At 47.9% G+C, this 60,948-nt stretch overlaps 2 protein-coding genes and 1 long non-coding RNA gene across 7 annotated transcripts; 1 reads left to right on the top strand and 2 right to left on the bottom strand.

The window, feature by feature from the left end:
* Positions 1 to 4,190: 4,190 nt before the first annotated feature.
* LOC118888001 (pyridoxal phosphate binding protein) lies at positions 4,191 to 15,919 on the bottom strand. The gene is made up of 8 exons (XM_036838947.1): positions 15,746 to 15,919; positions 13,660 to 13,767; positions 13,546 to 13,581; positions 12,885 to 12,960; positions 8,981 to 9,115; positions 7,178 to 7,320; positions 6,254 to 6,352; positions 4,191 to 5,390 (listed from the first exon to the last, which is right to left on the bottom strand). The coding sequence occupies exons 1-8, from the start codon at positions 15,842 to 15,844 to the stop codon at positions 5,256 to 5,258; spliced, it is 831 nt and encodes a 276-aa protein (XP_036694842.1). The 5' UTR covers positions 15,845 to 15,919; the 3' UTR covers positions 4,191 to 5,255.
* Positions 15,920 to 20,782: 4,863 nt separating this feature from the next.
* On the bottom strand, positions 20,783 to 37,684 carry ERLIN2 (ER lipid raft associated 2). Of its 3 annotated transcripts, none has more exons than XM_036838815.1 (12): positions 37,572 to 37,684; positions 36,184 to 36,305; positions 34,811 to 34,892; positions 33,688 to 33,734; positions 31,906 to 31,967; positions 31,595 to 31,720; positions 28,166 to 28,239; positions 27,941 to 27,999; positions 27,318 to 27,409; positions 26,493 to 26,582; positions 24,702 to 24,781; positions 20,783 to 24,289 (listed from the first exon to the last, which is right to left on the bottom strand). In XM_036838815.1, exons 2-12 carry the CDS (start codon positions 36,288 to 36,290, stop codon positions 24,089 to 24,091), a joined length of 1,020 nt encoding a protein of 339 aa, XP_036694710.1. In that variant the 5' UTR covers positions 36,291 to 36,305; positions 37,572 to 37,684; the 3' UTR covers positions 20,783 to 24,088. The 3 variants fall into 3 exon arrangements, with proteins under 3 accessions (XP_036694710.1, XP_036694711.1, XP_036694709.1); XM_036838816.1 differs by having other exon boundaries at positions 31,906 to 32,192; positions 37,572 to 37,665; XM_036838814.1 differs by lacking the exon at positions 37,572 to 37,684 and adding an exon at positions 36,784 to 37,487.
* A 14,038-nt stretch (positions 37,685 to 51,722) lies between these two features.
* Positions 51,723 to 54,384, top strand: LOC118887960. Of its 3 annotated transcripts, XR_005018216.1 has the most exons (5): positions 51,723 to 52,053; positions 52,263 to 52,422; positions 52,565 to 52,607; positions 53,589 to 53,911; positions 54,355 to 54,384. It is a non-coding gene; the product is annotated as an uncharacterized LOC118887960 (long non-coding RNA). The 3 variants fall into 3 exon arrangements; XR_005018217.1 differs by having other exon boundaries at positions 52,263 to 52,607; positions 53,826 to 53,911; XR_005018215.1 differs by having other exon boundaries at positions 52,263 to 52,607.
* Positions 54,385 to 60,948: the final 6,564 nt, after the last annotated feature.

The following is a 60,948-nucleotide window of genomic DNA, read 5'->3' as shown; positions in this document are numbered from 1 at the left end:
CCCTGGAGCCAGTTTCAGAACTTTTTAAACCTTTGTCCCCTATTTTGCTCTCTCTTCTCAAATGTCCACGAGGCCACCTTCCACTCTGGGCCGCCCTCGCTCCACCCTCGTCCTCCAAAGGGCATTTTTGTTGCTACTGCAGAAATAGGGAGTTCGGGGGACCCCGAAGTACGGAGCTGCTCCATCAAAGCAGCAAGGGCTCTTCTGTACCTCCAGTTCAGGAGAAGCCAAATCAAAGGCAAACCCTGAATGCCTCTTGCTCACGGCCAATAAAAACCTTGCTTCAGTGCCGGCTTCCTCTGCTGAAATCAGATATCCCAGCAATAAACAAGTCCGAAAGGCAGGGGAAAGCTCTTATTTTTTTCTTCTGATTAGTTTTTCTTCCTTATAAAAAAAAAAAAAAAAAAAGCCCTCTCCTATAACAGGATGCCTGCCCCAGAAACTTGAGTGCAGAACTGTGCCCTCTCCCGCTCTGCACCCCAACTCCAGAATCCTAACCCCCAGGCTCCTGCAGGCAAGGGTGGGGCTTTGAACAGTTGAAGGCTTTGCTCAAAGGCAGGTCAAAGGGGGTTGGGGGGACAGGCCTTGCAGCCTGGGGAGCTGGCTGCCAGCTTATAGGAATAGCTGGGTTCTCGGCCTTTGGTTGCTAGTGGCAGTCAGAAACAAGAAGTGGAGTTAGGACAAATTGGGACCACTTTTTCCTAAGGTAATCCTTCTGAAGTCCCCTCAATGCAACGCAGGCTGTGCAAAGCCCAGCACCGTGGGGTTTTGTGTTGAGTGCACAGTTGAGAAATCCACGCAAGGTGGGTCGTGTGGCATCAGAGGGGCTGGGAGGGCAGAGGACTTGGGGTTTTGCTTCCCCACCAGCTCTCTCCTGGGCGCTCCCTCCTGCCCGTCTGTCCCAGGGCGAGTGGTCCTCCGCATGTGGCCTGCTGTGAGGAGCGCCCTCTCCTAAGAGCTGACATCTCTCCCCCTATGCCCACCCCCAAATAGGTTTTTAGAGTGACTTTGCTGTCAGAGATGCTATTCTGTTTGTTTTTCCTTCTGACACTATCTCTCCGGAGAGTTTCTGGTCAAGAGAATTATGTCGAGGCTGCAGATTGCAAGAGAATTGCGCCTAATGGGGAACAGACAGACAAGACACCTTTCATGTCCAGCCAAGTTTTCTCTCCCCGCCACCCCCCTTTCTCTGTCTCTCTCCCAACTTCTCATCTTCCCTTTTTGGCTTCAAAGTTGGCCCTAGTTTGAGTTAGTTTCTTCGGTACAGCTGGTGAATAAGGTCACACATTGATTTTATTTTGGAGATTGGCAGCTGGGTCAAGCTTAGCTCTGAAGCTGGGGAGCGGCGTGCCTCTGCTGGCGCAGGGGTAGGGGAGCACCAGCAGGAGCGCAGGAAGCCAGCTCACGGAAAGAACCTTCGAGAAGGCCATCGGCACTCCAAGGATGCCTTCTTGCTCCTCTGTGGTCTCAAATCAGGAGCCGGAGCTTGTGTTCATTTTAAATACAAGAGTGTTGCCGAAAACACCCCTCACCTCTGTCCCCACTGCGTGCCATGTCAGCTCACTGTGCTGCAGTTGATAGAAAAAGAGAGTGTTAGTTCTGAGGTCCCCTGGGACCTTGAAGTGCTTCTAGGAGAACTCTACCTCGTGAATAGCTGCTCAGCCGCACGCAGCCCGAGTATCTACTAACTGGGTGCAAGTTGGGTGCCGCTGGGTGTGGTGGGAGCAACGCGGGTGGGAAAGAAGGACCCTCTCTTTACCTCAAACAAGCTTCTTGAGGGGGGAGCAGATTAGTAAAACGTCTCGTGGACGGCTGGATTCTTTCGCCCTTAGTCACGAGGCTGATGTAATAGCATTCAACTGATTTCATGGTAAAGACAGCCACAGTTCCCGGAGCAAATCAGTTCAATTGCACCACTGCACATCCATCCTCATAGAAGCCCTCCAGGGACTGGGGGCGAGGCCTTCCTCCTCCAGTGCTTTGGTGGGAAGCCCAGGGCCATTTCTTGTCTGAAGAACTAGGATGTCTTGGATTTTCAGAATGTCCCATTAGACCTCCTTCCGCCCGGCCCAGCCTTGGGGAACAGAATTCACCACCCATCTAGCTCTGGGGGCAGGAGGACACAGTCCGGCACACCCTGAGCCCTGCAGCCTGTGGCACAGTTTGAATCTGTTGGGGGGGAAATAGGGTAAAAGAAGGGTAAGGCTGATTCCACTCAGGCTGCATTTAATTCTCTCCTTCCTTCTTATTCCCTCTACTTGTGGTTTCAAAGTTTGTTCTGCATCAAGATGTGTCAGTTCTCAACAATGACTGCAGGCTGGAAAACATACATTTCTATCATGGTAAGAAGGTTCTCTTAAATGAAGCTTATAGGGAGTTCCCTGGCGGTCCAGTGGTGGCCCGGATTCGATCCCTGGTCAGGGAACTAAGATCCCGCAAGCTGTGTGGCACTGCCGAAAAAAAGCAAAAAAAAAAACCCAAAACCAAAACCAAAACCCAAAAAAACCCTAAACTAAATGAAGCTTATAAATCTAAGAATGTGCCGCTTACTAACTATTAAAGCCTGAGACAACAGAAGAGACCAGTGTGGTGTGGTGTGGTGACCAAGCTCTGGAACAGGAATCAAAGGTCTTGAGTTTATTTCTTGTCCTGCCACCAACCCACTCTGACCTCAGGCAAGGAGCACACTGAACCTTCTCTGGGCCTCCGTGCCGTCTGCGAAGGGACGCCGCCCAACAGCCTAAATCACCCTACCAGCTGCCGTGAGGGCAAAACGAGCGGATGTAGGGGATGGTGCTTTATGTGCCATGAATGATTAAAAAAGGGGAGAGAGGAGTACAGTTTGACTATTAAGAGGTTGCTTTGTTAAGAGATGCAATGAATCTGTGAGGAACTTCCAGAGGACAGAGCCTTGATGGATTATTGGGAGCCTCTGAGCGTCTGGCACCCGGCAGAGCAGGGCCCAGGAGGTTGACAGTATTGTCACAGAGACAGGCTGCCTGGGTGGGTCCGACCCAGGACAGCGTGCTGTTGTCAGGAAACCTGCTGTGGGTACTGTCACGGCTTTGATGCAAATCTGTGAGTACTCATGCCCGGCCCGTGTAACAAAAGACAAAGTCACAACTTTGCTCTGTTTTCTCTCCGCAAAAGGTCCCGGCCTGTGGTGGGCACACCGGACAGACATACTTTGGTTTCCTTTCCTGATCTGGGTTTGAGTCCGTCTCTCCGGGCTCCCCTCCTTCATTGTTCTTGATTTCCAGGCACAAGCCAGAGGGCTCTCTTGCTCAGACCCGTTTCTCACCCAAAGGTTCCACAGTCACCCTCAGGACCCTCGGCCGAGTTCGAAAAGAAATGCGGTATCTGGAAGAACCTTGTGACTCTGCAAGAGTCGGCCATATCACTTGGGAGAATCGTGTCCTCCCTGCCTTCTGTTTCTGCCTTAAAAGAAGGGGTGACGGGTGGCAGCGTCCGACTGGAGAACCGGGAGGGAAGCCTGGAGGAGGTGACGGATGCTGTGAGCAGTGGGCGGGGCGCACTTCTGGGCTCCGGGGCCCCCTACCCTGTACCCACTCCCAGGCAAATCTGAAAAAAAAATAAGGGGTGAGACTTTGGGTGACAGCCTCTTCCAGAGTAGTCTGGGGACAGTGGCGCGCCAAAGCTTGCCCCTCAGGTTAGCCAATGTCGCCACCTAGAGGCAGTTTTAAGAGTTTCTTACAGCAAGAGGCAACCTCTTTATTCTTGCAGTTCCTGAAATGCCAACATTTCACTTTCTTGCTCTTAGAAGTTCAGAATCCCTCTTTCATCCGCAGTCTGGCTTTGGCTGTTATCTGTGACCCACGGGAAGCCCTTCTCCAAAGCTGTACGATGCCAGTGACGGGCACAGTGGCTTCCTATCGGGTCCAATGCCCCCCTCCTGTTATACTCACTGACTACACCAGATGTAGAAAATAAATCTTTTAATCGCTTTGTAATTGGCATAGATGGCATAATTCAAACTCACATTTTTATTTAATAGACTGAAATATCACACTATAGCTTTGATTGAAACAGTACAGGAATCGTAATGGTTTAAGTTTTACAAAATTTCATTTCGGCAGGAGCTTAATGGAAGTTGTTTCATAAAATTAAAGACTGGGGCTTGAAAAAAAAAAAAAAATAAAGTTGGTTACCCAGAAAAAAAAAAAAAAAAAAAAGACTGGGGCTTGAATAAGTAAGAAAAACCCACCTAGAAAACAAACAACGACCCAGACTACAGTTGTCTGTTGTGACTATCCGAGAATTGTGCTTTCTGGGTTTTGAAGAGCTAGCTACTCTATTGACGTCAAGACTTGCAAAATTCTGCCTTATAAACATGGTTGGGAGGGGAGGCTATAAATATGCCTAAAAAGTGCTCCCAGGAACAGGAACCTCAAAGCCAGGCTTTGTTGAAACCGTGAGCCTGAACTGGCTTTGAGGGAATCTTTCATATCTGGGGAGCTATGAGATAAGAAATAATCATAACGGGGACTATGGTGGCGGAAAGATCGTATCATTTGATGATCATCACCGTAGGGCCCAGGGCAAAAGCTCAAAGTCCTGTCTCTGGAGGAGGATGTTAGAAAGGGCCAGGGACCGCTTACGTTAGTTGCCCTGTAATTTTCAGGGTCAGCACCACACGGTGGCCGAGGACACAGCTCTCATCAGCCACAATGTGGATCTGGAGGACTAACTCAAGGCAGGTCCCGAAGTTACCTGTACTGCCATTGCAGAGTGGAGACCAATGTTTACTGGGTGGGTGGAGACTGGGGGCAGAACCCACGCTGCTCCAGAGCAGCAGAGATGACTAGTCAGTGGGGTTTGTATGAAGTTGGTAACAGGGAACTTTCTACTCAAGTGGATGACAAGTGGGAATCCCTGTGACTTTGGTGATTATAGGCATTAGTCACCAAGTTTTAACCTGGGAAAGGCATTCATGGGTTGGTTGGTGCTCCTGGGCAATGTTCAAGCCTGAACTCAACTCCCAGCTAGTGCCCAGGTACCTGTTCTGCAGAAAAGTCTGGATTACTCAAATCCAATCCAAAGTCACTGCCTGAAGTGAGCTTCCTGTGTCAGACACTAAGTCAGATGGTTTCCATCAACGCACGTAATCATCGGCGTGCTCTCTCCAGGTCCCGAGGAGGGTGTGGTCGTGTTGTGACGTGGGGCACGTGGAAGCGAAAGCCCAGAGTAGTGCATAGTTAGTCTTCCTGGACCCGGCCCTTGGGCTGGGCCGCTGCTCAATGTGCCCGGGCCACCTCCGCCGCCGGGGCCTTCAGCTCTGCTGCAGGCTTGTCCGGGGCAGCTTTCTTGGAGTAATCTCGCTCTCCAAAAATGGTGCTTCCTATTCGGACATTCGTAGATCCCACTTCAATCTGTGGGAAAGGAGTACCGAGGGCTGAGTTTAAAATAATGAAACGCAGCAGACGCTGAAGCTGCGCCTCATTTGAGGGGCTTCTCGGAAGGACAACGATGACGCACCTGCAGAGGACTGTGGGGCAGTGGTTCACCAGGAGCGGGTGTCTAAGAAATAAGTGAGGGGACTTCCCTGGTGGTGCAGCGGTTAGGACTCCGCACGTCCACTGCAGGGGGCACGGGTTCGATCCCTGCTCAGGGGACTAAGATGTCGCAAGCTATGTGGCGCGGCTTAGATCCTCCTGAGCACAGGATCTAATTCCATTTTACTTATAAACACAAAGTATTTTTGCATTGTTTTAGTATATTCTGTTTTCCACAAGAGCTACTACTGTATACCTGGAGGGAAGTTTATAGTGTGATTTCTGGAACACTTTATCAAGTTATTCACTGCCCCAGAAGATCACGTTTGTGAGTTGTTAATACAGCACACCTATCAGAACATACTTAGAGCTGCTGCCATCATGGTGACTCTACACGTACGATGAGGCATCAGACTACTTCGTCATGACTTACTGTCATGTAACCACGCCCAAGCATGAACACAGTGAAATGCCTTTTTAAGAAGTTGTAGTTTAATTTCTTCTTATTTTCCTTTAGATTCCACTTAGGGAATTAATTTAAAAAATTATGTGTGGGGCTATAATTTCTACACACTTCATTTCAAAAACGAAGGGGCTGGGGATGTTAGTGTAGATGAGAACCAGCACTCCTGGGCGCCCTAACGCTGCAATGAGGTATTTTCTGTAGCAAAAACACATTCTTGCTGGGGCCCTTTGGACCCGAACTTGAGGCACCCGAGGGCGCCGGGGAGGACACTCACCGCGTGCTGGAAGTCCACGGACATGCCCATGCTCAGCTCCACCTGGTCGGCAGGAATGCTCAGCTTCCCGCACAGCTCCTCCCGGAGGGCCAGTAACACCTGACAGAGAGACAAGTGTGACATCCATTTATCGCTGCCTTCTCCGAGGATGCCCGAAAGCGGCTGAGTCTCAACATCTCTGACACAGATTCTTTATTCCTCATGGTTTCAAGGCCTGTTAAAATTGCCGGAAGTGGACTTCCCTGGTGGTGCAGTGGTTAAGAATCCGCCTGCCAATGCAGGGGACACGGGTTCGAGCCCTGGTCCGGGAGGATCCCACGTGCCGCAGAGCAACTAAGCCCGTGAGCCACAACTACTGAGCCTGCGCTCTAGAGCCCACGTGCCACAACTACTGAAGCCCGCGCGCCTAGAGCCCATGCTCCGCAATAAGAGAAGCCACCGCAATGAGAAGCCCGTGCACCGCAACGAACAGTAGCCCCGGCTCGCCACAACTAGAGAAAGCCCAACGCAGCCAAAAATAAGTAAATAAAATAAATAAATTTTTTTAAAAAGATAGAAAAAAAATGTTTAAAAAAAAATTGCCAGAAGTTACTGAAAGGGTTTTTTTTTTTTTTTTTTTTTTTTTTTTTTAGCAAATTCTCCTCCTTTTCAAGAAAGCCGTCAGTCGTTGGGGAGGAAGTCAGAGCTCATTTTCTCTAAAGACTGTGTCAGGCAGGTTCAAACTGAGCCGAGAAGGGTCTGTGGAGGTTTGGGGACCTGTTCCGTGCCCCGTGTGAGGAGAGTTCCAGAAGAGTGTAATAATATAACACGACAGGCAACGTCCGGGATGTCTGTGGAGTTGACGGCAGCAGCCAGCCCGGCAACAGCATCTCACCGGATGCTCGCTCAGCACGTGGGCAGCGCCCCGTCCCGGGCCCCGAGTACCTGGAAGTCTGGGTTTGGTCCTTGACTAAGATCGTGCCCCAAGCTCCCGATGGTCATCAGCCCCACGAACTCCAGGCTGGGGCACTTGGCGTTTATGTGTTCCACCATGGCCACCATCTCTGCAGGCGGCAGGCCATGTTTGCCTTCACAAAAAGAAACAGAAGACACGTAGAACATACCAAGATGTTCCAAGAAGCCAGAGGAGAGCCCCCTTCTCATCCCTTCCTTATGACAGAGGAGGTGGCTCTCAGACAAGAGGACTTCTTGGAAGAACTTGTCCTCAAGACCAAAAGAGTGACTTTACATTGAGGTCTCCGTGTGTGTTACTCCCCTTCTGACCTGGCTCTGAGTTTCTCAAGGGAAGAGCTCTAAACTGGATTCTCTTTATTCTATCTCAGCATCTGAGAACAGCTAGAGTAGAAGGAGAAGAAAGAACACTGCTTTTCTCTAGACACCAAGAAGATTCACATCGCCAAAATGCCAGATTAACCTGAGAATTATTTTTCCAAATCTAGTATTTCTACCGTTTTATTAATTTATTAGTAGAATTGTAAAAAATAAAAAATGAAGTATATATGACATAGTTTTGACTATAACTTGTAAAATTGAACTGAACTTGCTAATTCACAACCAGAGGAGGAATCTGCAGCAAATGATTATTTGTTATACAGTTATAAGGATGGATACTGTCCTTCTCTAATTTAACAAATGGAGATGCTAACACTCCACCGATCTTTAATTAGGGCAAATGATAGCCACTGATCGAGAAATGATGTAACAGACTTGATCTGGAGTCAATTTCAGACTTACCTATATTGATAATGTAATGTAGAATCTAGGTGCATGTACATATAACGGTAATTGTTAAAATTTACTGAACACTTCTGTGCCAGGCACATGTGCCAAGTCCTTAGAGCTTTTCATTTAATGCAGTAACTGGATGAAGTAAGTACTCTTACTTTCTCCATTCTAAAGAGGAGGAGACTGAGGCACTGGGAGACCAAGTACCTTTCCCAAGGTCACACAACCAGGAAGTGTGGAACTGGGATGTGGATCCAGGTAGCCTGACTCCAGGCCCCATGCTTGTTCCTTCAGCCTAAGCTTTGTAGGCAGATGACTGGTCTGTAAACACTTACTCTCAACAAACATCTAACAGGTAAGATGCTCAGGGCTCTATAGCAACAGCTTTACCTCCATTTCCACATTCAAGCCTCACAACACCCTTGGGAGTACTGCCCTGCTAGCACTGCCAGATAAGGCAGTGAAGTGCAGAGAGGTTAGGTACGCTACTCAAGGTTACAACGCTGCAAAGTGGTGGAGCTCAGACCCCAGGTCTGTCTGATTTCAGAGCCCAGGCTCTGTTTACTATTTTACATTGTTAACCCAAGCCCCATAAACATATTCACTGACTGGTACTCACAGTGATATTTCTTCGATTTTCTCCTAATGTAACATTAAATAGTTTTGTTAGGTCCTGAGAAGTATTATACATGTAAAACTGCAGTCTCTTTCAGGAGGGATGGTGACCTCTGAGAATTTTCAGGACCAAAGTCACAATGCCCTTCTCGATTCCCCTTGCCCACCTCCTCAAAAATTAAGAAATAACAGACCATGATGTATCAAATAATTACACGTGGACGGGTTTGGATGTCACTGTGCCGAGACCCTACATACAACAGATTCCTTAAAGGCCTGTGATTTCTTTCTGTAACCTTATGTATCAGATGCTTAGGGCTGCCACTCTTCCTGAGCTCCAACCATCCTAAGGGGAGAAAAGTCTGCAGTCCAGGTCTGGTCACTTACTCTCCTCTCCGCTGGTGTTAATCTGGACCATAACCTTTAACCTTTCGGGAGAACCTTTTTTCTGCCACGCACTGTTCACTTTGTCTGCCAGCTTCACAGAATCCACTGTTTCCAGCATGAAGAGATTGGGGACAGCTGTAACGAGAAAGAGGCCAGGTCATTCTTCACTCACCTGACCGCAGCAAGCAACACACCACAAAGCTTTTCTTGGTACACAGGAAAATAATTTCCCAGGAAAAGAAAAGGACCGTTAAGTCTCAGTTCTGCTAAGACTTACGCGACAGTTTACTAGATATTAAGTTCGAATGTCAGCCCATTGCTGTCTAATCGGAAAAGACGAATAAGGAAAGGGAGGTGATGACGTGCTACGATCAGGCAGCACACGTATCCATCCATAAGCTTCAAGAAGCCAATAGTTTATAAATTAGGAGTGCGGGAGTAACATATACACACTACTATATATAAAACAGATAACCAACAAGGACCTACTGTATAGCACAGGGAACTATACTCAATATTTTGCAATAACCTATATGGGAAAAGAATCTGAAAAAGAATCTATCTATCTATCTATCTATCTATCTGAATCACTTTGCTTTACACCTGAAACTAACACAACATTGAAAATCAACTATACTTAGGGACTTCCCTCGTGGTCCAGTGGTTAAGAATCCACCTTCCAATGCAGGGGACGCGAGTTCGATCCCTGGTTAGGGAACTAAGATACCACACGCCGTGGGGCAACTAAGCCCACACGCTGCAACTACTGAGCCCGTGCGCCACAACTAGAGAGCCCACGTGCTGCAACTACAGAGCCCACGTGCCACAACTAGAGAGAAGCCCACGCACTGCAACTAAGACCCGACGCAGCCAAAAATAAATAAATAAATATTTAAAAAAAAGAAAATCAACTATACTTCAATAAAAAAAATAAAAATTAAAAAAACAATAAACAGTGAAAAAAAAAAAAGAAGCTGATAATTGTAGAGATTCTGAATGGCAGGCTTGATCTGATTAAATCTCAGTTCAAACTGAAAGAAACAGGCCAAGGTGACAATAAGGAATGGTTAAACAGTGAAAGCTAAAGTGCTCCCCGGACCTGGTATCTCCATGTCTTTAAACTTCCTGGGATGGGGATGCTCTTATTCAACAAGGACATCAGAATGACCACTGACAGCTAAGGGAGACACTTAGCTGTCATCAAAACCAACTTCTTTCCCAAAGATGCATTTAGTCTTGCCTCAGATAAAAAACAAGACAGGGACTTCCCTGGTGGCGCAGTGGTTGAGAATCTGCCTGCCAATGCAGGGGACACGGGTTCGAGCCCTGGTCTGGGAGGATCCCACATGCCGCGGAGCAACTAGGCCTGTGAGCCACAATTACTGAGCCTGCGCGTCTGGAGCCTGTGCTCCGCAACGAGAGAGGCCGCGATAGTGAGAGGCCCGCGCACCACGATGAAGAGTGGCCCCCGCTTGCCACAACTGGAGAAAGCCCTCGCACAGAAACGAAGACCCAACACAGCCAAAATAAATAAATAAATAAATTAATTAATTAAAAAAAGTGAAATTCTTAAAAAAAAAAAAAAACCAGACAGAAGCAACATCAGCAGCTTACTTTTATTAAACATTGAACTCCTCCAGGTAATATGCTAATCACTTTATTTGCATTCTTTTTTTTAAATTGAAGTATAGTTGATTTACAATATTGTGTTAGTTTCAGGTATAGAGCAAAGTGATTCAGTTATATATATTCTGATTCTTTTCCCATAAAAGTTATTACAAGATACTGAATATAGTTCCCTGTGCTATGCAGTAGGACCTTGTTGTTTATCTATTTTATACATAGTGGTGTGTATCTCTTAATCCCACACTCCTGATTTATCCCTCCCCCCACCCCTTTCCCCTTTGGTAACCATAAGTTTGTTTCCTGTCTGTGAGTCTGATGCTGTTTTGTAAATAAGTTCATTTTGTACCTTTTTTTTTTTTAGATTCGAAATATGAGTGATAGCATATATTTGCCTTTCTCAGCCTTACTTCACTTAGTATGATAATCTCTAGGTCCATCTATGTTGCTGCAAATGGCAGAATTTCATTCATTTTTATGGCTGAGTAGTATTCCATTGTATATAGGTACCACATCTTCTTTATCCATTCATCTGTTGATGGACACTCAGGCTGCTTCCATGTTTTGGCTATTGTAAACAGTGCTGCTATGAATACTGGGGTGCTTGTATCTTTTCAAATTAGGGTTTTCGTCTTTTCTGGATATATGCGCAGGAGTGGGACTGCTGGATCATACGTCAGTTCTATTTTTAGTTTAAGGAACCTCCATCCTGTTCTCCATAGTGGCTGTATCAATTTACATTCCCATCAACAGTGTAGGAGGGTTCCCTTTTCTCCACACCCTCTTCAGTATTTATTATTTGTATACTTTTTGATGATGGCCATTCTGAATATGTTTAAGACCATGATTGTTGTGATGGTTTCATAAGTGCAAACATATGTCAAAACTTATCAAATTAAATATGTGCAATTTATTGTATGTCAATTATACTTCAATAAGGCTGTTTTAAAAAATAAATACAGGTTACTTTAATTTTGACACCTTGAGAGAAGTAAGTATTCAGTTATCCAGGAAGATCTCCACCTGTCATTTTCACGCAGTTAAGTCTTTCTATAGTTAATTCTTAATTTTACTTTATTTACTGTATGTTACTGTATATTGTATTTTATTATTATATACTTTACTTATAGTATGTTGTACTTGTATTATTGTATATTATTGCATTTTATTTACTGTAGCCTTTTATTTAAAGGGAAAAGGACAAAAGTGTCTCCTTTGCCAGCTGAAAAATTTTATGGGCTTCAATTCCTTATAATTTATTTCAAAGACCACCAAAAAATACCTAATGTGAGGTAGGGTAGGTTTCCAAGTATATATTATCCAGTCAATTGTGAGTTCATTCTTTTCTTACATGATGTTTTCCCTTATATCAAGAACTAAGGGGCTTCCCTGGTGGCGCAGTGGTTGAGAATCTGCCTGCCAATGCAGGGGACACGGGTTCGAGCCCTGGTCTGGGAAGATCCCACATGCCGCGGAGCAACTGGGCCCATGAACCACAATTACTGAGCCTGCGCGTCTGGAGCCTGTGCTCCGCAGGAAGAGAGGCCGTGATAGTGAGAGGCCCGCGCACCGCGATGAAGAGTGGCCCCCGCTTGCCACAACTGGAGAAAGCCCTCGCACAGAAACGAAGACCCAACACAGCCATAAATAAATAAAAATTAAAAAAGAAAAAACCAAAAAACTAAGATTTCCTAATGCCATTTGTGGCAACATGGATGCAACTAGAGATGATCATACTAAGTGGAGTAAGTCAGAAAGAGAAAGACAAATACCATATGATATCACTTATATGTGGAATCTAAAATATGGCACAAATGAACCTATCTACAAAACAGAAACAGACTCACAGACATAGAGAACAGACTTGTGGTTGCCAAGGGGGAGAGGGGGAGGGAAAGGGACGGACTGGGAGTCTGGGGTTAGTAGATGCAAACTATTACGTGTAGAATGGATAAACAACAAGGTCCTACTGTACAGCACAGGGAACTATATTCAATATCCTGTAATAAACCATAATGGAAAAGAATATAAAAAGAGAATGCATATATGTGTATAACTGAGTCACTTTGTTGTACAGCAGAGATGGGCACAACATTGTAAATCAACTATACTTCAATTAAAAAAAAAAATGAAAAAGAACTAGGATTTCTTTCCCAAAAGAAACTCCAAAGCACAAATGGTGAATCAGAAATACTCTAAAATCTTCTCTCTTCCACAGAAGGTACTGTAAGTGATACAATGATGAAAAAATTGTGTCTTCATATTTAGAGTTTTATCTTACCCATCAATTTGTTGACATTTTGTTTCTGTAGATGGCCAATGAAATGCCATTTGATCTCAGGACACGAAGACAGAATCTGAAGAGAAAGAAGTGACCATGTTTGACTTAGACTGTGTGGAGGCCTTGCCCGCTCACGTACCTTGCACGCTGCCTTCTGACCTTTCCCGTCTATGCAATAAACCACTACTGTCATCTTTGGTCAGGCTCCTAAGGATACTTAGAGAAAAACTGAAGGCTTCTGTTCCGTTTCTCTTCCTTGTTCCTATCAACTCTCTCCTTCTTTCAGATATTGCCCATTAAGAATGAACTGATTAAAGCTTTCAAATCTCAAAAGGATCCAAGATCACAGCAAGCTCCTAAAAATCACCATTTTCAAAAAGCCGCAAAGGAGAAAACTATGTAGAGAAAGCCCTCGCGCAGAAATGAAGACCCAACACCGCCATAAATAAATAAATAAATAAATTAATTAAAAAAGGAGAAAACTATGGTCTTAAGAAAGAAAGAAAATCTAGATGAGAAATGTTTAGGGCTCAGGGTGAACACAGACATTTCTACCGCCAGCCCGACCTCCTGCTCTAAAACTCAACCACCGAAGTGGGTCTAATTTTCAACTGAGCAGCCAAGATTGAGATACAAACTAAAGAATTCAGATTCCACTTACTTTAGGATTTGATGCTTTTTCAAGCAGTTCCTGAACCTAGAGGGTAAAAACAGAACAAGTCAGAAGCCTGGCATACGTGACTCTTCCGAGGGCAGTGCGGAAAAGGGCTCTTACATAGTTCTCCCCAAAAGTGCGCTGCCCGTGACTGTAGGCCTCGATCACCATGTCTGCAGGTTTGGTTTTGCTGACTGCTACTAGCCGGGGCTGGATGGCTGGGAGTTCCTGGCAAGAGGAAAAGACCCAGATGAATCAGTGGTTGGGAATATTATCCCAATAAGCCCTGTAGGACACCCTGTAGAAGAGACTGGCAGAGATCTTGTAACTTGGCAAGATTCTGTAACATCCATTATTCCAATACTGCAGGGAGATCAGTATCAAATGATGCTGATCAAATGTCTTTTGTACGCGTGGCATCTGACTCTAATACGCTAGCTACCTTAACACCTAGCAGGAGACCTTTCTCTCTCAGGAGAGCTGGGCAGGTAAGTAAGAGCAGGATTTCTGTAAAGCCTGGTCTTTGACCGAAAGCATCAGCATCACCTGGGTCCTGCTCCAGACCCACTGGATCTGAATCTCAGTCTGGAGTCTGAGAATCTCCTTTAAATCAAGCTCTCCGGATGAGCCTCTTGCATGCCAAGGTTGGAGGTTTAAGAATCACTTTGTCAAGAGAAGGCATTGCTCTCTGACTAGAAGGGAGGCCACTTGTGGCTTCTGAAACCCCGAGGTCAACAGTTTTGGAAACTCATCTGGGTCCTGGTGTAATTATCCATATTGCCCACAGGCACTCTCAAAAGCTGCCTGCTTAGGGCAACTCTGTAACTTATTGTACAATCTAATCGAGAACCGGCGGCAGAACTGAGGCAAGGGCACAGAAGGCTCTGGACTCAGGATTAGACCTATCTGACCCCGTCATGGCCGTTACATAAAGAACACGGCTTCCCTGGACTCTGCTGCAACCAAATCCACACAGGGAAGAGATTCACCTACCCCCATATGGCTCAGTTTTCATGTACCCCATCACCCTCTGGAATTTTTACAGAATCACAGAGTTCTCAAAGGGCCTAAAAAGTTACACTGATTAGCAAAGAGTTTCCCCTTCCTTCTGGGGGCTGCACTGCCAACCTTTTATGAGACCATGTCATAACTGCTAGGATTATGTTGATGAATTGACAGTTTCTAGAGAAAAAAGTGGAATAGGCAGCCCGTCTGCCTGAGAGTTATGCTGGGAGCACCCCCTAGTGTGATTATTTCTTAGGGGAATCTCTAGCTTTTTCTTGGAGAATCACAAAAAATTAATGCTGGAAGGGAGCTTAGAGCTTTCCATTGCCTGTACATATGAGGAAACTGACAGCCCGAGTAGTTAGTTAAGTGACTTGTTCAAGGTAACGTCTAAGTAACAGCCAAGTAAAGGCTACACTAATACAGGTCTTCTGTCTCCAGGCCACCATTCTGAGCTCTAACACCATAAATGCTTGATCAGAGAAAACTCTGACCTCTCTATTCAAGCCTGTCTCACTCCACACCATTCAGCTTAAACTTGCACTGAGGGGGAAGATATTGACCTTTGGTTTAGTGAACTTCCAACAAGAGAGGAAATATAGATAACGAAAAAAAAAAAAAATCTCCCCGTAAACTGCTTGGGATTGGAGGTCAGTTCCCTCCTGCCCCAAACGCGCAAGTGCAGCTCTGGTGCCTCCCTCCCAAGTCGCGCCAATCCACCCTGCCCTGCGCCAGCGAGGTGGGGGGACTGACATTTACTGAGCATCTACTAGCTGAGACGCTGCCACACACGTGACCTCCGGCAGACCTGGCCTCCTTTGGCTGCTCTGGTCGTGGACGTCTTCTCCTGCAGCCTGTGGGCTCAGGCCTGGCCCCTCTCCCATCCGCCAAGGCTGCTGACCCCTAACACGAAGCGGGACGGACAACGATCGCGCTGCCTGGAGACTGGTCATTTTCCCGGGATACCGACCCCTTCTGCTCCGACCAAGCCAACCTCCAGAAAACCTGACGGAAGCTGAGGAACCCCTTCGCTAGCCTTCTGGGGGCTCTGCAACCCGCGCCTATGCCAAGGCGGCGGGCAGGTCCCGCCCCTCCGGGAGACCCCTCTGCGTCACTGTGACGACCCATTCACACGCAGGTGTTCCCCCCCCCCCCGCCTCAAAGCGGCCGCCCACCGTCACCACGCGGTCCCCTTCCTCACCCGCGGCCGCCGCGTCACCGCCTGCTGCACGCGCTCGTTCACCGCCCTCAGGGCGAAGCCGACCCCCATCTCCGCCGACATGCTGACAGCTCTCCACATCCCCCAGGGACTAACGTCGAGCCCGGACCCCCAGCTCCCCCGGCTGAGACCCCTTCCGGTCCCGCCCAGCTCACGTCTCCGTGTGCCCAATCACCGCTCACCACCGAGTCGTCTCAGCCAATCGTCAGCACGGGGCGGGACGGGGACGGTGCGGCCGGCAGCCCCGGCCCCGACCCCTCAGCGGCGCCATCTTGAGGAGGTCGCCGCGGAAGCCCGGCGGGGCTCCTGGGTGTGGAGGCGCTGCTGGCGTCGTTCCCGGGCCGCGGGGCGGGCCTTCCGCGTCCGCCGTCTCTGCCGCCCCCGTGGAACCGAAGGGACGCAGAAGACGTGGCCTGTTCCCGAGGTCCTCTTCCCGGGGTCCTTTGCTCGCGGATCAGCAGGAGAAGCTGCTGGGGCTGGAGACATGTCTTTTATCTCAGATGATTCTCGGGAGGAACCGTTAAGAGATATAAAAGAAAACTGCAAAGAACGTGGCAGGATTCAAATGTACCGTTATTTTCCTCTGGTCATCCTTTAGCCCAGTACTGCCCAGTGTAAGACACATATGTAATTTAAAGTTTTCTAATAGGCACATTAAAAAAATACATTTTATATAGCCCAATATATCCAGAGTAAGGTTTCACTATGTAACCAATAGAAAAACTTAATGAGATCTTTGAATTCTTACTGTATTGATACTTAATTTACAAAACCCTGTGTGTAGTTTGGACGACAAGCCTCAACTCGGACTGTCCACACCGCAGTCCCCCCGGTGGCAGGTGCCGCCTTCTGGGAGGAGAGCACAGGCAGCTTTAGACAGTCCAGCCTGGGCTCCGCACACATTCAGCCCAGTTCTTGAGTCTCCTATGTGTGCAGCTCTGGGCCATGTGAAGATCACAAACAGGATGAGGAGCCAAACGATACAAAGATTAGCGCGGTAAAATACTAAGTTTAATAGTCGGATGGTGAAACGGTAGGTGCTGAGGCAAGTAGAGATGGATTTTGTTGCGGAAAACATTCTTGGCTGTACTGCTGTACTGTTAAAAGACTCTCGAGCATTAATTCAGCTTCATGAATGAGATGCTATTACGTTGGAGAAAGGGCTAAAGTTTGCTCTCCATGTTGTCTTGAGGTGACTGGGCTTACTTCGAGCCTTCTGGAGAGAAAGGGCAACGTTCGTACTTTCTTCTCTCACCGTCTTCCCAGACCCTGGGAACTGAGATAGAATTTCACATGTCTGCTCTGGGAAAATCACTTTGAGCAGAACCTAGGGTCTTTGTCATCAAGCACTTCTTTTGGGGAAGTTTCCATCTACCAGGAACACAAAACTGGTTTATCTGTAAACTAGGGTTGTAGTAATTGTGTTCAAGTAAAATGTCTCTGGACTTGATAATTTCTACTCCTGCCAAAGTGATAAAGATTAAAAAATGACTTAGACTAGCCCTTCATGGTGTGAATATACTAATAGATGCTTGCGGTAGAGGTGCAAGGGTGGAAGGTGCCAGCCAGCAGTCAGTGGTGGAAGGAACAAAGGGATTACAGTGATGGGGGTCATGGTGAAGGGCTGTATAGCGGAGGGATTAGGTGAGCATGACATACTTAAACGGATATGCTATTTAGAAAACATTTTAAAAACCATAAATACTTAACTAAGGGATGTATAATCCAGGTGATAGCTATGACAATAAGTAGAAGTACCTTCATTTAATAGGTCAGGTCATTTCTTTGAATTACAAGGTCAACCTCCCCACCCCAATGGTGTATGTGAGAGTGGCTCCCCAAAAAGTATCAGAAGAGTGATTTAAGCTTTCGGGTTAATAAGGATAGTGGTGGCAAGATTGGGTGGTGGTGGGCATAGGGCTGACACAAGTTGAATCTTGGTTTCATCACTAAACTGTGATCTTGGACAAGTAACTGAACTTCTCAGTTTTTCATTTATAAAATGGAGTCAGTCAATATCTCCTTCAGACTTGCAGTAAGGATCAATCAAGGTAACATGTGACACACACTTAGCAGAATGCTCCCCAAAGCAAGTGTTCAATGAACACTAGTCCCTCCATTAGTCAACATTTATTGAGATGTTTTCTCTGTAAAGGAACCAGGGGAGACCAAGATGAGTAGGACAGGATTTATTGTGGATTCACTTCTAAGATACTATTCATCTCTAACATTCTATGACCTTATAAAAATGGAAATAAAGGCAAAAAGATCATGGGGACCCCAGTCTCATTATCATTTCCCATTTTCCAATTTTTTCTTTTAACGTCTTAGCTGTGCTTTTGAATGAATTTTATTCCACTTTTTCCTCCTTATTTTCTTTTTTAGTTTCTTCCTCTTCCTGGGACATCAACCATCTAATTTAACCTTTCTTCCTTCCATACTACTTAATCCTTGAAAAATGCAAGTCTGAAATCACCTCATCACTAGTAATTGTCTTTAAATTGCTTCAACAGTTTGCAAGGACAAAGAAAAAAATAGATTAGAAAGCCAAATACCCAGAGGAACCGGTTTCATAAACAATTTAATAAAAATCTAGTATACTTACTCACCATAAATGCCATCAAACTTTTAAAATATTCACCTCTGTAGTCTAAGGCCCTGAATTATGAGAAAAACATTTATGGATTTTAAAATTATTTCCTTTAGGGAATCCCCTGGCGGTCCAGTGGCTAGGACTCTGCACTTTCACTGCTGAGGGCCTGGGTTTCATCCCTGTCAGGGAATTAAGATCCCACAAGCTGCGCAGTGTGGCCAAAAAAACAAAACAAAACAAAAGTTTCCTTTTGAGTTTACTGTGATTCTTTCAGGGGGATTAAAAAAAAAAGATAAAATAATAAAAAATACTGTTGCCTGGTTACTTGGCTCTGAAGAGAAATGGAAAAATAATGCCCATGTTCCGGTTTAAATGAATTCAGGTAGAGAAGCCATGACAGCAATCCCTTAGCAAACATGCTGTCACATTTGGCTTTTGAAATGTCAATATAGATTCTAGAACCCTAGACCTGGGGAGGACCTTTAGAGATCATTTGATCCTTCATATAGAGAGGATGACATTTAAACCATCCCAAACAGCACAGAATCTCCCCAAGACCATCAGAGAAGAAAATGTTATCTGTGATAATCCCTGGATTTATTTTCTATTTGCAGATAACCACTTCTCCCTATTTCAAATTTTAGCCAGTCTTAAAGTAAAATCTTTCAAAATGCTCTATTCTGCGAGCCCATTTCCTCTTCTTTGGTCTCTGAGGAGCTAGAATATCTAGCTGACCATGATGCAACCTTTTTTTTTTTTTTGGCTGCGCCGTGAGGCGGGCGGGATCTTAGTTCCCTGACCAGGGATCGAACCCGTGCCCCCTGCGGTGGAAGTGTGGAGTCTTAACCACTGGACTACCAGGGAAATCCCGCAACTTTCTAAAAAAAATTGAAGTATAGTTGATGGACAATATTATACGTTACAGGTGCACAATATAGTGATTCACAGTTTTTAAAGGTTATGCTCCATTTATGGCTATTTAAAAATATTGGCTATATTCCCTGTGTTGTACAATGATGCAAGTTTTATAAATGTGAAGTTGCTAAACTCCCCTTCTGCCTTTTCTGGGGTCAACCCATGAGATTTAGTTTTTAACTACTTTTTTTCTTTTGGTTTTAACATTTTGTTTTCTTTCTAGCCTCTACAAGTCTTTTTTTTTTTTTTTAAATTGGAGCCCAGAACTGGGCAATTCATTTCAACAGGGCCAAACTGGCTTATTTTCTACCTATCTACTGCATTGCTGGAAGTACGAATTCTCAATACTGCGTTTGCTGAATTGCAGTGTTGTTCCCTTCTTCCTCTATGTGCTATCCTACCTGTAATCTTATTCCATGTTATCACATCTGTTTGATTTCCCACTTAGTTACCTGTGTGTTTTCTAGCCTGTTTTTCCAGATGACTGAAAATAAGTTATTTTTGAACACTTATGCACTGAGCTAACCCCTTCACGTGCGTTTTCATTTCATCCACTCAACCCATTTTATAGATGAAGAAACTGAGGCTCAGACAGGTTGAAGAATTTATTCAAGACCATACATCTAAGAAGTGGTAGAGAAGGGATTTGAATCTTGGCAGTCTAACTCTAGAAACTACATTCTTAATTTACCTATTCAATTGTAAATTCATAGTATTTGTGTTGGGCTCTCCAACCAACAGAGAAAGTTTGGGAGCACCATTGAAAAACCTGAGAAAGCATGGGCTAGGGTTGCCAGATTTAGCAAATAAAAACACAGTTGATCCTTGAACAATGCAGGTGTTAGAGGCACTGACCCCGGCTGGCATCGACGAAAATCTGCCTGTAACTTTATAGCAGGCCCTCGTATCTGTGGTTCTGCATCTGTGAAGCCAACCAACCGCAGATTGAATAGTCCTGTAGTATGTGTTTATTGAAAAAAATCCGTGTAAAAGTGGACCCGTGTTGTTCAAGGGTCAACTGTTCAGGATGCTCAATTAAATGTGAATTTCATATAAACAACGAATACTTTTTTAGTATGTCTCATGAAATATTTGGGACATACTTATACTAAAAATTATTCGTTGTTTAGATGAAAATCACATTTAACTGGGCATCCTGTATTTTATTCGGCAACTCTAGGCTGGGCAGATTTCCCAGATAGAGACTGCGACTTTCTTACCGAATTGATATCAAAATGAATTTTGGGTCAATTGAAAGTACCTCTGCTCTTTTGGAGCAGAATTGCAGCAGTGTATGGAGTATTTTACGATAAATCTCCGTAGCACCTACCAAGAATTATGCCATTTTCACAAATAAGCTGTTTATTATTTCTACATTGATAATGGGAATAGATATTCATCTGAATATATGTTTGGGGCTCGACTTAACTTACTAGGCAGAAATGTTTTATCTCTTTTTATCACCTAACCTAATTTTAGCTATTGCTAAATTTCACTGTAATAAAAAAAAATACAAAGACTCATTTTATTTAGCAAGATTGAAAATAAAACTAAGACATCAAATCACACCTTTAGAGTTGTCCAAAACAGTTCTTCCATCTATCAGTCCAAGGCAATTAATCCAGCATATCATTTGTAGAGTGATTAATATAACAACAATCATTTCTCAGTTACAAAGGGGGTCATTCAGTCCTCGGGGCTCTTTGCAAGCAGAATTAGTTTTGACTATTCAATCACCAGCTTGCACAAAAGCAGAAATAGAGAGGAACGGAAATAGAAACACAAAATGATTGGCTATTACCTCTTTTAAAAGGAAACACCAGAAATAGTGGCTAGAACCCTACTGAATAGAACTAAAGAAGCAGTGGTTAAGTCCATAGATGCAGAGTGACCACTAGTCAGGATACAACTTATCCTCGATCAAACTTAAATAGGTAAGTCAGTAAATATGAAGATCTTACTTTCACTGTTTATAAATGGTGAAGTTATCTGTGTTGAAAGATAGAGACCCATAGAGACTGCAACAGATCATTCATAAAACATCTATTTTTTTCGGATCAATATAGTCGGCCCTTTGTATCTGTGGATGTGGAACCTGCGGATACAGAGGCAGCTGTACTGGGCCATTTTATATAAGGGACTTGAGCATCCACGGCTTTTGGTATGGGGGGGGGAGGAGTGTCCTGGAACCAGTCCACCGCGGATGCCGAGGGATGACTATATTGCTAAAATTCTTCCAGTGATTTTTTTTCCTCTCTCAACTTAATATGATCGCAGATCCCTCCGAATTTATTTTAGTCATATAAAAATTAACAAACTGTGGCTTCCTTTCAAATATTCTGTCCTGATATTAAAAAAGTGATTAAAAACAGTACTGAATATAGATCACTTCTGCAAAGTTTAATGAGTGAGAAACATTCAACCAAGGTGATTTTTCCTTGGGAAGTCCTACAAAAACTGACTTTTATAAACAGTTCCTTATTTTGATAGAGGTTCCATTTATCAATAGCAGCCATGACTTTACTGCCTACAAAATTGCAGGCTGTCACAGTTTACATGTTTAGAATTCAAATGTTTTCACATCAGGTTTTCTAGTAAGTGTTACAGAAACGAAGTCACACAGACAGATTGGTTAGTTGTCCCAAGCTAAGGAAATAGCCCATTTCCATGATATTCCTATTCAGGCAGGTACAGACAACATTGGAGTTAAACGAATGGGTACTACAACAGTTATATTTTTTGCTTAAAGAAGAAGTGACACTGACATTGAAGGGGGGTAGGTGTAGCAGGACTTCACCGAGGCTCCTTTGTGATCTAGTGCAAGGGACAAGCCATCACAGGATGCTAGTATTAGAAGTTCCGGTTAAGAATCTGAGCAAGCTTGCTATTCAGAGAGGCTGAGATGTCCTTGCTGCGTATTCCACTGGAGAGGAGTAGTGTTTTCTGAGGCTTAGGCAGCCGGTCTCAGAGCAGAGGAGCCGACAGATATGTAAATCAGGGATGCTGGATGTGACATGGTACTCCTAACAAGTGATTAATGGCACTGAAATGGGAGGAGGGTGAGTGTATCTTAATGATGGATACCTTATGTTGGTCTTAGACTGCCTTCTGCAAGGCCTTCTGAGCACATTAAAATCCATCACTCCCAGGAACATTTGGCTGCCTGCACGAAGTGTGACCAGGAATGGTGGTTTGAGAATTCTAAGTCCCACAGATTAGAACAGAGAAGGGCAACATTTAAATTAAGAGGGGTTAACCCTTTGTGTATTCCTAGGCCGGCTGAATGCTCCCCCAACTCCCGACAAGCCTGGTGCTACTTAGAAGCAAGGTAGCCCGACTTTTGGGGCCATTCGATTAATCAGAAGTCTGGGCGTGGGATCAAAAATGAGATGGAAATCTGTGCCAGAAAGTATCATTTGTAGTTTCACCGAGAAAAGAGGGGTACAGTGGGAGTTCTTCTTGGAGGGGGGCAGCTAATAACAAATCCTCAGCCAGGGCTTGTGGTGGACGATACCAACAGGCTTGCAAGTTCACTCCAGACAGCTGCCCTGCACTTAGCGACCTGGTACCCACTCCTGCCCCCAACTCCAACTTCAGGACACAAGAAAACCTTTTTTTCATGTTTGTGTTCCCCCCATCCAAATCTCCCAATTAGTAACGAAAAAACATTTGAGTGGATTCTGATGCAGCCCTTCTGACCCAGGGACTAGGGCATGAACTCGTACCCACACAGCTGTCTCTGGAGATTTAACACTCGGTGTGACCCCTGGAGCCCTGGATTTAAAGACATCGGCCGTTTAGCGAATGGGCTCCCCCTTATCACTACATCAGACAGACCCCAGCACAAGTCACAGGCGCTGAGAGTGGGGAATCTTTTGGACGAGCCCTTCTTCCTCCCCAAGAGGAGGTCTTCAACCGTAGGATCCCCACAGCAATGAAAAGACACTTGATCTCAAGGAACGCACACAGTTTGCCAAGCAGGTACCACAGTGGCTAACAGATAGCACAGTCCCACTTCAGCAGCTTTGAAGACAACTGAGTTCTTCATTCCTGTCTTCTTGATGCTGAGTGGAACCAACGAACAAGTTAAGAGGAGAAAAAAACCAAATCACAGAATAGGTGAAAAGTTTTAAAAAGAATTGTGTGGTGGTAGCCAAACCCTGACCCTGGAAATGTAGTCAGAAGCCACCACGCTTTCAGCCCTGGGGCAAGGAGGGTGGTGTGTAGAAAAGCTTGCAAAACCTAGCACCAGCTCTTCCTTACCAGGGCTCCAGAGAGCGGGCCTCGGCAGTAACTCACGGGCTCACGGCCAGGAGCGCCGGGAAAGCCAACATCCACCGCAGCCGTTTCTCCACAGCTCTGCTGGCAAACTTGCAAGCACGTATTTGCTCGGTAGCTGGGCCTCACCCACGGGCATCTCCCACCTCGGAGGCACGATGAGAACACTGGACTGCCTTTCCCCAAATAAGGGCAGTCCGATCGGAGGCGACACCCTGCATTTCTCCCACTTCTTATTAATAGCATCCCTAATTAAGCCAGCTTCAAAAGGGCGAAAATCAGTGCCTGGCGGTCAAAGGTCTAACCCATGGTTTCCAAATCTTAACAGAAGTCACATAACCTACTTACCTGAAGAAAACCCCAATTCATCAGTCCCTGCCCCCGCTTCCCAGGAAGGGGAATAGATTTAAGTCCGTTTCTTCTTTTTTCACCACAGTACGTGGAAGAGAGTCAAAGAAGGTAGTGTGGAAGGGAGCCGCATCCTGGTTCATCATTAAAAAATAAAGATCTCTTTGAGCGTCATGTGCGGCTGTGGACATTCAGTTCTCCTCCGCGTCCGCCTCCGAGGGCTCCTCTTCTAAGCCAAAGCTCGGCTTGTCAACTAGCGCCTCCAAGTGCTTGCTCAGGCTGCCCGGAGAGTCCACGAACATGTCAGGGATGTCTTTGCCAAAGTAAATCTTGCTGTTGGAAGCGATGGCCTTGTACTTCATCAGCTGCAAATACTCAGGGGTCAGCTTCAGCTGCAAGAAAAATGAGGAAGGAAGACTCTGGTGGGGCCAGATTAGGGAAAAGTCTGGGCGGCATCCCTTTACTTTCGCGAGGAGAGGGTCTCCGTGAGAACCACGCCCCCCTGCTCCTCTTCCTGGTCTCACTGCTACATTAGTAACCGCGAAACCCCTTCTCTGGGAGAGAGTAATCTCAGGTCCTCAAGGTGAGAACTGCGAGAGTTTCAGGAGTTTCTCTGTTTACCAGCAAAATTAAACTTCTCTCAGGGTCCAGCTAAGGGAAAAGGGAAGCCGCTGGCCCACACGGCACAGGAGTCCTCACTCCCGACCACGAGGGGCTGGGGCAGGCGCAGTGTTCTTACAACCACCCGGCAACTCTCAAGCCGGGCACACGCCCTCTGGCGGCCAGGCGGCGCTGGGCCTTTACCTTGTTTGCTTCGGCTATTTTCAGGGCAGTGTAGCACTCAGCGTCCGCCTTGGCCTTCTCCCGGGCCAGAAACGCAGCATCTTAAGGGAAGAACGCAGCGAAGTGAAGCGCAGCGGCTATCAGAAGGCTAGTCCCCGCAACTTTCCCCGACTGCCTCCGTGACCCTGGGCACACTGCTCTGGCTTCTCTGTGCTCTGATTTCCTCATTTATGAAACTGGGGAAAAGGCATTTTTTTCCTGTTTCACAAGTGGTTGTGAAAATCGACCAAGATGAAAGAGTGCTCTGACAGCATCTCCCGGTGCTGGGGACTAGCTAACCCTGAGCAAGTCTGCTGCTGTGCCCGACAGTGTGTTTTCTGACAGCATCGTGGAGAAAGGCACTGCGGCCCGGAGACACGTCCTCTTTCGAGCCGCTTACTCCTGCTGTGGCCTGTGAGGAGAGGGGCGGGACCCGCCTCAACCTCCAGTCTCTGAGCTCTCCACCCCGGCCCCCTCCCCTCCTATTACACAGCAAGAGCAAGGGAAGCCCAAAGAAGGCTCTGGATAAGGCCCGAGGTGGATCTGCCCTGAAACCGACTACCATAAGCAAAACAATTCAGCCCCTCTCCAACTTCAGCTCCCTTTTCATTTCCATCAATCATTTCAGAAAGGCTCTAATTAGCAACGCTTAAGCTGGCACAACTTGAAGGGCATGCCGTGCCGTGGTCCAGGCTAACACCTGTTTGGACTAAGACCCATTTAAACTTCTACTTTGCAATCTGCTTCCTTAATCTGCTCAGACCAGCTTTCGGTCAAGCTGACGCAAAATTTTTGATGTTTACTCCCTGGCCTTGGGAATAAGGCCAGCCTTGCATGGGCAACATCTGTAGCAAAAGCCTGGGAAGCAAGGGGGGACTGGGGGTGGGTTCTCACTGCACAGCCTCAGCAGGGCCCTGGGCGGTGGAAGCCTGCAGGCCGGCTGGGGTGCATGCGGCCAACTCGACTGGCCTTAGCGCCTGGTGACCTGCGTTTGTAAGAAATAAAAATGTGCTGTTCAGCTAAGAGCTCCCCAGTGAGGAGCCGCTGACCCGTAAAAGCCTAACTGGCTCCTCCACGGGCACCTGAAAAGCCCGAGAGGCCCCATCGTGAGTACAACTGGACACAGCACTGTGTAGCCTGAAGCTGGGCCCTGAGGTCTTGTTTTTGGCCTAGAATTTGCTTGATATAAAGTCACCACACGGAGGAGGAGGTGAGTGGTGGGAATGAGGTGAGAGCTGAGGGGCAGGGGACTGAAGGTGAGTGAGATTCAGAGAAGCTGGCGAAGACAACACCTCTCTCCAGCTCGTGGTGTCAGTATTGCAAGGTGTCTTCTTCACACCCAGCTTAACATCCACAGGGACCCTGAGAGGCCAAAACTATGGTGTTCACGGGCTTCCGAGGAGGGGGGCGGGTAAGGCAGGAGGGAGCGAGCTGCTGTCTGGACCTAGCTTCTTGGTTTACTTCCAATGCCAGACTGTGAGCGCAAGACAGCAGGGACCACGTGATTTCCCTTTTTCTTAAGCCTGGCAGAAGAGTTCTGATGGCACCCAACTAAAATCTGATGAATGACTGAATCTCTCAAGTGGAAAGTTAATGCCAGCCTGGACCGAATCTCCCCAAAACTCGAGTCAGAGCACAGAGAACAAGGGATGTTCCAAAGAAATCATAACATCTGAGAACAGAGGTTACAGAGCAAAGGAAATGACTCTCCCACCCCCTGGCCACAGAGAGGGGTCTGAGGAAAAGGCAGGCGGGAATTTCACTCTTGCTCACCTTCGATTTCCGAAATTCTCTTCTCTGTCTCCTTCTCCATCACCTTCTGCCCATAGGTGATTTCTGCCACCTGAGCCACTTTCTCTGCCTCTATATTAATGAAGTTGAGAAAAGGCTTAGAGCTCTGATATTTCCAGAGTTTGACTGCACTGCACCTTTCACCTGATCTGAGGCCCTGATGCAGGGCAGTGGGTGAGCTCGGGTGAAGGGCCACTGGCCCAGAGGCAGCCATGGCAGGCCCCCTCTCCTAAGTCACAGGACATTTCTTCCACAGGAATGCTTTCAGGGTTAAGGTACAGGTTTCCTCCTGCCACTGCACTTTAGGAAGTGGCCAGGGCTGTGGCTGGTCGTCTGGGGCAGTGGTGAAGAACCCGGGTTCGGGGGCAGAGTCCCTGGATTTGAACCCGGTTTCCATCACCTCTCTGCCATGTGACCTTGGGCAGTAATCTAGCCTCTGTGTGCTTCAGCTCAGTGAAAGGAGGTTAAGGATGGTGCCTTCCTCACCCGGCGGGGCTGGGTGTGTGAGGAGCGAGATGATTCACCCGCAAGCGTTTAGAAAAGCCCACGGCTCATAGTAAGGGCCCAATCGGTGTTATTATTATTGTGAATGAAGAATTAACTGGAAGGGCTCCTTTAAGAGATTTGTGGAAACTCAAAACTCATGATCCCTGGCTGCAATCTGACAATTTCAGCTCTGCTTCCGGGGGATGAAGGCCGCCCCTGCGTGTGGCAGGGCTTCGGAGGACCGTGCCCCAGGCTTCCTGAATCTCTCCACCCTCCCCAGCCCCTCTGCCCCGAAAGGGGACCCCAGAAGCACAGTCAGACCAATGAGGGCCTTCTTCCGCTCTGTCTCGGCTTCCTTCTCCACCACCTTCTGCTTCTGGGCTGCAATCAGAAGCTTCGTCTTCTCGCTTTCCCTGAAGGGGAGAAAAATGCACAGCTGTGAGGCCGCTGGGGACCAGCTTCTGCGGAGCTTCACTGTGCCCTGGAGAAGACAAGCTGCCCCCGCCCAGGGGGACGCAAGCTGTCATTCCTTCCTCTCTCCTGGCAGGCTCTTTAACATCCCAGGTGAAAGCGGCTCTGCTGCAGGCAGTAACATGGCTTGCCTTCTCCTCCGAAACTCATTGGTAGGAAATAAAGCATAACTGACTTCAGTAAAAGGCACCTGCCTGCCCACTCAATCGCCGCTCCCCCTCTTCTTTGGCACGAGCCGTGAAATGCCACACGCCTCCCCCCCGCCCCCTCCCCGACCCCCTGAAGAGCATCCCTGCTCTGTCGTCCCGGAGCCCAGGTGAGCGTCCTGACACGCCTGCCCCATCTTCCAGGGTGGTGTGCTGTAACAAATACTCAAGAGGGGATGTCTGGCCCGGCGTCGATCAACCCCGGGATGGGATGAACGGGAGGCGGGGGAGAGCGGTGGATACAGCTGGGGCACCGGGCACACTCACATCAGCTCGTAGTTCCTGCGGATGGCTTCGGGTATGTTGGGCTTTGTCACCCGCACAGCCTGGAGAGGGATAAAAACAGCACCCGATGGGGAGGTGAGGGGCTGAGGGACCAGCTCCCACCGGTCCTTGATCTTCCTGCACAGACAGGACATCCTCTGGAAGAGGGGATGCACCTTCCTTGGGGGTCGGGGGCGGTGGCAGGGCTCCCACCAGGGCGGTGCTTACTTGGATGACGAGCCCGGGGGCCATGGAGGTCAGGTCCTGTTGCAAAGCCAGTTTGAGATTTTCATCAATCTGATCTGGAATCAAGACAGATAGAAAAAGGAGCTGTTACACTTTTCAGGCGGGGAGGAGGGAAGTATGGTGGTAGAGTGCAAGGCAAGACACTGGCTCAAGAATGCACAGGCAAAAGGTCTTCCCAAGGCAGACTGTTCATCAGAGCCCGGATGTCTAAAGATGCCCTGCAAGACTCTCACAGCGGGATGCCCACTCGGTCCGCTATGTGAGCCAGACGTGAGCGTGTCCTTTCCCTGGGGCCTCAAGAAGACATCAGCCTCGCCCAGGAGGGAACTAAGCTTTACAAGGACAAACAACTCTAGCACGTTTTTGGAGTCAGGCAGCAGCCCTTCCCTAGAAACAGCAGCAACAGAAGGTGGCCGCCTGGCTTTCACGAAGAAGGAAGGTGGAATGGCCAAGTTAGGTATTTTGAAAAAGCCAAGCACATTAAATCTAGTAATTTTAGAGGTTTCTAAAAGATAAACAGACTCTGATGTCAAGGAAAGCCCCAAGGAAGACTAATTCCATTAGGAACTCCATCAAATAACACAAGGAGAAAAATGACAATTTACAGTTCTGGAAACGAGCCCAAGTGGTTTGATGTGTTGTTTGCTTTGGTCCTGATTCTCTGTCTGAAACATGACACGTGAGTCATTTCACGGACAAGGGTTGGAAGAGCTGTAACCGATTGTCCCTCTAGCTGTGACCCTAGGAACAGCGGCACCCAGGCTGCCTGCTCTGGCCTGGGCCTTCCCTTCCCTGCCCCCCGCCCATGAGATCCTCAGTAAGATCCTGGAAGATCACCGAGAAAAGGACCCACGAAACCAGGCTGGGACATCTACACGGAACCATCTCCCTTACTGTCAGCTGCCGTCTGCTTTAAGTGGCCATTCGTGATCCAGGAGCCTTTGAGGAACAGTAAGTCTAACTCCTTGCCTGTCATAGATGCTCAAACTGAGGCCCACAGAGGTTCAGTGATGTGGTCTAGCTAGTCAGGACCCCAAATGAGGAACTTGTTCAATTATTATGCTTTGGTTGTTAGGGTTGAGAACAGTACTTGCTTCAACTGTCATATCGCTAAGCAAGGGGTTTTAATACTTCTACATATCAGATACGTTCCCACCAGCCTCTCAGCACTGAGGGAGAAATGCCCATAAGGGCAGCACCTCACACCTGACACGGGTCTAACAATTTGACGGCTAGAGATAAACATTCCATTCCATATTTTCTATTTTAAATAGGAGACCAACCAAATTTTAAGGGAGATGGCCTGTACCCTCCATAAGTTAATAACACAGCTGTTTATCAGATTAAATTCTATCTGAGTCAAGGCAGAAAACTGTGACCCTGGGCTAGTAACTTTCTAGGAAAATCTGGAAGAAATATTTTGCAAGGTGGTTTACTACCAAAGTAACACCAGTACTAAGTTGTTTATAGGTGATGGTTATGCTGACAGATGCGGATTAAGTTATGTTACTAAGTGAACACAAAGAGGGTCTTCAGACAAACTTCTTAACAAGTACTGGATAATATTTTAATAGAACAGGCAAAGAGGATGCATCAGAGCAAGCAGTGATAAAAACTGCAGTCAAGCTGAAAGTCAGGGCTATGAGTCCTGAGAGGAGGGGACCAGAGAAAAACTTTCCAACTTCAAGGAACAGGATTAGAGACTCGAGTTTCTCCTTTGCAGATGCAAATGGATTTTAAACAAAACAGTGCTTGCTGGCAAGAATGATGTTAAAAAGAAAGATATTTCAAAGCAAACATACTTCCCTAGCTCCTCTGTACAAGAAGTTTTACTTTACTAGGCCGCCAAGTTCATCTGCAAGATAGTGAGAAGTTCTCTAATGCAGAACAATTTCACATTTTAATTCTCTCTACATGGAAATTAGAGCTCTTCTGTCTTTTGTTGTTTCAAATGCTTTGAAACGTTCATTTAATGGCACAAGTTCTAAAACAATGCCTAGAGAGAAAACTAAGATATTTTATGAAATTCTATCAGTTTGAGGTTAAAAAAAAAAAATCAACAGCAGATTTACTGAATTGTTCTTAACAGCACACTGAATCCAAACCCCACAAGAGAATCCAAAGCCTATAAAGTGAATTTAGATTCATTTTCTTCTGCAGAAAAGTCAAAAGTGCTTCTGATGATTTCCCAAATCTGAAACACAGTGCAAAAGGCTGTTTGCTTAATTAAGACCACTGGTGTCGCCAATGATTCCGCCTCTGTCTACTCTACAGAATGTTCTCACTCAGGGTCCTTTTAATGAAGATTCCTGGGAAAAATCACTGTCCAGTCCTGATGTCAAGAATAGCTGTTACCACTGATGACAAAGTTCATTTGCTTTTATTTTTTTAATAAATTTATTTATTTTATTTTTGGCTGCATTGGGTCTTCGTTGCTGCGCGCGGGCTTTCTCTAGTTGCGGCGAGCGGGGGCTACTCTTTGTTGTGGTGCACGGGCTTCTCATTGCGGTGGCTTCTCTTGTTGCAGAGCACGGGCTCTAGGCGTGCGGGCTTCAGTAGTTGCGACGTGTGCGCCCAGCAGCTGTGGCACGTGGGCTCAGGAGTTGTGGCTCGCAGGCTCTAGAGCGCAGGCTCAGTAGTTGTGGCGCACAGGCTTAGTTGCTCTGCAGCATGTGGGATCTTCCCGGACCAGGGCTCGAACCCGTGTCCCTTGCATTGGCAGGCGGATTCTTAACCACTGTGCCACCAGGGAAGTCCCACGTGGGTCCTTTCTGTTCTAAGCGTTTCCCTATTCCTCTCTACAGGTATAGGGTAAAAACAACAACAACCAAAACCCACAGAGGTTTTAGGAACTTTAAGTAGCTATGGTCCTTGTCCCACTTCTAGAATTAAACGTGACCCTTGCTGTTCTCATCAGCCGGTCCTGGTGCCCTTCATCCAGGGTGGCATGGATGAAGCCAGAAGCCAGAAGCCAGGGGAGGGAGGTCTGAGCTTCAGCTCTGCTACCAGCCAGCTCTGGAACTTTCTCCCTTTGGGCCTTAGTACCCTTATCTTGAAAGGAGGATGCTGGGTAATCTCTAAGGTCCTTCTAGAACTGATCCCTCTTCATTACAGAACGATGTTTAGGGACAGTGGGAACACATTTCCATCCCAGGCCTCTGATTCAGGGCAGGAGCGAGTCCTCTCATCCACTATTACTCCTGTGCCCAACACTCAACCACTCTCACGAGCTTCTTCCACTGGCATCAGTATTTCCCAGGAGTGCCCTGTGTGACCGCCCGCTTCCCGGGCACTAGATCTTCAACACTTCCGGGCCTTTGGTACCCATGCCGCCCTGTGGGCAGCTCAGAAGTAGGCAGCGGGGGAAGCAGGGCTGCTCGAGCGGGTGATCATCACAAGAGGCTTTCTTACCGAAGAGCTCGATGTAGACCTCCTGAAGCGTGTGGACACTGCAGAACTGGTTCAGCTCGTGGTGGATCTTGTTGAAGATGAGCGCCTTGTCGTAGTCGGCAGTGTAGTTCTTCACTATGTCATACACTGGGAGGAAGGAGAGATTCAGCATGAGGACGGGCGGGACTCGCCACATCCCCGGACAGAGCGGCGGTCCCTTCCCGTGGCGCTGCAGCAGACACGAGGCAGGCGTGGGGCCGGTGGGGGGGGGGCGGGGGGAGTGGGCGGCGGGGGAGGGGCTGGGCTGGGGGAGGGGCACGGCAAGCACACACCTGCGTGTGGGACCAGGAAGTTCACCACCTCGATTCTGTCGAAGTAGATCATCACGCCACCGCTGTCGGAAGAGGCACGGACACAGCAGTCAGGGCTAAGCTCTGGAATATGGTGCCCCTCCTAGGGGGTAGCGGGAGGTGTGTGACTCGACGGGAAAGGAGGAGAGTTCACGGGGGCGGTGGGGGCGGCGGTGAGAGGTCAGAGGCAGGAGGCTCTCCAGGCAGGAGTCCTTCCGAGCCGCTAGTGAGAACGCAATCTCGCGAGAAATCACACCTCCTAAAAATACCTCCGCGAAGAGAAAAACGAAACTTTGGCGGTAAGACAAGAGTAGTTCATCTCCTTTGAATCTGCAGTGCCTTTTGATTAAAGCAATCAATCGAAAGGAAGAGACTAAAGAAGGTAACGGAGTTCTCAGAACTTAAAAATGTGGGGTTTTATGGTCACTGTTTCTCACTTTGCTTTCACCATCACTTCAGTTCAGCCCTCCCCGCCCCTGACATTCATTAGAAAACAATTTCAAACATACAGAAAAGCTGAAAGAATAGTACAACTAACACTCATATATCAACACCTAAATTTAACAATTGTTAACATTTTACCTATTCATTGATCTACTTTTTTTTTTTTTTGCTGAACATTTCAAAGCAAGCTGCGGTCAGGATACCTTAGCCCTTAACACCTGTCAAGCATCCTAAGAATAATGACAGTCTCCTACAGAGTCACAATACCATTCCCAAACTTAAGGAAATTAGCAATAATTCCTTACCATCTAATACCCAGTCTTTCTCCAAATTTCCCCAGAAGCTCCTGTCATGGACTGAATTGTGTGCTCTCCAAAATCCGTATGCTGAAACTCTAATCCCCAATGCGACTGCATTTGGAAGCAAGGCCTTTACAGGGGTAATTAAGGGTAAATGAGGTTATAATGGTGGGGCCCTGATCTGACTGGACTGGTAAAGGAAAGAAGAAAAAGACACCAGAGATCTTTTTCTCTCTCCACACGTGCATAGAGGAAAGGCCATGTGAGGACACAGCAAAGTAGCCACTTGCAGGCCAGGAACCAACCTTGCTGCCACCTTGACCTTGGACTTTGTGCTTCTAGAACCGTGAGAAAATAAATGTCTGTTGTTTAAGCCACCCAGTCTGTGGTATTCTGTTATGGCAGCCCAAAATGACTAACGCAGTTTCTGTAATGTCTTTAATAGCTGTTATTTTGGAACCATGTTCTAAGCAAGGTTCACCACGTTACATTTGCTTATATCTTTACGTCTCCTTTTTGACCCAAGGCCCCTCCAGATACAATGACTTTGTGATGAAATTGGGCCAGTCATTCTGTGGGATGTTCTGATTCTGTATTTGTCCGAGTGTTTTCTTGTGGTGTGGTTTACTTTGTTACTCTGTCCCTGTTCAGACCTTCCTGACTTTTCAACCAGACCACCGTATTGGTTTTCTCTTTGAATTTCCTGCCCCTGAGTTCTCCCCGCTACCACCTTTCCAACATTCTCCATAGCTAGTTCTGCTAAAGTTATCTTCCTCTAGCAAGTTATTTATGTGCTAAAAGCCTTTATCATGGCATTCAAGGCCCTTCCAAACTTGTCTCCCTTCTGTGATTTTCTCTACTGCATTCCACCACCTACTCAACTCAGAACATAGGGAGCTTGGGGACAAAGAACTTGGTGAAACCACCAAGGGGTACGTCCCTTTTCACTGTCTCTTACTGTAGCCAGCCAGATGGCCTTGCCTCTTATGTGGGCTTCACAGCTTTATTCGGGGCACCTTACCTTGTCCCACAAGGTACATTCTTCACCTCATCTGTCTGGAGTGTGGTCTGGAATTAGGGGAGACATAAGATGCTGTAAGGTGAGCAGTGACAAACAAAGTGAGTTCTTTTGGGAAACCCAAATAGCCTTGGCCTTGAATACTTATTTGGGTTAAACTTTGCCTCTGTGAAATGTGAATACCCCCACTGAATCCTCCTCACTTACACAGTGTGAGACTAAACCAACCCACCCTGCTTCCCTGTAAATGAACCACCACATGAACAAGCTGAGCAATGATGGTTTAGTGAAAAAGACCCTGGATTAGGAATCCTAAGACCCGTGTTTACTTCCATTTCTTCCATTTACTAGTCTTGAAACAGCAGATTCTTTATTTAACCTCATAGCCTCTAAAACCTGCTTGGCCCATTCTCAGGATTATTGTGAGACTCAGATGAGATAATGTGCATGAATGCACTTTGAAAACCATCAAGCACAGTAAATGGCAGAAGAAACCTACAGGGCAAATGCTGATGAGGTATCCCAGGATATTTTCCTGGGTTAGTTTAAAAGTCATTCTCTGAATCTTCTTATTCCTCTTAGCTGGATATACTTCAAAGATGACTAGTCTAACTTAGCCTGGCTTTGGGTCTGTCATAACTAATCCTACACCTATTTTAGATGTCATTTCCCTTCTCCAAGTTCACCCCCCCCCCAATTATGTTCACATCTCTGAAGTTCAAAAAAGAACCAGCAAAATTACCATGTTTTATTTCCATCTATCTTGGTAGCCTGTGGTTTAAAACATACAGATGCACAAACATCCTATTTTTCCTTCTGCGTATTCAGAACAGATTCTTCTCTGGTTTTGTCTTGAAGTGAAGCCATAGTTCCCAGCTGGGAATGACGGGCCAAGGCAATGACCCCGTTCAGCTATTTCAACGATCAAGTAAAACCCCAGAAGTGAATGGCTCACGGAGCCTCATACTTTATATTATATATATGACTTATATGACTTATTCTCAAGTGATTCCTTGAAAAGGCATTATACTCATCCACTCATCCAATGGCTAAATCATTCCAAATCATGCACTAATCACCACCCAAGTCTGCAGTCGTCCAGCCCTGCCCCACAAGCCGAGTATACCTGCACAGACTTATAGGATGTGATGAATGGGAGCATGAGATGGAAGCCAGGGCCGCTGGTGGAAGTCAGCAGGGCACCGCCTCTGCAGAGGAGGGAGAGAGAGGCAGGCTTGGTTTAGCAAAGGGGTGTCTGTTACATCAATACTGTTTGGGCCCACTTTCTCTGCAGCCCCATAAACATTTAATATAGAGTGACATGTGCCAGAGCCATGCCCACAGATCCCTTTCTTCCTCTCAGCTTGACCCTAATATTCTAGGAAGCCTGATGCTAAAACCTAAAACTGCTATTCATGCTTTTGCAGTGAGAAAAATGGGCACACAGACAAAGTGGAATAAAGACAGCAGAAGCCCTGGCTATACTTGAGGTAAGAGAGGAGAGCTGTTTTGTCGTATCTGTTGGGCTTGTGGCGATCCACAAGGGCAGTTAAACCCGGTAATACAGTGACCAATTAATGGTACTAGTGTTGGGAGTCCAGTGACACAAAGAACCAAAAGAATAATTTTAAGTACACTTGATAAACCATCTAAATATTTTTTTGGCAGTACAGTTACTTTTCTAATCAAGTTATATGTAAATGGTAATAAAATTAAAAGCCATTTTGGGGGACATAGAAACAGATGGTGGGAAGAAATAATTAAAGGGAGAGGGGAACCCAATCAGATTTCTAGAACTCGCTATTGGTATCCAGAGAAAAAGCATTACGGGGTACATATAAGAAGGCGTTCATAAAGACTTAAAGCAAATAACTTGGTTACGGAGGTTACTCAAAGGAAAGCAACCCAAGATTTATATTAAATGCTTTTTTGCTTTATATTATTTGTCACAGATACATTTTTTTTTAAAAAAGAGCAATAAAAATAAAGTGATATAATGGGTTATTGCAAGAACCACTATCCTAGAGCTTGCCTTGATGGATACAAATCAACCTGCAGGCTCTTTCATTTTTCCTGAAATGTTAATTTTAAAGAGTAGGTTCCCATTACATCTCCTCAGGTTGCCATCAAGAACCGGTACTCGTCAGAGGTAAACTTGTGGCACCAAGACGCCCAGAGGGAAGTAGGAGAAAACAATGTTTCAGAGATGATCTTCAAGGAGCATGGTTGCCTTTAGGTTTTCTCTCTAAATCTCTCTACACGTTTATCGATTATCATCCATGGCATCAGACTACTAGGTTTTATATTTACATTTATATACTTATTTACGTGTGTGTGTGTATTCCCCTCTCCATGGTCACTGACACAAAAGCTCAATCTAAAAGACTCCCCTAATCAACAAAATAGAAACACAATTGGCCAGCAGAATCTGTTAAACATTGACTAGGAAAGCCAGTCATTGAACAGGAAGTTGCAAGCAACTCCCTGTCGCTGCCTTACCTGTAATACACCCCAATATGTCCCTCTTCTATCTTGTGCACAGCTGAGAAGAGAGATGCACACAAGAAACTGGCAGCCACAGCCAAAACTGCTCCCAACTGAGCCATCAGTGAGCGTTCACCCTGGGGGAAAAGATACAGCAAGACGTGTGCGCTCTGACTTGCGGGAGAAAAGCTCTCACAGCAAGAGCACCTCCCCAAGCTGAGCTCTGGAAAGTGGCTCACGTCCAGCCTGTAGTAGTACGAACACAAGGCTAGATCTACAACTCTCTTCCTCCTTGCTCTCACTTGGCACCACCATTCCTTAACTATGGAATTATACTCTCCACCTCCCCGAAGAGGCAGTGGCTCCAGATACAGCCGTGGTCCAAGGGAGAACCAGTGCCAACTGGGCAGCGTTCAGGACACAGCCTTCCCTTCCTGTGAACACGAACGGGTTGTCACTGGAGCCACTCATATTAGTAAAAGGGAAGCGAGGCAGCTGCAGTACGTTGGCCCAAATTACAGAGAATGTCAGATGACAGCCAGTTGTGGCCGTGTAATTCTGGTCAGAGCCTCCCAGCCCTAATTGCCTGCCACTTCAAAGGAAACCATTATTTACTCCTTTCAGAGGCTGGAGCGACAGAGACAGCATGCGAGCCGAGTTCCATGGCGGGATTCTCTGGCCTTTCATCCACCTTCCCAGTTATTCCTTTGGCCCTAAACAATATAGGGCTCTGAGCAGTACTGAAGCCACACTCCCTCCCATATGCTTGACCGGCACTTTGCACCTGACAGGTTCCCCAAGCCCATGGTTAGAGGGGAAAGGGGGTTCCCCAGGCTGGGTAGACTCTGGGGCTCCTGGGTTCAACTGTATTCAGGCACCAGGACGCGAAAGAGTTGGCATCCAGAGACTCATTTCCTGAACACTGAATGATCTGGAAAAACTGCGGTAACTGTCAGCGAGGTTCCCAATCGGGCGCGCCTGGGCCCACGCGTCCAGCGCGTGGATTTCTGCCACCCGGGTCTAACTTAACTCGGGCGCAGACGTCTGAGAGGCGCTTATTTTACCGTGCGGCCTCCAGCTACCGATCTGCAGCTGCGTCCTATCTGCAAAAGCCCTTTGCTCCCCGAAGTCACCCCCGCCCCACCTCGCGCTCCTTCCCTGCCCTCTTCTGAGAGAGGGTCGCGAGTCCCAGGAGCCCTGGGTCGGGGCTGGAGGCTCCAAGAGCCTCCGCTCCATCCCGCCTAGAGGCTCGCGGGGAAGGACGGGACAGAAAGGGGTTGCTTTCCCGCTCCCGAGGGAGAAAGGATGCTGTGCTGGGGGCCGGGGGGAACCGCCGATCAGCTCCTGCCGGGAGCCTCACCGAGGCCCAAGCGCGCGCACTAAGGTGGGGGGGGGGCGCGTACCAGGCTGTCCCTCCAGGCGCTCCGTACTCGTCCGAACCCCTGTGCAACCGCAGAAACCGCCACACCTCTCCGCACGCCACTTCCTTCCGGGCCCGTCGCTTCGATGACGCCATTAGTTCACGCGAGAAGACCACGCCCCTTCTCTCCCTAGTTCGCCAGTGCCGCTCCCGCGCCCCGAGCGGGCGGTGGCCGCGGGTGGCCGCCAGGAGGCGCCCGCGACTCGGTCCGGGCGGTCAGGACCGCGGTCTGGGATTTCCGGGGTGAGGGTGGTGCGGGCGCCTGGAGAGTGACCCCGGGGACGAGGCGAGTGGCGGCGGGTGCTCAGACCGACGTGTCACTTTCCGAGGATTTGACTTTGGAGTTTGCTCCGGATTCCCCTCCCCGTTAGGTCAAGCCTGTTTTTTTGTTTGTTTATTTGTTTTGTTTTGCTTTTTTTCGGAGCAGGTACCAGCGACTTGCAAGCCTTCTAGCCCTCTGTTCCGCTCTCCTGTAGCACCGCTGAATGAAACATCCTTTAAATGTGCAGATTAGCACCGTTACGTAGCTAATCAACAGTCTCTACTTTGAATTGCCCTTTATGCTTTTCTAGGAACTTTGGCCTTTGAGGTCCCTACAGCACCGTAAAGTAGATTAAGAAGGAATTATCTCAATTTTAGTGAACAAAATCTAGGTTCAGTGAGGTGCGAGGGTAGCAGTGGATGAAAGCCTGCTTTGCTCTTCCTTAACGTCAGGAGTTTAACTGCCTTGTAACTAGTGCCGCTCCACACAGGGGCTTGTGCTTGTCAGTGTCTTCCCGCTAGACTGTAAGTTCCCTGAGGGCGGGGACTGCGTCTTCCTCAGCATCCCGGGCCCTTAGGTGCCCAATAAAAATAGACCGCAGCACGGTGGCCGAGAACCAGCATCCAGACCTTGTGTCTCCCAGTCCGCAGCCTTCACTGGTCCGCAGCATCACACTAGGGCATTTCTAATTCAGCCACTGAAGTTACTGTGTTCGCAGAAGAGAGTCCACTTAATTACAGCCTTCGGTACTTGCAAAGCGTTTACACAGGGAAGATGGCAAGCTGGTGGTGCTGGACAGACTGAGGACACTGGAAAAGGAAAGTGTAGGTTTTCCAGGCACGGAACTGGCCCATTTCCAACCCCCTCCCCATCTCCTGGGGGTTTGCTCTGCGTGAGCTTGTGTTGAGATGTTTCATTATATGTTAAGCCCACAAGTGGGCGCTGCCGGGGAGCTCTGTGCCCACCTCCATAAAAGAGGGTTTCTCCTCTCCCCACCCTGTCACTGCAAATCTCCCCCTCCCCCAACACATGCATTGTGCACACAAACTTGGCCAATTTCCTGATTGATCCTATCAGACCTTGAGAGCTTTTTCTCCGCATGTTCAGTGATAGAACTGGGCCCCACACACTTAATAAAGGTTTCTTTAATAGTTCACACTTAGTAAATGTTTACTCAATAGTTGAGTGAATGAATAAGAGAAATGGAAATATTGGGGTTTATCAGCCCAAGGAATGGGGCTTAGCGTGCAGATAAAGGAATTAAATTAGTTGTCATTTAAGAATTTCCTCACTATTAAACTTTGAAATGAACTATGAACGGAAGTGGTGGGATTTCGTTCTCAGGAGGCTTTTAACCAGGTGTCTGTTGTTTAGTTATGGCCCTTCCTACAGCCATAACTAAATGATAATCTAACATTTCCGAAAACTCTTTCCTTAAGAGACCTGTGATTTTTATGACTCAATATCCAAAATTACCCAGGAGGTAAGTCTGTGATGATTTGTGTAACAAAAGTCAAACAAATGTGTTTAAAAATCCATTTTTAAAAAAACTTGCAGGGCTTCCCTGGTGGCGCAGTGGTTAAGAATCCGCCTGCCAATGCAGGGGACACGGGTTCGAGCCCTGGTCTGGGAAGATCCCACATGCTGCGGAGCAGCTAAGCCCGTGAGCCACAACTACTGAAGCCTGTGCACATAGAGCCCGTGCTCTGCAACAAGAGAAGTCACCGCAATGAGAAGCCCGTGCACCGCAATGAAGAGTAACCCCCACTCACCGCAACTAGAGAAAGCCCGCACGCAGCAACGAAGACCCAACACAGCCAAAAATAAAACAAATAAATAAATTTATAAAAAGCTTGCAGTAGAGAGTAGTGGATAAGTGCAGATACCCCACGGTCAGATTGCATTGATTTAAATCCTGGGCCACCATCTCTCCCCCAGCCTCTTATTAGCTGTGTGACCTTGGGAAAAAGACTTTATCTGTGCCTCAGTTTCTTCATCTGTAAAATGGGGGTCATGGTATGAACTTTATAGGACTGTTGCGAGGATTAAATGACAAACCAAGAAAATCACGTACAACAATGTTTGGCACATTTTAAGTGTTCAATAAGCTTTAGCTGTTGCTGCTTTAAATAGGGAATTCCATTAATGTGTTCTTGCCCTTTTGTGGATTCCAATTATTAATGTGACGGAAGGTGAGAGAACGATGAGCTGTAAGTTATGTGGTTTTGAGTCGTAACCAGATGAAGGCTTATCAGAGGAAGAGAAGAGGGACTCCAAAATGACACCCCCATAGATATTTACAATACAGATTTCATAAAGCATTACTGAATGTTTTTCACGTACCAGGCCCTGTGCCTTTCTCGTTTTGTAGAATTTTCAGCTCAGCTCTTTGAGTTCAACTCTATTTTAGGGAGGAAGTTGAAGCTTACAGAAGTCAAGGGATTGGCCAAGATCACAAAGCTTGTAAGTTGCCAAGGCAGAATTCAAATGACCCCAAGTCTCTTTCTTCATTATAGTAAATGAATTAGAGAATAATGATGCAACTTAAAACACATACACATGCACTTACCACATTTATTTCATATGTAACCTTTCAGGAATGTAGATCAGTGGTCAGAAGTTGCGAAACTTTAAATTGGGCTGGTTCATTTTGCAGTTGGAAGTTGAAACAGGATTTAAAAAAAATATTCCCGCCACAGCCATCCACATCTCCCAATCTCTGGATTGCTGTTTAGTCCTCCAACAAACTAATTGTTGGCGAGGGTGTCACTCCAACGCTGGAAGAGACCCCTTCTTTCACATTTAGAGCCCTTTTCATCAATAACCAGGTTAGCCCCAAAGGAATCAGGCAACTCTTAAAATCTTTGGCTTCAGTTCATTTATATCACAAGAGTGGAAGTTGGTGGAAAAAGTTTTTGTTTGATTTTGATTTTTCTTCTTTACTTAATGCCCTACACAGAGAATAGAGGTCATCTTTTAGGACATTTGATCCCAGTAAGATTTTGGTGAGCTTGGGGGGAAGAGAAGTGAAGAACTGTCTCCTTAATTATTGAGGGTTACTCAGAATTTTTCCAGCTGGCAAACCTAGGACTGGTGCCTTGTAACAACACAAGGATATTTACTTGGGGCTAATGATGTTTCTTGAAGAGAGTTCTGTAAAGGGATCAAAGAGGGATCATGAAAACAAAATTGAGTTGGAAATCAGTTGGAAGTCCCCTAGAGATCATTTTGTGATTATATGTTCGTACAGCTTTGTTGAGGAATAATTGACATACAATAAAAAGCACATAAAGTGCACAATTTGATAAGTTTTGCCATCCATATATATCTGTGAAACCATGACCACAGTCGAGATAACGAACACATGCGTCATGCCCCCAAACTTCCTCATGCCCCTGTGTAATCTTTCCCTCCCAGTCCTCTCTGTGACCCCCACTCCCTAATTCCCAAGCAACAACTTGTCTGCTTGTCATTCTAGCTTACTTTGCATTTGTAGAATTTTATATAAATGGAATCATGCAGTATGTACTCTTTGGGGGGGAGGGGGTTGTCTGGCTTTTATTTTTTTACCCAGAATGATTATTTGGAGAGTCATCTATGTTGTTGAATGGAGTTCATTCCTTTTCATTGCTGTGTCATATTCCATTGCACAGCTGTACAACAATTTGTTTCACCTACTCAGCTGTTGATGGACATATACACTGTTGGCTGTGATTTTAATCCAACCCTTTTATTTCACTCATGGAAAAACAGAGGGGAAAGGGGAGGAAGTCTTCAGAGAGGGGGCTTGGTCAAGGTCCACAATGCATTTGGGGAGTGATAAGGAAGCAGCCAGCTACCCTGGGAAGCTATGCCAGGGGGCCTGGTGGTGTGAGATATGGCTTGGTTTGGTTTGCCTGGGATGCCCCTTCACTTGAATCCATAACAATATTAGGAATTATAAAAAAGATTGTATGGCATTTTGTCTGTGTGTATTTATCCGTACATCTCTCTGTATCATTGATAGACTCCTTTCTGCCACACCCGCCTGGTTTTTCTCTTCCATGTCAGAATGTTCCTTCTGTAGTCTCTCCATCATGAGTGCGTCCTCACCGATTCCCCAGAACTCTCTCATTGAACCCCTGCTCTTCCCTGCTCCTTCTGGAAGGTCTCTTGTGTTCTCAGTCTTCTAATTATGGGGTTGTTAATGACTCCCCCAAATGCATATTGATAGCCGTGAGTTACAGACTAGCACACCATCTCATTAGATGTTGGATGGAGGGAAATCAATTGTGTCTCAGCCTGAACTCGAGGTTTCCCGCCAACACGCTCCTTCATTAAAGGCATCACCATGCACTCAACCATCCAAGCCAGACGCTCTGCCTCTATCTTAATCTGCCCCATCCATTTAGTTATGAAGTTCTGGTTATTCCTTGACCCTGTACCCTCTTCTCTGTGCATTGTCCTCGTTCCGGCTTCATCACTTCTCACTTGGGTTGTTGTAAGAATCTAATGTTCGTGACCTTCTTACTCCACCTTGTGGCTTAAATCAGTGCACCTTCCACACTGTGCCCCATGTGTTCTTAAAAACCCAGTCATAGGTTTCCTAGAGAAAAAAAATTCAAATCTCTTAATGATGTGATCCCCTACCTACCCCTTCACATTTCATTCTGCTTTTTGGGTTTTAATAGACCAACTCTTACTCATCCTTCAAGACCCTTCTAAGTGCTGCTCCTCTCTGTTTCCATAGTATCCTGAGCCTTCTTCCTGGGTGGCACTCACTCTAACATACTGAAATAAACTGGTTATATGTCAGTACTTCTCCTAAGAATGTATGCTCCTGGAGGGCAGGGGTTTCATTTTATTTACCTTTGTGTCGCCCCCCCGCCAGGGGTGCTAAATTATTCCTAGCACATAATCAGCACTCCATAAGTGTTTGTTGAATAACATAATAAATTACATTAGCTCATTTGATCCTCATAATAATCCATGAGGATAGTTTCACTATCACCCCATTTTACAGATGAAGGCACGCAGGTTAGAGGGTTAAGTCACTTCCTCAAGGTCATGGGCAGATCCCTCTGGTGGTCAATGCAACGTACTTCCTCCCTCTATTTGTGAATTTGGAAAATGTCAGTGTATCAGGAGAGAAATTTAGTTCAATTCAACAAACATTTTATTGACCATCTACTAGCTGTACATCACAATCCTAAGTGATGAAAGCACAGAAGAAGAAGGGTTAGACCCCTTGCACCTGTTAAGGTTCCACAGCTGGGTTTCTTAACCTTTCCACTATGACAGTTTAGGCTGGATAATTCTTTGTTTTTGTTTGTTTGTTGCTCTGCTGTTGCGGGCGGGCTGTCCTGTGCATTTTGTAGGATGTTTAGCAGCGTCTCTGGCCTTTATCCCTCGATGCCAGTGGCAATCCTTTCCCCTCCCCTGCCAGTTGTCAGAACTAAATATATCTCCACACATTGCCAAATGTCCCCTGGGGTGTGTGTGTGTGTGTGTGTGGTGACAAAGTTGCCCCCAGCTGAGAACCACTGTTGTATAGCAAGACTTAAAAAAGGGGGGGGATTGAGAACGAGACGGCAAGCTTTCCAGGCATCCCAAAGTGTGATGGATGTTGTATCCAGGACGTGCTGTTCGGGCTGAGAGAACCAGGGGAGTAGAGAATGGGGTAGATGCTGTGAGTGTGGATGAATGAAAGCAGAGCCCAGGAGGGGTTCTGGAGGAAGATGGAAGATGGGGGGGAGGTTATTGCTGGTGGGTCCTGGAGAAGCTGTGCAGATAAAAACCACTGGCCGTGGGACAGGAGAGGCAGAAACATTTCTGTATATGTTTGGAATGTAGATCTCAGCTCATCCTCCTGAAATGACCTCCAATGACTTGTTCTTCAGAAGATCAGACATGGGGAGAGGCCGGGCTGTAAATCCTGGAGGGGAGGACTTTAATGCCACTTAGAAATCAGGCCTGAAACACCCATAATGTTTGTCAGTTCACATTTTAGTGTTCTTGAGTAAGTGTGCAGGGTGTGGGGGATGAAATATGGCAGGTATTTGATTTAAAAAGCCTGCCCAGATTTAATGTCCTGATAAAATGTATTAAATCTTTTAAGGTTTTAATGAATCTAGTATGTGTTTCATAAATCAAGAACTCTGCTAAGCCATCTCCTGGTTTAATAAGAGTAAACTGGCAAATTGCTCTGAGCAGAAGCAAAATACATTTATATCACAGCGAAAAATAATAGATTTTTAAGCTGAGGGGGGTCTTTCTGGGCCTTTTAAGCTGTTTGCTTATTACATTGCTCTGACTCCTTCAAATATTAAACCCCAGGCAAACACGTGCTAAACTGTATCAAGATATGAACCAGCACAAAGGTAAAGATTATTTGGAAGAGAGCAGAAAACAAAGCCGGTATTTCCTGACCCAGAGACCTTGGACCAAGTTGGTTTTTGCACTGAAACCTGGCTTTGTGTAACTAGGCTTAAGGTGGTTGGTTAAAAATCATTAGTAACTGTTATTAAACCTCCTTTCCTAAATTCCCTCACTCCTCCATCCTCACCCCCTCAACACATTTGCTGGACTCAAGTGGTAAGTGTGTAACAAACACACTTCTTGGGTTTTACAGCTGTCTGGGGAATGGCTTGTGAAGGTCGCTGGTCAGATTATCTAGAGCAGGCATCAGAAGCCTCTTCCCCTTGTCTTCAGCCTAAACTCCCTAAGGTTTGCTTTTGTTCCTTTCCCTTCCTTTTTTTCCACGAGTGCCCCCAATCCCACCGTTCCAGCTCCTGCAGGGGTGGGGAGAGGGCTCTTTGGGGAGTGGATGTCACAGATGGGTCTCTCTGAGCAGGCTGGGGATGGGAAACCCCTGGTACCAGCTTCCTTTGTGGATGGGGCAGGTTCTGGGTGAGATGGTGCTTCAGGGCCTTGGGGGGAGGTGGTATTGGAAGAATGAAGTGGGGCTGGTGGGGCTGGAACATTCCAGCGCACAAAAGCTGGCAGGGCTTGTGAGCTCTGCAGGGGAGGGAGCCGGCCCCATAAAGCTCAGCGAGGAGAAGCCTGTCCAACCTCATTAGCTGTCACGGGCAACAATACTGATCTGGCAATAAAGGCGATTCCAAACCTGTTGGTCATTAATCACCAGCCTGACAGTTGCGAATGGAAGTGGAAAAACCTCTCCCCCCCCCCTCCCCTCCCCCTCCTCCCCTGGCCCAGCTCTGGGGTTTCGAGTTACCTCTTGGTATATATGGGGTTCGCTGCTGGGGGCTAGTCTCTTCCCCCTCCACTTTTCAAGAGGCCGCGTTCAGCGTGGACAGGCCACAGGTTGGCCAGAGCAGATTCCAGCACAGGGACCAGGGGGCAAGGAGGTGCCGGGAGGCGCCCCCGAGGTCGGCCCCCTGGGATCCAGGCTGGGACTTGGCCAGCGCGAGCGTGGGGTTGGGGAGACTTGTCAGCGCCCCAGCCTCGTCTTTCTACACCCTCCCCCTCACTCCCTGCACCCCATCTCTCCCTCCTTCAGCCACCAAGTGCCAACATATTTCCCTCTCTGTTCCTCTCCTACTCTTCCCATCCCCTACCGGCCCCCCCCCCAACCCCGTCTCTCCTAAGCAGATCTCAGCTCGGGAAAAGCTTTCATCTCAATCCTTTACTCCCTGCTCTGAATGTAAGCCCCGTATCCTTTCCCACAGGCACTTGTATTGTCAGCCTCATCCCTAACCGTAGCATTTGGTGGCAGGTGACTTTGGGTGACAGTGATAGTTTGCGTGTGGGAGGTGCAGGCAGTGGGTAGGGTGGGAGGACGGGCCGGTCTGCACCGGCGCCCCCTGAAGGCAGCTCGCGGGAAGTGCAGCTGGGTCGCCTGGTCTGCAGAGGCAAGGAGGGACCAGCGGAGAAAGGTGACGCCCCAGGCCAGGCGAGATCTCGCTGGCTCTTCAAGTTCCTGGCCTGCTCTTCAATGCACTTGAGCCATGTGACCTTTTAGAGCGAGAAGGTGCAACTTCTGCTCCATTTCAGAGGATGTGGAGGGAAGAGGGGCGCTTAGAATTAGCCAGGAATTTCGGAAATGGTAGCCTGACTGTAATTTGCATACTTCTTTTGGCTCTTTGGATGGGCAGGCATAAGAGAGAGTCAACCGAATGCTAAAACCTAGCACCGGGCGAAATTGTAACATAAAATTTCGAGGGGTCTAAACGGATCCTCTAGTTTCCCCGAACTTTTCTGAATCCCGCGGGTACAGATTGACTGTAGCCTGGCCCACGTTAGCTGGTGCTGTCTGTTCTCCCCATGGCAGAGAATAGGAGCGTCTGTCTCCAGCTGATCCATCCAGAGTACTCTGACAAAGATGAACTCCCATGACCAACTCATAGCAACAAAATGGAAAAGGACAGCTTTTTAGGTCTGTTTTGTAATTTTCTTTGCATTCCTTTTTCTTTTACTTCCTTCTGTTTTTTTCTAACACTATGGTTGCTCTTACCTCTACCTACACATTAGAAACACTTGGGGAACTTTTAAAAAATAGTGATGCCCGATAGTGAGAGGCCCGCGCACCGCGATGAAGAGTGGCCCCCACTTGCCGCAACTAGAGAAAGCCCTCACACAGAAACGAAGACCCAACACAGCCATAAATAAATAAATAAATAAATAAAATTAAAAAAAAATGGTGATGCCTAAGCCGCATTCCCTGATACTCTTATTGATAACATTGATCTCGGGTAGGGGTCCCCCCATGGAGATACCTTCAGGTGGTTCAAATCTCAGGTGGGCTGAGAACTATGGGTGTAATATCTTTACACTCATCACGTCAATTCCCACCACAGTATCTTTGCTTTTGAGTTTTCTCTGCCTGGAATGCCCCCCCCCCCCCCGCCCCTTTTCTGTCTGCCTGTTGACGGACCAGCTGTGCCACTCATGTCAATTGCTTCTACTGCACAGTACAGTCTTATTAAAAAGAGGGAAGAAGCAAAAGATGTGGTCCTGAGCTGGGGACATTTTTAGAACATAGTGTTTCTATTTAGAGACTAAATGGTCTGATACCTGATGTAGGTGCTATCGGAGCTCAGAGGATCGAGAAGTCAGGGAGGGCTGGAGCAATCATGGAAAGCTGTGTGGAGGAAGGGGCTGGGCTGAGCGTTGATGGGTGGTGGGGTTTGGGGAGGGGGGCAGGGAGGATAGAGGACTTCAGGCAGAGGGGTGACATGGGCATATGAGTAGAGGCTGAAATTATTGGGGCATGTGCTGTGGACGAGGAGAAGATTTGCTCGACTAGATAGAAAGCTCAGCCCTTCCCCCTCCTTCAGCCTTGCACGCGTCCCTGCCACACTTCCTACAGCATCACTGTGGATTCCACATCGTCGTGAGTGGTTTTGTACTGTTCGGTCACTTTCATGTGTGTGTCTCTAGGTCTCACCATCAGATTTGTAAGCAACTGGAAACAGGGACTCTACTTTATATAAGTTGGGACCTATCATTCAATTCAATTCAGTTCAATTCAACATATATTTACCGAGTGCCAGCTCTGTGTCAGTTCTAGGCTTTTGGGATTCAATCAAACAGACAAAGACACTGACCCTTCTGAGCCTGGATTCTAGCCAGGGGATACAGACAACAATAAACACTATAAATAATATATAGATAAATTACATAGTCTAGTAAAAGTAGAAGTACCATGGATAAAAGAAAAAGGAGAACGGGGTAAGGGGTATCAGGAGTGAGTGTGTGTAAGTGAGTGTGCATGTGTGTCTGTGTGTGCATATAGAGTTATTGAATGGAAGATATTAAATACAAGGCATTATTATTATTTAAAAAAAAATAATTTTATTTATTTATTTATTTTTGGTGGTGTTGGGTCTTCGTTGCTGCGCGTGGGCTTTCTCTAGTTGCGGCGAGCGGGGGCTACTCTTCATTGAGGTGCGTGGGCTTGTCATTGAGGTGGCTTCTCTTGTTGTGCAGCATGGGCTCTAGGCACGCAGGCTTCAGTAGTTGTGGCACGCGGGCTCAGTAGTTGTGGCTCACGGGCTCTAGAGCGCAGGCTCAGTATTTGTGGCACACAGGCTTAGTTGCTCTGCGGCATGTGGGATCTTCCAGGACCAGGGCTCGAACCCGTGTCCCCTGAATTGGCAGGCGGATTCTTAACCACTGTGCCACCAGGGAAATCCCCAAGGCATTATTAATAGAGGTATTAAATACAAGACGAGATGAGGTCTCATTGAGAAGGTGAGAACTGAAAAAAGACTTGAAGGAAATGAGGCATTTGCCCAAGTGGATCTCTGGGAGAAAAGATCTTTAGACAGAGAAAAGATTTCTAGAACAAAGCTGCTACGTTGCAGCATGCCTGGCCTTTTGAGGAGTGGCAAGGAGGCCACGTGGATGGAGCCCAGTGACGGAGGATACAGCGGTGTGAGAGGAGGCCAGAGAGGGAGCAGGGAGCTGGACCACGTCGGGTCTCAGAGCCACCTTATGGACTTTGGCCTCTACTCTTAGTAAGACGGGATCCCTCGCAGAGTTTCAAGCAGATGAGTGACATGATCTGAGTGACGTTTTTAAAAGACCTCTTGGGCTGCTGGATTGAGAACAGCCGATGGGGGTTGGGGGTAGAAGCCAGGAAGTCCATCATGAGATCAGGTTTTACAGACACAGCTGAGCTCATGCAAGTCAGTGAAAGAGGACCTTCAAAGCGTTCACATGGGAAGGGGGCACATTATTCCTATGTGCGATTAAGAGCGTCATTATAAGATGCCCATTATTTAGATTCTTGACCTGACTGAATAAGCCTGACCATCCAGCTTGGCTTCAGGAGACATTTCTGTCCCCTAATCAACACACACAGCTTTGTCATTGCCAATAAAGTATGTGATGGGCTTTGACGACGGTTTTTAAAGAGTTCCAAAGAGTTTCGGGCAAGGTAAGAGAATAGAATAAATGTATGTCATTCCAAAGTAACCATTTTGAGTGGGACAGTATTTATTTTGATGTCTAAGTCCTATGTCTGTTAAAAAATTCTGTTACTTTATAGTATTTCTTCCGTCTTCCCCCTTCTCCTGAGCAGAGGCTTGGCACTCAGCACACAGTACGCTCAGTAAGTACTTGGGGAATGGAGTTAAGCCTTGGGCATGCTGGTATGTGCTCGTTTGCAAGGCAGTATTAAAAATTCCATTTGAATTTCCAAATCCAGCTAATTTTAAGGGGGCAAACTATTTTTTTTCCCTTAAGAGAAGTGAGACATGCATATTTAAAAGAGGTTCTTTACCTTCCCCCGCTGAGAAGCAAAGGTGACCACTTTTTGTTCAGTTTCTTACAAGTCCATTTAAATGAACACGCAGCTAGGAGGGTAATCAGTCTGTCACCCAGACAGCAACATCGTTGAGTGGCTTCTCTGAGTGTTAGTCACTGAGAAAGGATACAAAAGAAATAAAAACCGTCAACTTTGCCCTCATGTTGCTCCCAATCTGTCCAGGAAACCGTGAACCATGAAGACAATGGGACATTTTACAAAGACACAGGCTGGTGGGCGATTCCAGGAAGGGAGATTCCATGTTGCCAAATGCGTGTGTATCATTGTAAACTCCTCAATGTAGTGTAACATTGGTAATAATCCTCCGAAATAAAATCAGTGTTACAGCTGAAAAGAACCCTAGAGATTATCCATTTTATCCAGCCCCCTCCCTCTGTGAGCAGGAAATCGAGGCACAGGTATCTGAAGTGCTTCACCCCGGGTCACTCAGGGAGCTGGGGAGCTAGAACTAGGTCTCTGGGCTCCCAGTTCTTTCCTACAAGTTCAGGGTGGGGTCAGCCTCCAGGATCAAGGTCACAGGAGCATTTAGTGAAGCTGGGGGGAAACCTTGATTTGGCAGGAGGAGAAAGAACAAGTCGGCTAGGGGCAAAAGTCCATACCCCTTTGTCGTTTCAAAGAGGAGGGACCCAGGCAGGGCAGATGTGCTGGTTCATCTAAGGGGTTTGGAAGGTGGGGTCACAGCAGGGGGACCCCTAGGCCCAGAGTCACAAGAAAAAAAACATTAGCTTTTGATTATTATTTTCTGAGGCTGACCCTCCCACAGCTAGGGCGGCTGGAGCAGGGCGGTCGGGGAGGTTAGGAATGCCTGACGGAGTGAAGGCCGGCCGGGTGGCCTCAGTGATGAACGGAATTCCTCAGCATGGGGCATTTCTGTCCCAACCCCTGGGCTGGAGCAAAGACCCCAGACCCGGGACACTCACAGGAGAGAGTCACCTGCTCCTGTGACCCACTCCCTTCAGTCCCCAGGGGGGATCAGCCGGAAGTGAGCCCTGCAAAGCCACCTGGCCGGGGCCTTCCCGTTGTAGCAAAGCCTAAAAACCGAGTCGGGCCGGCCGTCCAGCTGGGTCCGTGCTCCAAATGGAAGAAAGCAACAGGACCCACACTGATGATTCTCTGCAGTGTTCTGGCCGTGGTTCACAGGGCCCCAGGGAGTGAGACGGGGACTACGTGGGGAACCCGTGTCTCCTCTGTGGTGAGCAACCCTCTGGGCAAATGTCAGGGGACTCGCAGACACCAGGTCCTTGGGTCAAGCCTGCTTCTGCCTGTGGCTTCCTGAGCAGGGCATTTAGAGCAGTGCTTCTCAAACTTGTCTGTGCAGCAGAGCCCTAGGGATCTAGTTCAAATGAGGATTTAGAGCCACAGGTCTGGGCTGGGGCCTGAGATTCTGCATTTCTAACAGGCTCGCAGCCCATGGAGATGCCGCTGGTCTTACGCCCACGCTTGGAGGAACGAGGCTTTAAAGGGGAATTCAACTTTTCAAAGCCCTCACCTGGAGAACGGCCTTCCCAGCTCTTTCCACCTGAGGGCTGCCATCTTTCAGACCGCTTTGCATATTCCCCGCCTTTTCTAGACATTTCCAGCCCCTCCTCTGAACCCACCGCTGCTCTGAACGCCGGTGGCACCGAGCATCCGTGCTGCTCATCTGGCCTCAGCATTGCTGTCCGGGCTGTTCTTCTCTATCCACTTGTTGTTTCCCCAACTTGACTGCCAGCCACCTGGGTTTCCCCTCCCTCCCTCTGTCCCGGTAAGGCCAGGATTCCGTGAATACGGATTCCTTGAATTGATCTCCTCTCCTGTGCCCTCTGACACCTTGCTCAGTGGGCCCCGAGAATCCTTGCTGGGCACCGTCTTTCTGTCCCTGTTGCCCAGGACTCTGTTTCTAGAACAATAGGCTGGATTCTGTTCCTCTCCTAAGAGAGGGTTGAGTTCCGGAATGGGGGGAAGAGTTCTCTCTTGGCAGCAGCGGAGGGCTGGCCCAGTCAGGCGGCCAAGGGACCATTGATCTGAGTTCAGTGAAAAAGTGGCTTCTCAGGAGCCCTGGATCCAGGCCCACTTCTAGACAACTTCTTCTTTCAACGCGCTCTCATGTGCTTTAACTTCACAAACATGCCGGTTTCCCAGCTGTCCCTGAGAGACAGCGGTGGTGGTGGTGACCACAGCAGGGGTCAGATGGTGCGGCCAGTGCGGAGGGCAGGCTGGGGGGTTTCGCTGTATCCGAGACCTTTCTGTTGGGGCTGATATTGCAGGTCTGCAGATACAGTTACATGGACTCTCTCCCCAACTCTTGGGACAACACGGTGACACATGTTAAAATATAGACGTGTGTGTAGGGCGAATTCACACATCGACGTCTCACCTCTTTCTTCTGCCCTTTATACCTCCCTCTCTCTTTCACACACACACACACACACACAAACACTTAACCAATTAAGTCCGTCGAGTGCTATTTGCGGATGATGGTGCGGAATTGTGCTGGAGTCGTGTCCGGCATCATTAAATGTCAGCATTAACAATACGGCACTTGGCAATCAAGACCGCTCTGCGGCTGTTAGCCATGAATCACCACCTGACAGTCCTGAATTGGAAACGAGGCACTTGTTCACATGTGCTCCGTGTGTCCAGTTACCCTCTCGGTAATCAGTCCCGGAAAACTTTTCTTCGACTCCCTGCCTGTGAGGGCCTCTGTCCTGGTGAGGGGGCGGGGGTCCTTAGGTCCTTAGTCCCTCCCCCCTGCGCTGCAGAAAGAAGCCCAGGTCTAAAGAAATAGGGGAGAGAGGAGCGTATTCTTTTTGGCGTGCCCTTTCCCTCCTAGGGCCGTTTTATGTAGCCTTGTTTTTCTATTCTGGCCCAATGGCCAGGAAAATTCTTTTTCTCCCTGAAGAAATTCTGGAAGACAGCAGGGAGCTCGGTTCTGTTTCAAAAGCTGGTGGGGTAAGTTTGTCAAGTGCGTCCTCAGGTGTGGACCTGCGTCTGCTAGCTGGGGGACTTGACTAATTTCAGGGATCGCTTCCAGGAATGTGGGTCTGAACTGCCACAGGTCTTCTGGGTCCCTTTGCCGAACTGAGAGGGAGGACTATTTCTCCTTGGGGTCCAGTCTCAGCACCTCTCTATAGCCGTATTAATTCATTCGTTTATTCCAGAAATATCTCCTGAGGGCCCGTTATGTGCCAGGCACGGACTGGACACTGGGGCTGCAGCGATGGACACAGGCCCAGGTCCCTCCCTCGTGGTGGTGGCTTTGAGTGGGTGGGACGAGGGTCAGAGAGAGAAGCTGTGTTGCCCCAGGCTTGCTCTCTGAAGGTGAGTCCTCTTCCTCTGCGTCCTTGGTACGTGTGCCCAGCTGCCAGCTCCTCCAAGGGGCGTGAACATCTGGGAAAACGGTCATTTCCAGAGGCTTTCCTGACCTGGCTCCTTCACCCCTCTGATGTCTCATGCCCTGCAGACCCTGCCCTCTGCCTACCCGGGTGGAGGCTGTCCCCGAACAGGTGAGCACTGATGTCTCCAGAGGGTTGACTTCTCCCTCCATCCCTTTCATGCGCACATTTTATAATGTTTTTACGGGACTTCGTTCTTTAACTCCAAGGAATGAGTTGAGTGGGGGGATTTCAGCCACCCCTGTGAGTTGGTAGAGGACGCAGGCCACTGACAGCTCCGTCCCCAAGCGCATCTCCTCTGCCTGCCTCGAGAGTTTGCCACTCCAGCCAGAGTCCCCAGGGTGACCGCCTTGCCCCCAGGACCACCCCTCCTGCTCTGCGCTGATGAGAAGGAAAGGCTTCTGGAACAGCTGGTCACTGGGCATCGCTGGAGGGCGTGCCTTCTTTCTCTCTTCCCTGGTGGCTCTGTCTTTTGTCCCTCCTCTGAGTTTCACCCCCGGGTCTCTTCTCTCACCCAACTAAGGACTTCAGTTCAAAGACGTTGACAAATATTTTAGCCCTTTCGCTGTTTTCCAATTAAGTAGAATTCAGCAAACTTCCACGGATTGTCCACCACGTACCTGGCGCTGTCCCAGGCACGCAGGGGACACGAAGATGAATAAAAGATCCTTCTCGCCTTTAAGGAATTTGTGGGCCGGTGAAGGGCAACGAGGGGTCCTCACATAGAGAAGGACTAGAAAGAAGATAAAATAAGGGGCTCAAGGGATTCAGAGCGAGGGAAAACCACAAGTGGTCATGGTAAAAAGACCAGTGAACTTGTGAGAAGGGGTAAGAAGGAAGAACGTGATGGACTGGTCTGTGCGGACCACTTAGTGATGGACTTGAACGTGGGGTTACAGGTTTGACCTTGGGTAGACAAGGCCTATGAGTTTCCAAGAGTTAGAAACACACCCTTGCATATTTCATTAAAAATGTATCTTTCAGGAAGAGAGAAGGCTGAGGTTCCCCTCAAGCTTCGCACTCCCAGCAAGAACCCTGTAATTATAGGTTGATTTGAGTGATCACCAGTTTAATTTTTGTCTCCATCAGCAGCTGTCCATGCCACAGCTCCGGGAGCTAGAGAAACCTCCAAGCTCTGTCCCAGGGTGTCCCTGTGACTCCCTGGAGAGGTCCCGGAGGCACCGGATCTGCCTTCATCTCCCTCTGGCTTGTGCTGGTTTGCAGCCCTGCCTTGCTTCTGCGGCTGGTGGTCCCTGGATGGTGGTGCTCTCTCTCCACACCCTCAGCATCCCTTCTCCTCCCAACTCAGCCCGCTCCGGGTTCTTCCAGGGCTCAGGCTGAATTTTTGTCCTTCTCTGGAGGCACAGCTACAAGGGAAAGTTCCTTCATGACAGGAGAATCCGGCTGCCGTTCGGGTATGGATTTCCCAGCCTGAGACGCTCTCCCCTCCTCACCTGCCTGATCCCACTCATCCTTCAGGCTTGGCTGCAAGGTCACATAACCAGAGATTCTCCCTGACCTTAGTTCTAAACGATGGTTCCTTGTTACCCGCTCTGTACGCACTGTGAAACAATTTCTGTCATTGCTGCTACCGCAGTTTTTAATTATATGTTGATTTGTTTAGTTTTTCCCTCCGTATTAGTCTGTAAGCTTTACGAAGGCAGGCGCTGAGTGTCTTTTTGCCCACGATCGTATGCCTGGAGTCTAGCCCCATGCCTGGTGTGCAGCAGATGCTCAGGAGATGGTATGGAATGAATGAGTTGTGTCCATCTGGTGGCTGGATGATCTCAGAGCCGGTTGGGCATTTACCCAGTGGCCTGGGGATAGGTAAACTATGGGATCGCTCTCTCTTTTTCAGAAGGAAAGGGAAAGCAGAAAATGGGGAGTGAGCAGCCATGAAAAAGAAGGAAATCAAGCCATTTGCAGCAACATGGATGGACCTAGAGACGATCATACTGAGTGACGTAAGTCAGACAGAGAAAGACAAATATCTGGGGAATCTAAAAAAAATAATATGGGGCTTCCCTGGTGGCGCAGTGGTTGGGAATCTGCCTGCCAATGCAGGGGACATGGGTTTGAGCCCTGGTCTGGGAAGATCCCACATGCTGCAGAGCAACTGGGCCCGTGAGCCACAACTACTGAGCCTGCGCGTCTGGAGCCTGTGCTCCAGAACGGGAGAGGCCACGACAATGAGAGGCCCGCACACCGCGATGAAGAGTGGCCCCCGCTCGCCGCAACTGGAGAAAGCCCTCGCACAGAAACGAAGACCCAACACAGCCAAAAATAAATAAATAAATAAATAAATTTATAAAAAAATAAAAAATAAAAAAATAATACAAGTCAACTTATTTACAAAACAGAAACAGACTCACAGACCTAGAAAACAAACTTATGGTTACCAAAGGGGAAGGAGGGGAAGGGTAAATTAGGAGTTTGGGATTAACAGATACAAACTACTATATATAAAACAGATAAACTACAAGGACCTACTGTATAGCACAGGGAACTATATTTAATATCTTGTAATGACCTGTAATGAAAAAGAATCTGAAAAAGAATATGTATATTCTGAATCACTTTGCTGTACACCTGAAGCTAACACAACATTGTAAATCAACTATATTTCAATTAAAAAAATGGGGAGTGAGGAGCGTAGGCATGGCTTGGCATTCTTGGGAGCCCTCCCTCATGGTCTGGCCCCGTGGAAGGTTCTTAGCCTGCCCCACAAGAGAACCTGGGTTCCAGGGACCAGCTTCTCCTCTGATGGAGTCCCCAGACCTAGGAGCCTGTTTGAAAAAGAAATAGATGGATGTTCCAGAAAGAACCAAACAGCCCATTCCCGATCCCAACCACCCACCACCAGCCTGTTCTTGAAGGATTCTGAGCTTGGAAATCCCAAAGAAGTTTCGGGGACCCTTCTCTTCCCTGCCGCGTGGATGAACCACAGTCTGCTGGGGAGACAGGAGAGCAGAAGAAGAGGGAAGAAAATAGAGTTTAGAGCGGGGCTGGCCTGAGGCGAGCGGCCAAGGGGGGGCATTAGAGTTATGGGGGAGTGAGAGCACACCCCACCTCCTCTTTCCTGACTTTCAAGGGGTCTCCTCGCTGAGTGGGCTTGAGGATGTGAGAGCTGGAGGAGACGGTGGAGTGGACGAGGCCCTCGAGGCACGAGGGATGGAGGGGAGGCTCCTGACCTCAGTGGTGGTCCTCAACCAGGGCTGGTACCACCCCCAGGGGCGCTGCGATTGTAGAGGATATTTTTGGGTCGTCTCCATGACTGGGGAGGAGCTACCAGCAAGTAGTGCCTTGAGACCAAGGACGCTAAACCTTCTGCCCTGGTTGGGGGAGTCCTGCCCAGTAAAGAATTGTCTTGTTCCAAATGTCCCCTCGGCGAAACACTGAAATGAGAGAAAAATAAGGCCTTTGATGCTCGACTCTTTGGGGTGTAAGACGCCCCATGGTTTCTGTCCCCAGAGCTCCTGAGATCCATGGGAAAAAAGGAGACAGGCCCACACTTGACCGTGGGGGCGTGTGACACGGCGCTCAAGGAGAACTTGGGTCACTGCCTCTTCACCCCCTCTCGGTGCCCCCTCCGCGCCCCACAGGCCTGCAAAGCTCGCCAGCAGGCCCTGCGCGCCCAGCCGGGCCTCACCGAGCTGTGACGCTTCCGCAGCGGCCAGAGAGATGTGGGGCCGGAGGTGGGTGTGGGCGGAGGTGAGGCGTGGTGTGGGGGGACGTCTGAGGGTTCGGGGAAAGGCTTTTTGGGGGGTGTTGCTGGGAGGGAGCAGTGCTGGGGGAAGTCGACGGCCACAGGCTCTGGCCTGTCGGGAGGACGGCTGTTGGCACCGGGAGAAATCCATCCAGCGGAGCCAACCCTCATTAATCATCTGGGCGGCTGAACTGCCAGCTCCTTTCAAGATCTTTCAAGAAGGGTTTTCACCCAAAATAGAGTTGAAAATGTGCTGGGCCCTACTCAGAATCTCATCAGTCTGGGCATTATGGAAAGTGGCGGGCGGGCCGTGACGGACAAGGCGCGCTCTGTTCCAGGGGTCCTGACTCCTAGAGCCTGTCATATCAAGCGTCTCATCAGATCTGACAGCTTCATTTGTACCTACAGAAGAGATAAAAGGGGCTGTTCATTGACACAAATGGAGGGGGAGGGGTGGGGAGGGATGAGAGGGGAGGGGGAGGGGCGCACGCACGTGTGTGTGTGTGTGTGTGTGTGTGTGTGTGTGTGTGTGTGTGTCTGTGGTGGGGGAGGAATGGCATCGGGGGAGGGACGGGGGGGGGAGGGTGATGGTTGGGGGCAAGGGGTGCCAAGAAGGATGCTTCCAAGAACAGTTTCTCCTCCAGTGCCCCCAGAGAAGGGTGCGGGGTCAGGGGAGACAGGTGAGGCTCAGGATGGGGATGGCACGGGTGACCCCACCGGTCAGGGTCATCGTCAAGAGGCTCCCCAGCCCCCCTCTGTGCTCTGGGCCCCGAGGCTGTAAGTGGAGCCAGGAAGGTGGGCCTGGAGCAGGAGAGCCTGGGGGGGGGGTGGCTGTCACAAAGGTGACCCGGGCCAGCAAGTGGGAGGCATGTCTCAGCTCTGAGCCCTGAGCTGAAGTTTGCAAAGAGCCTTCCTTTCCTTCTGCTGCAGCCCCTTCACTGGGCTGTGTCTGTACTGAGGCCATCGCCCCTTGGAGTAAGCTGCTGGGTGGCCACACTTAACGCTGGTGGCCCCAAGCAGTGACTCCCTTAAATTACATTTGTAAGTGCCTTCCTGTTCCCAGCAGATGGCAGCTGGTTGGCGTGGGCTGGACGATGTCCTCAATACACCTTGCACAGTCCAGCTTTGGCTTTGCTCAGGCCGCCCCACTGGCCTGGAAGGCCCCTCCTTCTTCCTCTGGGGGCTGAGTGAACAGGTGAGTCCTCCCGGCCCCTGGGCTGCTCCGAACGCCTGGCACTCTGCACAGCTCCCCTTCATTTGTTAATGTCATACGTTATTTCATGTTATTAACATGTGTTTGTCCTGGTTCTCCTACTAGATTGCAAACAGTTTGATGTGCGGGCTCATGTCTTAACGCATCTTCTGTCCTCTGATAGCATTTAGAGAACTTAGCAGGTTCTCCAGAAATATCTCCACAGGAGATTCCACAAGGCTCAGTCGTGACTTCAGGAAGTGAGCCTGGGATCAGGGGATTTAATGTCCCTTTCTGACCCGTGGTCTTTAGAGGAGAGGGTCAGAGATCAGCAAGGCTCTGCCTATCCTGCTCCCACCCACCTGGGGCCTTTGGAGGACTTAGACAAACGCCCCCTTCCCAGCTAATGCAGCCCAGGCCAGGTGTCATGGGTGGCCGTGGAGCTCCCTCACGCTCCCTTGGCTGGATGGCTCTGGTGGCAGGAATATAGGTTTTTGGAATCGGATAGACTTGGTAGGGATCTTGCCTCTAATGCTTACTGACTTTGTGACTTCGGGCAAAATGTGTTCAAGAGTAGACTTACTGCGGGGAATGGATGCCAGGATTAAATAAAACCTTGTATGGAAGTACTTAGCGCAGTGCCTAGCATACAGCAAGCACTCAATAAATGTTAGAGAAGGAAAAAGGCCATATCTGGTCCTGTTGCCCAGACCTTTTCCTTTGAACTTAAGAGGACATCCTGTTGATGGCACTTATTTGTTGGTGACCATTGATCATTATCACGTTGAATCAATCCATAGCTTTTTGTAAGTTTCACAGATGGAAGCTTTGCTAGAGTCCAGTGCATAGAAGGTCCCTCCCCTTCCTATAAGGAGGAGGTGTTAATATGCTGCCTCAGGACTACAAGCTATGCGGAAGGTCACGAACCTCTTTGAACTTCAGGGTCTCAGAGCCCTGGGATGTCTGTCCCAACAGGAGTGAGGTCAGCTGTGTCTGGCTAAAGCGTTCCATCCCTGCGCCTGTTTCCTATGATTTCAAATGTAAACTTCCTCCAGGTGAACAGGGCTCTGTGGGTTTGGAAGGGCTTCTGTTTGGGAAAGTCCGAGGAAGCAGGATGGAGGTGGGCTGGAGTGAAGGAGAGCTGAGTTCTGTCCTGGCTTCTCTCTGACCTACCGTGTGGCCCTTGGCAGTCACCACGTGCCTTCATCTTGCTACAAACTCAGTTTCACCCTGAGCATGGGGAGGGCAAGATGGAAGCCGGTCAGAGCTCCCAGACAATGCCTGTGGGGGACCACCCTCCAGCTCCCCTCTCCTTGTGTGCACAAGGGAGGGTCAACATCTTGCAATTAGGAGGGGCCGTGTGACCAGTTCCAGCCGGAGGATTATGAGCATAGGTGACATGTATCATTTTTGGCCTGAGCTGTGTGATTGTTCACGCAAGACCTCCAGCTCTTCCCCTGCTGTGACCACTGAGGATGTCAGGAGTCCTGATTAATTATGTGCAACACTGTGATGCTTTCTGAGGTGTCACCTTGGTTAGACTGAACTAGAGTCCAGGTTATTTAATCAAACTCTGCTTCTGGGAAGGAATTTTGTGGCTGTGATTGAAGTCCTTAATCAGTTGGCTTTAAGTGGCTCAAAAGGGAGATTATCTAGGGTGGGCCTGACCTAATCAGGGGAGCCCTTTCAAAGAGGCTTCCCTGAGCTCAGAGACTCCAAAGGGCTCATGCCAGTAGAGTTTCAGCCTGCTTGTGGTCTTCCCTTCTTGCCTGCCTGCCTTACGGACTTCCAACTTGCTTAGCTAGCCACCACGATTGTGTAAGCCAACACCTTACAATACATGCCTTACTATATTATTGGTTCTGCTTCTCTGGTCAAATCCAGATTGATACAGAGATCCCTGTCAACCCACGATGGAGATGTAATGTAAGTGAAAAACAAGCTTTTGTTGTGTTAAGCTTCTGAGATTTCAGGGTTAATTTGTTACTGTAGCATAATCTAGCCTATACCGACCATTGCAACAGCATTAGTAAGCCCTTAGTCCATCATATCTTAATTAGCTTATACACCTATCTCCTAGTAGACTGAAGCTCCTTGAGGCAAGGGCCAGGGTCTCTCTCACCTTTTTAGTGCCCAGAGGAGACAATTGTACCCGGTATGCAGGGGACATTCTGTAATGTTTAACAAATGAGTCAAACCCACTGCACTCAGTGGCATCTCAGCTCTTGGAAGGAAGGACCCAGTTACCTTCAACTGCATGGTGTCCAGCGAGGTCCCAACACATGTAGGCACACTGGCTAAGACATTCTGATGGGACAGTTCCCCTGATTCTATCCATCTGCAGCATCTAAACCCACCTGGATACAGAGTCGAAAGCTACTGGCTCAGTGCAAAGAATTTTATAGTCAGGACTGTGTTGGAATCCTGGTTCCACAGCTCTTTAACTGTGAAATCGTGAGCAATTTCCCTAACCTCTCCGAATTCCAGTTTTCTCATCAGCGTGAACTGGAGGTTTGTTATAAATATTAAATGCCCAGCACATATTATTATATTTAACTGTGCCATGGGCGCACACAAAATTGTGCTCCTAGAGATGCTCTAGGGTATGCCTGGCTTATTGTGTAGTTGTTTGGTGCTGCCTGTATTTGAAGTTGAAAGCTGTAAGTAAGAAGGATAAGCATGACGGCGTAGTCATGCAGTTCCTTTATGGACTGGGTACAAACCTGTATATAACTCACCCCCCGCCCAGCACCCCCCCCCCAAAAGAATTCACACATCCACACACCCAGGAAAACAAATAGGACGTGGGGAACGTGCAGTGACATTTTCCAAATGACTGTTTCCATTCTAAAATCTGGCTCTGATTTAAACTCCAGGAGGATCATTTTATTTTATGTTCCAAAGAGCTATGGAGATCGCCACTGCCCACTCAGAGCAAAGGTCCCCCCACTGTGGTTTGATTTTTATCTGCCTTTCATTTCTTCCCTCGCCAGTCCCATTTTCCAAAAGCAATTGGATGGAGGCTGTGAAAAATGGATTCTTTTTGTAGACCTTGGTTTAACCTCATATTATTTAAAATAATAATGTCTGACCCACTTAATTACCAAGCAGCCGCTGAAATACCGGCATCACCCTATTCTCAGCATTTCATCAAATGAAAAAATATTTTAATGCTTCATTCTTTTGGGCCCAGTTCCCTGGATGGAAAGTCCACATTACAACATTCTTCTTGTGGACCCTCCACCCACCCTCCATCACTGAGGTAAAGTCACGAGGTTCCTTTTTCTCGGTCTTCCACTTTTACTGTCCTGATGGGAACTTTAGTATTGCATTAGACTGGGAACCAGTGTCACAGCATCCTGCCCAACTCTGACCACCATGCTTCACCCTTTAAACATTTTATAAACTCATAGAATATTCCAGTTAGAAAGGGCTTAGATGTGAAGAAAAGGGAACACTTGTACACTTTTAGTGGGAATTAAATTGGTGCAGCCACTATGGAACACAGTATGGAGGAGCCTCATAAAACTAAAAATAGAACTACCATATGACCC

Source organism: Balaenoptera musculus, chromosome 21 (assembly GCF_009873245.2).
Source record: "Balaenoptera musculus isolate JJ_BM4_2016_0621 chromosome 21, mBalMus1.pri.v3, whole genome shotgun sequence".
Classification (NCBI taxonomy): Eukaryota; Metazoa; Chordata; class Mammalia; order Artiodactyla; family Balaenopteridae; genus Balaenoptera; species Balaenoptera musculus.
Note: the sequence above shows the minus strand (reverse complement) of the source record. Positions and strands in the feature narration are given on the sequence as shown.

Coding starts and splice junctions, on each gene's coding strand:
- LOC118888001 (XM_036838947.1), bottom strand. CDS start 15,844: ATGTGGAGAGCTGTCAGCATGTCGGCGGAGATGGGGGTCGGCTTCGCC. Junction 7,321..8,980: donor TAACACCAGCGGAGAGGAGA/GTAAGTGACCAG, acceptor CTTTTTGTGAAG/GCAAACATGGCCTGCCGCCT. Junction 6,353..7,177: donor GACCAAACCCAGACTTCCAG/GTACTCGGGGCC, acceptor TCTCTCTGTCAG/GTGTTACTGGCCCTCCGGGA.
- ERLIN2 (XM_036838814.1), bottom strand. CDS start 36,855: ATGAAAGGCCAGAGAATCCCGCCATGGAACTCGGCTCGCATGCTGTCT. Junction 31,968..33,687: donor AATGTACCTTGTGGGACAAG/GTAAGGTGCCCC, acceptor CTCTTCCGACAG/CGGTGGCGTGATGATCTACT. Junction 31,721..31,905: donor CTTCCTGGTCCCACACGCAG/GTGTGTGCTTGC, acceptor CCTTCCTCCCAG/TGTATGACATAGTGAAGAAC.